Source organism: Argiope bruennichi, chromosome 1 (genome assembly GCF_947563725.1).
Source record: "Argiope bruennichi chromosome 1, qqArgBrue1.1, whole genome shotgun sequence".
Lineage (NCBI taxonomy): Eukaryota > Metazoa > Arthropoda > Arachnida > Araneae > Araneidae > Argiope > Argiope bruennichi.
In genome coordinates, this window is record NC_079151.1 from 141,297,295 (window position 1) to 141,369,383 (window position 72,089).

The following is a 72,089-nucleotide window of genomic DNA, read 5'->3' on the forward strand; positions in this document are numbered from 1 at the left end:
TTAATCAAAATTTAAAAAAATATTGTTGAACAAAAACTGCTTGCATTTCTGAATTATTTCGGTTATTAAATATGAATAGTCATACATGATTTATTTTTACGGCCTAAATTTAATTAAAGACTATAAGTTGTATTGGATAAAAAAATTATCATACATTTAAATCAATCCCATGCAATTTCAATTTCAGTTCTACAATCTATTTTGAAGTTTTATTACTCATTTCTTATACTCAAGATGTCGTAATCTGTGTTCTCATTAAAATCATCGTTAACTGAATTTTTGTAGTGAATTAGGAAATTTAATCATAGTTATTTCATCCCTCCCATTAATTATTTATCATTTATTAATATTATAAATAACATTTTATTCAAATTTTTCTTTGTTTATTGAATTTTCTATCAACGTAATTTTAAATTATTGCCTACTATTCAAACATAAATTGGATAATTTTCTTTTCACTGCTCATTTTCTAAAATTTAATTCTTTCGTAATTCATACATTCCCAGAGCAATACTTTCTTCAATTGTTGGCAAACTATTCATATTTCTGACTTGATATTTAAATCTACTCAGAGTTCTAGTCAACATCCCTTTGCTTATCGCACACAAATAAATATCTTTCTTTTCATATGTTCTTTAATTTTTTTCAGCAATTGCGCATAACTGTGTTTCTTTTTCTTGTTATCCTGCGCTGCGCTCGCATTACTACTTGAATTAGATCAAAGCGAGCCTTCCGTAATCATTTGATTTCCTCACGAGTTACCGGAACATGAGAGGAAGTGGATGCATTCCTTCCTATTTGTCATCCTTATTTCATGTGCAAAAAAAGTTCCTTTCTCGGTCTCTGCTAGCTAAAATTGAATTTTATTTAAAGTTTCCAGAAATTTTGAACAATGTTCTGTTTTCATAGATTTGTTCAATGTAAATTAATTTTTACTGAAGAAAGAAGAAAAAGCTAAAAATCTTTGATACAGTTAAAAGTTACGAAAATGTCCAGAAATAATGATTACAAAGCAACAGAATAATAGTAATAATATTCGTGCTAATTATTTTTCAGAATGTTCCAATAACATGAAAACATAGAACCGATAATGAATAAAACGATAAAAGTTTTGGTCTTTGTAAATTAAATGTTCCATACACTTACATAAAATAACATTTGAGGGAATCGAATACAGAAATCAACTCACTTTTAACAAAGGTGGGTTTTCACACGGCCAGTTATACGACAGCCAGTAGGCAACGCATGCGTAGAAAAGCTGAAAAAGGGCTTTCGGTCGATGACAAATAATTGTCCCAATGACAGCATGCCGCTGTGTTACATTTTTTTTTTTTTTTTCTTATTGCGTTTGTAGAATTTGGTTTGTAGAAAAAAATGATCACTTATCATAGATTAATTCCGACATTTTTTGCTCTTTGATCTTCTGATGAGGCTATTTTTTTTTCATTTTATTTGCCATTTCTTTTCCATAGTTTCCCAAATTTAGGTATGTTTACCTTTTTTTATTTTATCATATTTCTTTGAGTTAATATCTATCATTTTAATACTATGCGCAATGAAAAAGAAAAATACAGGGACATCAAAATGGCAATTTATAGCCAAGCATGGAATGTCTGAATCTATCTCAAGAAATTGCTCCAAACATAAATGGCAATTTATGGAGAAGCATGGAATGTCTGAATCTATCTCATGAAATTGTGGCAAACATAAATCAGTCCTTTTCTGCGCATGCGCTGCTTACTGGCGAAGTGTAAACCCACCTCAAGGGCACTCAAAGCAGTTTTGTTGTTTGAATGATTCTATAGAACGTTGTCCCAGCTAAGCTTTTTTTTTTTTTTTTTTTTTAGATATTCATATGTGTGTTGCAATATTATAAATAAAAAAAAATAATAAGTTCGTGAACCCAAATCTAATAATTATTATTTAGACTTTATACTCCACCAGAGCAACAGTAACAACATTACGAAGCCACTGTAACTATTTGTTTTAATATCTTATTTATTTATCTACATATTCCAAAATTAAATTTGTAAATTTATTCAGATGAGTAATAAGGTATTATAAGACATTGTTGTATGATATGAAGACCGATAAAACGCCTTTTCTTTTTCTTTTTTTTTATTTACAAGAAGTAAATTGAGGAAACTCACAAACTAGAAACTAATAATTTTTATTTCGTTGCTGACATGCGATTAGGAACATTTGCATGAAAAAAGAAATAGTTTATAGTAATAATAATTAATGTCAAATTTTCCGTTTGAAAAGAGATCTTTTATTGGACAAATGAAAACAAAGAGACTTCATTCTTTATTGAAATGTCTAAAGAATTCTTAAAACATAAACAATAAATATAAGCTTTTTCAAGGTAATTCCTTTTTTTTTTAGAGAATTTCTTGAAAATATTTTTGAACTATTAACTCCTTGATAGATCATCTTTTTCTACTAATAACAAATTCTGTTTCAAGAATGTTTCAGCGAATAATCGATGGCCCATTATATGTGTTGGATAGGTACCCATTAAACTTGTGCTCATTACCAAATACCTTTTATCTCCATGCAGATGCTACGATTTTTCGCAGTTGTCTGAGAGATATACATTCACACCCGAGGAATAAAAAAATGAAGCCTTTTACACGTAATAAAACATATATTATAATATCATTGAACACTTGAGTTTATAAATTCTCCATATGTGATATTGTAATTATTATGGGAGCAAAAATACTGACTTATTCAATAGGTTACAGAAGTTGTTTCCAAGTTTCAGAATAAAGGCACTGTTTTAAAATGTCCGGGAGATAATTAATAACGATCATTTTTCAGTGCATATTATTTTGAAACTCTATAAAAATAATAAATATATTAAAACCAAAATTTGCTATATATTATTTTTATTTAAAAAGATTAAAATATTTTACAATGTGGCCAAATAAACACATTCATTTTAAGATTTACTGTAATCAAACCGAAGATTCCAAGAGAGTTAAAAATATCACATATATTTAAAAATATGTGTAGATCTTTCATTCGATGCGAGCATTTAAAAAATCAATTTTGGTAATACAGATTCTTTTCTGAGATTTCGGGACTTAGGACCGTATGATAGGATTTTTTCCCATACATCTGAAGTTTGTCAAAATGTTCAGACATCTATGAACGCCAATATTCTTTTATTGGCTTTTGAGTTTTGCAAGTTATAAAATCGATAAAGTTCTTGACTTCGGTATAGACTCCTGGCACTTTTTCAATCCCACACTCAATGCCCCAGGAAACCAAACCAGCAACAGCATAACTGTTGTCGGATTTGTAGCAAATCAGGGGGCCACCTGCATCCCCTTTACAGACATCTTGATCAGCTTCTCCACCAGCGCACATAAATTTGTGGTGCAACTGAAAGCGGGGTCCTAATCTGGTACCCCTTAGCAGATCTTGGCATTCTCGCTTGTCAATGACAGGTAAGACAACCTTCTTCAAGACCGAAGAGTACGTGCCTTTTTCTACAAAAGAAATAATAAGCAATTATTGTAAAATCTATTCTAGGTGAGAATGTTTCAAGTTAAAAGATTCATGAGATAAAAGATGTATAATTATCCTATTTACCTCAGATATTCTGAAATTGGTGTGACATATTTATATCTGCGAATCTTCAGGCCAATGAAATTATGTTTTCAGATAGAAGGTTTAGGATGGGGGGTTTTTAAAGCCAAATTTTTGATTTTGGAATAAAAAGCTATTAGTCTAAGAGAGAAACATAAATTAGAAAAGTAAGTATACTACTAGTTGAGAATTCATTGTTTGATTAGATTAAGGCATAGTTTCGAAGTAATACTATGATATTCGCATGTTTATTTTGAGATCTGGGTAGATAACTGGGAAGCAATCTGAGTTGACAAGTCCTTCTCCAAACCTTCATTTATTTCCAAAGAGCGAATGTGTTCATTTGACGAACTTAATGCGAAAGAGACTCCTTAGCATGACCGCGTTTGAATATAATCGCCTTTCCGTATGCAAACATTTAATAAAGAGTTCATGACCATGGCTTATGTAAGGCCAGAGATGATTCCTTATTTATCTTACAGAATATTAAACTCTGGGTGATTAAAATATAATGATATATTGAAATCCTGATACAAAACTCTATTACCGAGTTAAATTCGAGGAATTGCAACGAAAACTCTTTCATCCATATTGAAAGGGAAAATTGAAATTAAGTAGTTGGCACAGGTATAACAAAGCTTCAAAATTAAGGCAACATCAATAAGTATAAAACTAACGAAGTATGAAAATAAATGAAATACATCCTTATTGACTAATAACTGATATTTTTTCATTGATAAACATATTTTTTTTATTTGAGAAATATTATTTTATATAAAAAGATCTTAAAGACACGTCTTGAGATGACCTGAAATATTTAACAATGATAAATATTCAATAAGTAATGCTTACTTATTTTATCTGCTCCCCATCCTGTAACAACGCATAGCTGTCCAGTGAAGTCGTCGTCCTCTTCCGGAAGACATATTGTGTCGATGTAAGACTTGAACTGAACCGTGTCGTTCAACCTTACCACTGCTATATCGTTGCGAAGATTGCTGGGATTATACCGATTATGTATGAAGATATCCTGGACACCGTAGTCTTCATGGGGCATGTATTCGTCTTCTTCCTCTATGTTCCATTCACCGAGTCGAACTATCATACTGTTTTTGTTATCACTGGGAACCGAAAAATTTGGTAGTCAATTAATTTTGTAATAATAATCAATATATATAAAGTGGCACAGAAATCGGGCGTATTACTAATTGTCAAATGGCGACATTCAAATATAACCAAAACATAATAGAAATTTTAGACTGTTTCATTTACTGAACATTTTTTCAGCTATACTGAATCAAAAGGTTCCCTTAGCTAATTAATGCAAAATATTATTAGAAGTATTCTGGAGATAGTAGTTCGCCATGTCACCAAAGAGGGAATTTAGTCAGAGGAAAGAAGATATAAAAGAAATCAAAAGATAGGACTCAAACAATGAATTCAATCAAGCGCAATTATATGCTTAACCACTAAGTAATCGGGGTAAGACTTAATATTAAAGTACGGTCTCTCGCCAAGCATGTCAAAATCAAGCCAATCGTTAAAAAACTCTCTAAAAGCCTGCAGTCCTGAGTGTATACCAGAAATTCTGAAATACGCTTTTAAAATTGCAATAAAAAATTGCCACGACTGTACTTGGCGAGAATTCGCTCTGAAATGTTTCAATTTTGGCACCCGTTTATTGAACTGAAGTCTGGTCGTAATCGTTATGACTTGCCTACGGAAATTGATATTCATATCTTTTAAAACAAATATCATATAAAAATGATATTATATCATCTAAGACTAAAAAAAATACGTTTTTAATTATGAAAATTTCTTTTTTTTTTGTACTATTTTTCGTTTTACTTTAATATTATTTTTTAAAATTCAATTTGATACACTATCTGAAACAATGTTTATAAATGCTTTGATGAACTAAAAATTCTCCATTAAAATATTCAAACACATTCTTTTGCCACTTATTAAATCAATAATAGGATTTTCATTTCTGTTATTGTTTCGTAATGCATATACTTTATAGTTTGCAGTAAAATACTTTAATTGAAGTCATGTGTTTTAGTGGTATCAAATTACAAGGTGATATATTTTTTTAAATAATGCATCCCATTTTTATAATTAGCAACATAAAAACCCAATAATCTAGTCGAATAAAGTGGTCGCCAAAGGTAGCATTTTTTTTTATGTAACACGTCATTTATTTAAAAAATGCTAACTTAAGTTTTAATTTTTTTTTCAAATTAAATTTGAATGCATAATAATTTTAAAATAATAACTTGCTCAAGTGACGCTTAGATTTACGAATTTTATATGGCTTGATGAGAGCAAAACGGAAGCTTTCTAGAAGACTAATCTTGTTTAAGCGGATGTTTGCAAACAGATCTTAAAGATGTATAGTTGTATTAAATATAAAATTGGTAAAAATGCTGAATTCAAAGTCTGTGCCAACAATGCTGTTACACCCCCTCATTAATATTTATTTTAAATGAAAATTAGAATTTTGTTGGTGAAAAATAAGCCTAAAGTATATGTTGCCTAGTGTTTCAAAACAAAAACACTAGGCAACATAAACTGGATGCGAAAAAGGTTATAGGAAAAGAACTAATGAAAATAAAGGGATAAAAAATTAAGAAAAGGATAACAGAGGTGGTGGTGGAAAAAAAAGAAAAAAATTAACCAAATATAAAAGAAGAAAATAAATAAAAATTATACAATATTGAAGTATAAGGTATAAAAAAATCTTAATGTTTAGTTAGTTTGTACAGCTTATATAAATTTATGTCGCTGTATTCTACATGACTTCAACAATTTTTTATTAGAATATAAGTTTCTATAATAGAATTTTAAATTGTAACTTTTTTTTGGAAAGTTTCTCGCATTTTAGGATTGGAAGAGTAAACCCTAAGGATGGAAATTAACCAAAAATATTCTACAATATAGAATACTCTGTAGACGATGTCGTTGACTTTTGCTCTTTAAGCAGGTACTACCCCAATATATTGAAAAGTCAACTCTTTTCCTTAAAAACACAATAGATTGATAGAAAAAGCACTTGAGAGAGTTTTTTTTTCATTTTAGTTCCATTGAAATATCTTCATCCAAACCTGATAATCATGGATCAAATTATACTGTAAATGTCATTATTTTCATGTATAAGCTTCAAACTAATATTTGTGTTAAAGATTACAAGAAATACAAGTCAAATAAAAATGTTTAATGGCATGTAACATATGATTATATTTTCAATTTAGGAAACTATTTTCTTATTTTCCCAATGCAGTGATAACAGTCAAATCGATTGATTGCTTGAGTTGATGAGAGTGGAAATAAAGTTCTCGACTTTCTTAAATTATACGAACAATTATAAAGCAATACAACAAAAGAAACTAAAAATAAACTATAAAGATTGGTTACGTCATAACTTCTAAATAAGAAAGAATTATAAAAGCAGATGTGTTTTTAAAGAAACAAAAGCAACAAGCAGTCAATTTATGTCGTGTTAAATCCCATTGTTTTGTATAGTAAACGTATTTTTGAATATCTAGGTTGGGCTTGATAATTTGCTAATTTATGAAGAAATCTGGATGTTAAAAATAAGACGTTTGCTTTAAATTGGCATAATTCAGAATAATCTGTAACTCATCCTATGAACTAGAAAAGTATGACATTTAATTGAAGAGACAAATGAAAATATAGGAAATGAACATTGCATGATATCTTGAATTCCTCTGATCCCCACTGCAGTTAAGAAATCTTATCCTCTATCAAAAATAACAATTTTTGGTCTCCATTTTCAAATGAAAACTCTTTACAAAAGCGACTACTAAGAGCCATGGCGATGATAAATATCTCCAATAACATAATGACTGTTTAAACCTCTAGCCGTTAGAAATAGCTTAGTAATGCAAGCACAACCTTTAGCATAAAAAAAAATGTCATTCGTAGCAGAAAATATATCATTAATGTTATAAATTGCAGGTAAAAATTTAAATTATGCTTAAAAGTAACTCTAAGCATACAAATAAATGAAAAAGAAAAAAAGCTCAATGCAACCAAGCTTTTATGTAAATTTATTATCCTTTAAGAGCTTCAAAGAATAAATTAGAAACAAAGAATAAATTTCAGTGCAATGTCAGCTTTATTGAATTACTTCCATTTGCTGACGAGCGCATTCATCTCTTCAATATGACTATCGTTTTCGTGCGCCATGCATTACCTACTATGCACATCATTTTCTTTGCCGCATGTAATATGCCCATAGACATGCTCAACTCAATATGCTGTCCTTTAATATTATCGAGTTTGGGACCTCATCAAAATAGACTTTGCATTTCAAATAATGCCACAGAAAAAAAAATCATATGATTTAATATACAGGATAACAACTTTACAAGTAATACGTTTTAAGATTTCGTGAGATACAAAATGTACTACTTTATATTTTTAATGTCTTTTAAATTTTGCCTCCGTCTTTTATATCCTTAATTTCTAGAGCTGTTATTTGCTACACTATCATATCCCTCAATCACTATTCCAATCAATGATGCCCTCAATACTGCATTTCCAGTCGAAAATTTTACATACTGACAAATTTGGAAGGGTAGATTTTTTATATGAAATATTTTGTCCATGCCTTTATAAATCTTTATACTAAATTTCTTGTCCTTCCAACTGATAGTTACAGTTGGCTCTGAGGAGCGTTAATTTAAAAAACATTACGTTTATAAATTTCATAAAACGTATAAATGGACTTCAAGATATTTTAAAAGAGTTACCATTAATGTTCTTCCTTATTATAACCATTTCCTTTTATTTTTTGGGTGGAGGGGCAGAAAACAAAATCTCTTGAAAATAATAAGCTTATGCGATCAAATCATTAATTACGAAATTACGAAAATAAACATTTAACATAATTTTTAAACTTTTTTTGCTTGTGCATAGAAAAGAAACAAAAAAAAAATGTTCAAACATCACATGTCTTCAAGATATAATATCGCTGTTGATTCTGCCAGTAATCTAATGAAAGGACAGTCACATGACCTCAGTTCGATCTCGTTATCATGTATTTGTGCTCCTTACTATCCCAATGAAATATAAGCCTCTAGATTTGTATACTTACAGGAATTTATAAACGCACTGGGCGCTTGTAATAATGTGCCTGTCATCAATTAGAGCTCCTCCACATTTGAATATAACTACTCCAGCATCAACTTTTAAGATGGCAGCCTGTAAAAAATTTTGATAGGAATTTGTAGATACAATTATATATAAATAATGCTACTTGCATACTGTTTTGTACCAACTGTACGCAAATATTTTTGTACTGTACCAATTGTATTAACCATTAACTGGGGAGGTGCGGTATCTCAGATCGCTAAAGGTGGGCTTTCGCTTTCCCTTCACTGGGGAGGCGTGGTATTTCACACCTCAAATGATGGACTTTTGCTCACCCCTATTCTATTTTTAACACATTCGAATGGATTGACAATGTAGCCTTTTATTTCGCGACCTTACAATGAATAGCAGATGGCTCTAAATTTTAGTCCTCGAAATATCATCCAAGCTACAAATCCCCTTATGAATCAGAACTTCAGAGATTTTTAAATGAAGCAGAAAGTGATTTTAGAGTTGAGAATAATTGTACAGAAGAATTTTTTTGATAAAAGTTTGCATTCGATTGATTCTGATATATATATGTTCAAATATAATTAATTTTTCTAGTGATAATGTATTTGAAAAAATTCAAAAATATTTTAATATACCAAGAAAAATGTCTACAGAATTTACTGGTTGATTTTTATACTAGTACTTAACTTGTATGCTTAAAATGACCTTGAAAACTATGCTACGAATGCTCAAAAGTTTTTGCGTAGAAATTTTACCCATTGTCTTTTTTTTTCATATAATTTTTGAATTTTACATAATATTTTTTTTCTATATAAATTTGTATACTGAAAAATAAATGTGATTTAGAAAGTAAAAATAAATAAATTAAAGTTTTTCAAAATAGTTATTTCATTTCATTTGAGAAGAAAATATATGTTCAAAGGCAATAAATTTTTTCAATTATAGTATATTTTGAAAAATTTCTAAAACATATTTATATATCAAGAAAAATATATGCAGAATATATTGGTTGATTTCCATACTAAAGGTTTCGTTAGAATATTTAATTTGAGTGTAAAGAAAATGTGATCTCGTAGACCGCACCTTTCCAGTTAAGAGTCAAAACTTTCACTTGCTACCCTCTCTTTTCACCTTATCAAAAACATGATTTCAAACCATTCTGGTGGAACAGTGTGATGTAAAACAAAATGACCCAGATCGAAACAGTAACAGTTTCTGCAGGATAACGAAGATATGCTTTTCCCAAATCCAAACTCAGAATAATTTGCTTCATCAATATTTCCAATGAAGTCTTTTTTTAAGCAAATTAAACTTTACACCAAAATCTATGAATTCAACGTCTATCACCAACCACAGTTTTCAATAGTTGAATTATGTATTGTAATATAATTCTTATCACCTTTATATATATATTTTTTAAATTTTGGTTTTCAATAAATTCTTCAGCCTATAACACTTTCAACAGAAAGAGCTCTAGAGATTCCGAATGAGTTTGATATTGTTATATATTGTTTGATATTGTTTGATATTGTTATTTGATATTGTTATAATGTTGCTTCCTGAGACGGTTGGTTCAATCACTGGAAAGACTGTTTTACGTTCAGCTTTCTAGGATGCTGACCTAATGTCAAATCAGTGATCCCAGGACTTGGCGACGAGTTTAGCGACAAAATAATACCAGAATCTTCAAAAATTTTGGCGATAGAGGCGATAGAAGCTGAAATATGATTGATTGTGACTGGACTGTCTCTGACTTGCTCCAAGAACTATAAATGGACGCTAGTCCAAGAAGAAATAGAGTCGCCAAGAGGTTTAGCGTCGCATAGCGAGTCAAAGGCGAATTAGTTGGATCAGTGTAGTAAAGCGCAGGTGCAAAGTGGAGCTCAAGTGATTGCTGAATTGAGCTATGTGCCGAATCCTGGAATTTATTATAGAAGCAGCATCGAAGCGTGTGAGTAATAGCCAGTTATGTAGTAGTGAGACGGCAGTTCGATATAGCTAAAGCAAGAAGACAGTGGAATAATTGCAAGTATTTGGAGAGACCGTGGAGAGTAACTACTTGCATTTCCTCCTGCTTCTAAATTCTGCCTGGCCGCTTTGTGTGCTGTGGTTGTTATTGTTATCGATTACTACTTCTGGGTTGCTATTTATTGTAGTCTGTTATTGTGTATCGCGTGTGTACGCCTCTGCTGTATATTTGTCGTCTGTGTATTAGTTTCTTCGTGTTAATAAAGTCGTCGTTTGTTACTAAGGTCTGTTGATTGTGTTATACCATATAGTCACTACAAGCGAACCCCTTTGACTTTAAGGACTTAGTGCAGGAAGTTTCGTGACAAAACTGTAACGTAAAACGTACTGTTTTAAAAAGGAAGAATGAAAAAGTATGCTACTCTGCAAATATTCCAATTCAAGCCCTTATATCAACTATTGAAGAAAATCGTGTAATATCACTGCCTTATAACACCTCGATTTCTGCAAAGAGAACAATATAGGGGGAATTCTAGTTGTTTGGACTTCTTAATATCAGTCAACTTCTTAATTTCGTCAGTGTGTTTAATTGAGTGACTTTTCTCTTTTCTTTTTAGCTCAGGATTAAACTGAAGCGACTGTATTGAAAATGAGAACCTAGAATATGTCTCCGAGTTCTGAAAACGAAATAGTAGAAAGGAATGATGTGGTTTCCATCAGATACAACTTACAGTTCGTTTACCAAGCCAGTTATATATTTGTTAATAAATTGTCTCTGAATCCTAAAGTGTATTATACAATTAGAAAAAGCTTAAATTACTCAAATATTTATTTATATATTTCCTTTACTTGAAATATAAAATTTCGAATGTATTCTTTCATTCTTTTTTAATAATGTAGAAAATAAAAAAAATATGTATTTATTTAATACTCAAAGTGCTATAAATACTTCTAAAATTTATTATGAAGTAGAATAATCATCTTTTTTTTACTTAAATTTTATGCATTACATATTTTGCTGAGAGATTTCATATTTTACCCATATTTTAAAAGCTTGCTTCTTGCCATTTATTCAAAAATTGTAAATTTCAATTTTTTATTCATATTTTCCTTTTAGAAAATATTAAAAACTGCGGTAATTACTATTATTGTCTATTCAACCTATATAAGCACAATATTTTTTGTATTTGGAAAATATTAAAAATATATGAAAATTATATTTATTAGACAGTTGCTGTAATGAGATGTTTCCTTCAAATTTTCAAAAATGGTAGAAACTATAACTTCCATCCTATATGAGCAGAAAAAAAATGTTATCAAATATTTATTTTTCTTTCATTTAATGTTATTCTTTCTATTAAAAATCTACAAAAATGTTAGCTTTTTTACTTTATTACAACTGTTTTCTAATTGAAACTATGCATTTAGAGTTGTGATATTTTCTTTATTGTCATAAAATGCTCAAAGCATTGTTAAAATATCTTCTCAATATTGTCCATCATTCAGAATATCTCTGATACCATCGAATATTTTAGACTAAAAGGGTTTACACTATTCATCTTAAATTTAATTAAAGGATACTCTAATTGCTTAACATCATTTCCTTTGTTTTGTAGCATATTTTAAAATATTTATTTCTATGTTTGGGAATTTCAATAACATTTCTTTCTGTGTGTTTCATTTATGAATAAAATCATTTCATTAAAAAAAAAGATAAAATTTTTGGGTCAATATGAGGAATGGAAAAATTATTCATTTTCACCCACACATAAAAAAAAACTCACATTGTATCTCAGTTTACATGATAGTCATCCTCATGTAATATCACATTTTTATATGTATTACTCATCAGAACATGAGCTATAAAAAAGTTGAATGTGCAGTTTTTAAAGAAAGTAAAAAGGAGCTGTTTTGTAAGAAATTAATTACAATTCATTACATGCAAGTTATACTACTTAGAGAAATGCAATTAAATTTTTAGGAACCCTGACGTTTGCCCATTTGTAAAACATTTCAAGAATTTAATTGAATTCAAAACAGCCTTATTTTTTTTTCTGAAGATACACAAACAATTGATATAAAAGATAATCTTTTGTAATTTGTATATTAATGTTTTCAGATTGTAGTCCAGAAAACTAGAAATACAAATTGCTCACATACTTGCCAAGGAAACTCTCCGAACTCAGATATTGATGTTTTATTTGGAACTGGAGCAAAGGGATTGGTTCCGGCTTCGTTCCTGTTTCCACACTTATGACGAAAGGGAGTGACCCTTGACGTCTCTGGATCAAGACAGCAGATAAAATAGGGATCGCACTTTGGAATCCCCGTCAGCTTAGGTAAGGAAGAAACGAAATTGTCTTTCTTCAAAAAAAAAGAAAAAGAAAGAAAGAAAAAAGACAGATCAAAAATAATTATGCTCAGGAACTATAATCCTTCAATAATTATAATCAGGAATCATTATGACGGAAATAATTAAATTCAGGAATAATTATAACTATATTTAAGAGGGACCAATGTCATTACTTGACTTTAAAATAAATTAACTTTTACTCAAGTCGAATTTTTTAACCCCCTATTTTTCATGCCTGTCTCTCATACGTACATATCGCAATTGCAATTCATCTTTTCTCTAACATATAAGCTAAATTTAAATCAATCATTGCTATTGTAGTTTCCTACAAAATTATATGCTAACTATTCTATGACCTCTTAGAGAATAGAGAATGTCTTCTTCTCTCTATAATGAGAAGGAGAAATTTCTTGAAGAAATTAACAATATTCAGTTGGAAAAAAATCTTTATGAAACTAATTTAAGCAGATTAAATTAAGAAGATTTAAATCGTTCAATGCTATTGTAGTTTCGTGCAAAATTACAAGTTATACACAAATATGCCAAATAATTTTTGACCTCTTGAAGGAGAAGAAAAAGTCTCCTTCTCTCTGTAATGAGAAGAAGAAATTTCTTGAAGAAATTAACAATATTCAGTTGGAAAAAAATCTTTATGAAACTAATTTAAGCAGATTAAATTAAGAAGATTTAAATCGTTCAATGCTATTGTAGTTTCGTGCAAAATTACAAGTTATACACAAATATGCCAAATAATTTTTGACCCCTTGAAGGAGAAGAAAAAGTCTCCTTCTCTCTGTAATGAGAAGAAGAAATTTCTAGAAGAAATTAACAATATTCAGAAAACATGTAAGAAATTAATTTCGGAAGATTAAAGATTCTGAGAAAACATATTTAGAATTGCATCACAGTAAGACCGGCAAAGCCGATACGGAAAACTTATTATTTTTTATTATTTTCCATCTCTGAAAAAGCAATTACAGAACATTTCGGAGAGAAATGCTTTATAATCTGTTAAATGAATTCTATGGAACTGAGGATTTTATTTTTATTCAGATTAATGAATAATGCCAAATATTTAAATAAAAATTAGAATTCCCGGGTATCTACAGGAAATCTTTAAGTCAATTTCAAAGCATTTAGATTGCATATATTACGTCGATGACAGTTCTTGTGAGTGCAGAAGAGGGATATCATTCGTTGATATTTTCCATGAAATAAGGATTATGTCTTTATGGTTTATATTAATCAATTATTAATTCATATAAAATGATACTCTCACAAACCTAATTTTTAAATTCAATAAATGAATTTCAGTACTGTATGTCCACATTTAGATCTCCAAATCAAAATAACGAAATGAACTCAAGTAAATTACTAATAAACAAGTCGAAAACTATACAAACAAAAAATTTACAAAATTGACTATATTTTTCCGTATACAATTTTTTTTCTACAGAAACAAAACTACACAAATTTTTCCTATTGAAAAAAATCTCTGAAAAATCATTTACAGAATATTTTGGAGAGAAATGCTTTATAATCTGTTAGATGAATTCTATAGAACTGAGGATTTTATTTTTATCCAGTTTAATGAATAATGCCAAATATTTAAAGCCTAAACCCACAAAAAATGATAAAAATATAGTTTTTTGAATTTTTTTAAAAAAGTTAATGTTTTTAATTGTCTTTAATTTCAAATGCAAAGATTAGATTTGACTGTTGCTTTTCCTTTGAAAGTGATCATATATATTTGTGATTTATCCTGTCTTTCAAACTGCATTGTTTTAAAATTAATGCATCATCAATCAATGCAAATGAAATGTCGAACTTCATTGTTATCAATCAATGAAATGTCTTCAGACGCTACTAGAAGTAATAATTCAAATAAAAGAAATATTTTGCTTTATAAGGTATCTGAAGGTTATACTATTAATGCAGTTAATATGGTTAGTTGAATGTCTAAAGATTTATTAGAACACTTATCAAAAAGAGAGATCTTTATTGCATAGTTAAAAAAATTAAATCTTTATTGCATAGTTAAAAAAATTAAATATGAAAAATTATTGAGGAAACTTAATTTTAAAAATAAAGAAATAATAATAAAGTTTTGATTCTTATCGAAATGTCTTATATTTTAGATAAAGGGCTGAAAATTTCATTTTCAGTCCGTTTTTTTTTACGGTTTTTATTAAGTTGAATTTCCCTCTTACCTTTGAATATTTCTACTTTGAGCCAAAATAAAAGTGAATTTAAACTACAATTCTTGTTCCATTTTAGAGAAGAAATTCGTGGAATCGGCATAATAAAATATAACGTAACGCATATGTTTATTGCTTTATTATCAAGGAATTCCAGATTTTAGAGTTGCATTTCAAGTTTACATTTCAATAAGAAATAGGGAAACACTTTTCTTAATTCAAATTATATCTCCTTTTATGAACGATACCAGAGGTACGTTTTGACTGCAGCTGTGCATATATAGGGGAATTTTGCGAGGAATAAAATTTTATCTATATTCAAAGATTATTTTTCTGGTAAAAATTCAAAATTTAATTTTAAAAAATTCGATTAATAATTTCTTTATAGTTTGATACAATGGGTTGTCTATGCTTTTGATATATATAAGAGATTGTTAAGGTAAATGTGAAAAATCAATAACATATTCTATTTACTATAACTTAACTAAGGTATTCAATACCGTGATTAGATTTATTAATAAAATTTCTACAACTAGTCATTTTGATCGGTCATGATACGTTTACTTTAAAAAAAAATATACTACTTGAAAACTATTTTAAAATCTAATATCTTTCTTCTACCATTGCTAATTTTCTAAGAGACAGAATTGAAATGATATAATATATAATATAATATGTAGTATCTGTCCTTTAAAATTGCGAATGGTACTTTAAATTATTTCATCAAACTTTTAAAAATATTGTATCGATTTAATTTTTAATATAAGTTATTTCTATAAATCTCTGAGTAAACAATAGAATCCTAGACTTTTACTCAAAATTGCAGATAAATTTGGGACAAACATTCAGACTTGCGAACTGTCCACATTAATCCGGGATTCATTGCCATCTGAAATAACCAAAAAAAAAACTCATTCGCTAATTGATTTTTTTAATTTACATTCTAGATGCTAAATTATTTTTTTCAATTTAGCCAGTCACCCCGTTACCACAGAACCAAGTCATTTAAACAGGTATTATTGCGATTGGCTGTTATGATTATTAACTATCAAGCTTTTCCATAAGAGGACAACGGCCAATAAAAGCTCTAAAAATTTTCAGACTCTTGGTAAAAAGCTAGAAATATTTTCCATAATTTGTTTTAGATGCCAAAATACAAATGGTAAAGATGATTAAAAAATGCCTTCATTCTAATTCGTATATTATTTTCTGTATGATATTTCAACAAACTTACAATGGAAATTGCGCACTGCACAGACTAATCAAGGAATCATGGACATTTTAGCTGTGTAAAAATTCATTACCTATTTAGATGGAAAATTTTACATTCTAAAAGTAATCAGGCCAAAACACTAACGGTAAATATGACAAAATTGCCTTCGTTGTAATTCGTATATCCCTTGCAGAATGATATTTGAACAAACTTACCGGTGGGGATCCATTTGACAATCCATCAGGACTTCGCGGGTCCAGCATAGTACTACCATCAGTGACAATAACTCCGCCTCTGCACTGGTAAAAGGGCACACACAAGCAGCTTTCAGGAGCGTCCTGAGATTGCCCGTAACTGCCGACTGCAACTGTTACGAGAAACAGAGTACACAGAACTACCATCTTAGTTTTTGTAAATGGTGATCTAAATGCCTGCAAGAAATTGTCTTCATAAAAATATGGTGGAATTTGATTTTGAAAATGATAAAAAAGGCAAAACGCCATAGAAAAGCCCTCTACTATCTAGTATATTCCACATTATGGTTAGAGTATCGTGTAATATAAATCTTTAAAATGGCAAATGTTATAATAATATATTTATCCATAAGACATACAATTTATTTAAAATGATTATAATCTAATATATAGAAATGAATTTTTGTTTGTTCGTATTTTATATGCTGTCCTACCGTTCATCCGATTACAATAAAATGTTGCCAACTCATCTCTTGTACTTGCGCGATTCTGATGGGCATAGTACGATTATTATATTTTATATATTAAAATGAATTTTTGTTTGTTCGTATTTTAAGCGCTATCGTACTGTTCATCCAAATATTTATTATGCCTTTATAAATGAATTAAAATAGAAATAAGGATTTTCTTTTAAAAAAATTCTAATCAAATCATAAATTGCAAAAGCATGGTTCCGAGCAAGTAAGTTCCATATTCTAAGTAAACTGAATTTGAAATTACATTTATATTTTATTTTATTTTTATATAATAGATTTTAAAAATTTTTGAAATGTAATTTTATAATCTATTCATTTTCTATGTCACAAACGCTTACGAATTTTGTTTTGACCAACAGGAGTTTTATAAAAAAAAATATTTTTTAATACATTAATAAGAATGTTTCGCTGAGATATATGCTATATTCATTTTTTCTAATCATTAATGCTCGCACCAAATATTAATCATCATTATTTTCCTCATTTCATCGACTCTGGTAATTGGATTTTTATTCTTTTAAAACAACCAATCTCACAACTAGAAGACAAAATGTTTAATGCAAGGTTATAAATGTGTTAGAATATCGTGTGCAAATCGTTATACTGTATCTAGTAATTGTAATGAAATATAAATCTATATTCCTAACTATTACGTTAATTTTATACTGCGGTATCTTTTTCTGTTCAAATACAAAATTTGTAAAAAGAAAAAAATATATGCGGTATGACAATTATAAATTTAATATTCTACTGGAATGTTAAATATTATGAGTTTTCTTAGAATAACAAAGTACACTTATTCACTATTCTTACACAAATACTTTCTAGTAAGTAAATTAGTATTTGTAATCAAAATTAAAGAAATATACGGAATTTAATAATTTTCTTATAATATCCACAATCTTTTGCTTTAATTATTTTTAATTAAAAATATATTATTTAAGCAAAATCATAAACACACTAAGAAAAAAAACTAAAATAGATTTAAAAAACATAACACATAACACTAAACATACAAATACACTAAGAACAAATTCATTTAAATCATAAATGAACTCTCATAGGACTTTTTTTTTAATAATCATAATTTACTGGAAAAATTGCCTGATTTTCGATAAATAATATATGATTTATTATTTTTGCAACAATTATTTCAAACTTTGCTATTTTCCTCCTTATTTGCTATTTTCTCCCCCTTTTGTTATTTTCCTCCTTAAGTCTTTAATATGTTTTAAATCAATGTTAAAAATATTACAGCACATAATTCTTTTAATTTTTTAAATTAATCTTTAGACAACACCATGTCTGTGAAATGACTCTTTCTACAATATTAGAATACTAAATGAAAATTAAAAGTTCCAAGTTATTAAAATATTCTATTGGTATCGAGAAGTAATCAATGTACAACTATTCAGAAATCTAGTATATAATTAAAAGAAATTGATGATAATATACTGCCTTTACAAATATACAGCAAGCGAAGTTCATAAAAATCGTTCAATTTTACAAACCATATTGCTTTTTTTTAAAGTACGATGCTTAAACTCATTTTATTTAGAGATTAATCAACTTCAAGTTGTACATGAAATTCATAATTGAAAAGAAACTTGACTAATTTTTCCTAAGAGCCAGTTACTTGCTATTGGTGGTTTATATATCATCAAACAACATAAAATGGAGATACATAAAATTGAATACAAATATATCCGTTTTATAATATGATTTTTGATTAGTATACCTCCATGGTGGCCATAAGAAAGCTTTCATTTTTATTTTACAAAAAAAGGAAAAGAAATTTTTCTAATGAATAGATCACTAGATGTTGAAAAGGTGTTGATAAAATTATCAGAATTCCACAAACACTTCATAGATTTTATAAATTTAAAAAAATGAACATTTTGAACGTTCGTAACTTTTGATTATGCATTTATTGTACCATTCTTAATTATATAAACATTTTTTCTTAAAATAAAAAAGTTTTTTTTTTGCAATTTAATTTATGAACATACACAGAAGCAACCGATGGATAAATCTGATTTATTGGAAGAACATTTGAAAAAGCATTTTGTAGAGGTGTTTGAACTGATCTTTGGAGAATATAATGATATCATCCATACGATTGGCAAAACCTTTGTTCACTACCAAGTTATTGAAAACATCGTAAATAAATGTGGACTGAGGATGCTACAATGATAAATAATCAATAAAAATTCATTTTTAATTCCTAAAAAACGCTCTTTATATATTTCATTGAATTAAAATGTATAATAATTATCACAACAAAATAAGATGATTTCTATAAAAATGTCAACATAATTTTTATATAAAAAAAGCATGCCAAAGCTTACTTATTGGTCTGTGAGATACGAAGTAAAGATTCCTCTTCTATTAGCTGGTAAAATAAACACAATTGAGCGGTTCAATATCATTATTTTATGGCTCCTGAGTGTAAGTCAGATTCTGCTATCAGATCAAGGGATGAACTATATCAATGAACAAGGAACTTGATGTCAGACAAAAGGATGTTTAAACTGAAACAGGAACTAATTTCCGCAACATTTTATATGTCGATTCATCAACAAAATGGTTGTAATTCTCTTTTTATATTCTCTAAAAATTCAAACTATCGAGGCATATTAATTTCTTCGAGGAACACTTAATACTACAAAAAAAGGTTTTGACTCAAAACTTCCTGCAGCAACCTGTTTAATTATTTATCACAGTCAATTATTTATCAATCATTAATTATTTATCAAAGTCAATTATTTATCAATCTTTAACTATTTATCAATCATTAACTATTTATCAAAGTTATTATGAATATAAACGCATAGAAAGATTACTTGTCACAAATCAAATTTTAATAGTTATTAATATAGTGTTTAAAAATTATTCATCAAAATAATAATTTTTTTTAATTGATTAGATTTATTTCTTTTTATTCCAAGAAAAAATCACATAAAAAGAACCGTTAGTTCAATTTACAGAAGTAATGGAGTGTTGCACTTTTTCTTTAAGTTTTTTTAATAAGCGATCTGCAATTTCAATCACTTTCTTTGAAAGATAAATAATAATTTGAGATGCGTTTATTCATTGACGTAATTTTCTATATATTGAATCAATAAATTGATCATTACTGTCACAGATTATATAAATTCAAAATGATTTATCAGCAGCAATATCTAAATTTATAGTTTTTTAAAGAGTTAAAAAAAAAGAAAATGAATAATTTTCCCTTCTGAGTAAACTCGTTTATATTTAGGCAACAAGCCTTTTAGAGGATATTCGGGATTCAATTTATCTCAACTGTTAATCACGCATATATAGAAAACAAAGTATCAGTATTATATTAATTATTAAAAATTTTAATTTCATGGAGGTAATGGAACTAGAGTGTCTTATTTTTTAATAATTCAAATGTTTCTCAAATACAAACTACATAAAAACTGTTATTTAAAATTTTGTTTTTCCTGCCAAACGTATTAACACACCTAAAAATTTAAAATACTTCATCCGCATATATTTATTTTTCTCTCTCTGGATGATTCCAGTTACCAGTTTTTCAAAGCTTTGAACCAATTCATATAAGAGATTTCATTTAATAGCATAAAACATTATAAATTAAATTAAAATTTTTTAAAAAAACTAGAAACATTGAAATAATAAAATATTATATAATTAATTTTTTTTTAAAGTAAAAGATAACGAAGACTAATAATATATATATATTTCACAATTTTATCAATTTTAGCATAAAATTCCTCATTGGTCATATCAGCAGGAATCTATCCAAAAACTGCGAAATCGATTTCAATAATAATTTATTCTCGTAGTTCCTACGTCTAGTTAATCTTTTTAATAAGGAATACTCATATGAAAAAAGGAAATTCTTATATAAGGAATACTTATAAAGGATTCAGCAGGAAGTGCTAAATGAAAAATTAAAATTTGAAATATCTCGTCTAATCCAATGTATGTTTAACTATTATGTTTTAGCAATAGTAAGTAGATAGAAGTTTATCAACCATCCATCCATCCCTAAGCTATATATCATCCAAATTTCGCGATATATCTTTATGTAAATTACCTGAAACTGAAACATAATTCGAAATTTACTTTCTGAAATTTGATATTTTTAAAATGAAAATGAAGCGAAAACTAAATTTGAGTAAATAAGAAGTTATTAAGCAAAATAAGTAAAATATATCTGTTTTAAACTTAAAAGGACGAAGAAATAACAAAAATTACTTCAGTATTTTTAAATGTGATTTATTTAAACCTTTTTTTAATTAGCATAACTTACCACAAGGATCTCAAGAGTATGAATTTTGCATAAATCATTTCATGAATAGTATTATTCAATAATATCAAAAGAACAGCAACATAATATTCATGAAATATATGTTCCCTTTAAAATAAGCTAAATCCATAAAAATAATATTAACATGCTCTTATAGTAAAGAAATTATCTGTTCTTAAAATCTTTTCAAAAAAAGTAATACATAGAACCAACTATTATCTTTAAAAAAATAAACCTTTATAACCAAGCCTGTTTCTTAGAAAATAGGGACAAAAATACGAATATGCAACTTATAATATAAAAATAATTTCAAAAGTCTCTACAACATCATAGAAACATCTCATCCCATGGCGGTTGACATTTAAATTGGACTTAAGATGTTTTACTAGGGATGAGGAAAGATCCACTAGATAGTAGCTAAGAATTTGTTTGCGTAGGAGAATTGTCTGCGTACATGAATACATATCACTTCCTCTACACAATTAAGTAGACTTATCGCCTGAAATGTTTGATATTTTCAAGCTCTGGGCCCTAGAGAAATAATCCATTTTTCATCCAAGAAATTCCTTACAAATTTTCGAGCTATGATACTTTTTTAGTTTTAGCTTACTATTTTCTCATTGTTTCAGTTTTTTATCACTCAAAAGACACTGTTTTTATTTCACTTCTTTCTGCGTTTTGTATCTTTTATTTTTTGCTGCATCTGATGACAAGTAGAAGTTAGTATTTTTAAAGAAATCTGGTCTTTCTAATCGGTAAGAGTTTTAGTGATTTCATACATGTATTTTTCTTTTTTCATATATCTATGTGTGAATCTAAATGCATTAATTCTTAGACAATATATGATAATCAAAACGGATGTGTTAATGTAAGAATTAGAGCTAATATATTCTAACAATATATGTAAATTTATAAATGTCTGCATTTGTGCATCTGCTCAAAACTATCCTCGTTTTGCCTGTAAAAGAAGTCTTTATTTTATTAAAAGAAATACCAATTACATCGTATTTGCATGGTGCAATATAAATCATAATCTACATAATTCTTCCCATTTAGAAAAGAATTAAAAATTATTGCATTAATTTTTAACTTGTAGTTTTAAGTTATAGTTTTACTTACAACTTATTGTTAGTTTCATTTTGAAGGAAAAGGAGAGCTACTTTTGAACTGACTTTTTAAATTTGAACTATGATCAGAAGACGAAGGTGAAATCTGAGCCGGATTTATTTTTTCCAAGCTTCAGTGCAATGCCAGCAGGAGAACATTTGCCTAAGATATATTTAAAGCGCACTTATAAGGGATTCTTTGAAGGAATCAGATTTCGAAGTTTGTACCTCATGGATATAAAGAAGAGACCTTTGGATGAACACAAGAATTAAATGCTAACCTCATGAATATAAATTGTAAATAAGAGTTATAAAATAAAAATATAAATATAAAATAATGATACTAAACTTCAGGCCAAAGTGTAATAATCAAAACCATAGAACGGAAATCATATATCATTTCAGTAAATCTTACAATTTCTGATAAATATCAAAGGTTCGAAATTGAACTATTTCTTTTTATATTTTTAGCACTCTTTTCTGCACGTTTAATTTTGATGTTTCAAGATTCAAACTTCAAATTATGAAATCAAGAATTCCACTTTATTTAATACATAAAAATAAGCGGTTGACCATATTTTCCCACAAGTTCTATCTGTAGTCACTGAAATGCGCATTTCGCTTAAAAGTCTTGCATATGTTTAATTTTTATATATTTGTGTAGTCACTGACAATTTTCTAAACGGAACAATAGTATTTTGATATGCGAGAAAAAATTGCCGATAAGCTGAAATCTCTTTATAGAAAAACATGCCTGGAATTACACTCATGTCCATAAATTAAGGATAATGCAAGTTCAGGAAAAGAAAGAGTCAAAGCAAAACAAATGTGAATTATTTGTAAAGCCTATTTATTAAACAAAAGGTAAAGAACAAAAAGATGCTATACGTTTGATATCATTAATAAAAATTGCAATTTTTTGCTCCCTGGAACAAATTACAAAAAAAAAACCTATTTACAAAAACCAATATTACATGGTTGGATTGATGGTTAATACGTAGTATGTCTCCTAGACGATGCAATACAATACGTACAATACCTAGGCATGTTTAGTATCAAATTATAGATCTAATCTTGGGGAATATTACACCACTCATCAGGCAATGCTCTCCGAAGTTCCGGTAGACGTGTAGGAGGTGGTTGATGGGCTGTAACTCGTCGGCCAAGCATGTCCCACACATGCTCTGTTGGATTCAAATACGGTGAAAATGCTGGCCAGTTCATACGGGTGATATACTCAGATAGACGGCATTCGTTTATGATGTTTGCATGGTCAAGACGGGCGTTGTCATCCTTAAACACGAATTCTGTGCCCATGACGCCCCGAAACAAACGTACATGCTGTTCCAGGATGACGTCCCGATAGATTTCGCCTGATATTGTTCCAATTTGAACATGCAGGTCAGTTCACCCCAGAATAATTCCTCCCCAAACGAGCAATCCTCTACCACAGCAACGATGTTCTCTTGGTAGTAACGGGTATTTGCTGCTTTCCATATAATCCGGCGATAATCAGACTGCAAGGTAAACCTGGACTTGTCGGAAAACATCACACAAACCCACTGTTGCGGTGTCCACAATGCATGCTCTCTTCTCCAGGGTAACCTCAGGTGACAGTGAGTTGCAGTAAGTGGAACACATCTGACAAGTCTGCGAGCATATAGCCTTGCCTATATATAGTCTTGCCCTGCATATAGTCTGCCTTGAAACTGTCGAATCAGTGGCTGAAGAGAGCTGAAGAGGCTCTGGCTGCTGGTGGAAACACAAGTGTAATGTGTTCTAACACGGAAATATATTTTTACTGTCTATTACATGGACCATTATAAAGCATTCCCACGTTCAGGGATTAATTCTTCATCAAGTTTGCTAGTGACCAATATATAACTATAAAATTTAAACTCTTGCTAATCTATGAGTTCACCAATAAAAACCCTTAAAGATTTTATCTTATGATCGATTCAGACCAGAAGCGTATTTTAGCGTATTGTTTCATCGCTAGTTGCGCCGATTAGAGATGAATAATCCACGATTTTTTGAATAACAAATAATTTTGCTATTGTTATTTTTAAATATTTGTTCCAAATATATGTTATTAATCATATTATTAATTAAAAATTAGTATAAAATATAAAATTTATTAATTGTAATTAATACTTAATTTACTAATTTAAGTAACGTGTGATTTAATTAATTTATCTATTTCAGCTTACTTCTTAAATTTGATTTTTTTTCAAAACTATTTATTTAATTTCTTTATTGGAGTAAACCATTTTCTGAAAAATTTGTATTAAATATATATGTCATTTCTTTAAAATTACTTTAGTTCCATATTCTGCCAATAGATGGCGCCAGCAGTAAACAGAATATATGTAAAGTAATGTCACAAGCAATTAAAAATGTTTTATATGGAATAGTGCATCATCAAATGCGAATATCGGAAAGTCAAGATCACACTCTCATGAAGTGGAGCGGCGACTTCACACTTTCCAGTGAAGTCACCGCTCCGATAAATTTCAGTGATATGCAATTCAATGATATAATAATTCCAAGAATAACCAGTCCGTTCACTTTTCAAGCCATTCACAGATTTCTCCTTTTCTGTTGCGTTCGAGAGCTTCCATTGGACAGATCGTATCGATTGTTACTTTCTATCGTGATCCAAAACCTGTAATCGAAATATCACCAGTAAGATCGTATCAAGGATTTGAATCACACCCCTCTTTGAAAAGTATTCATCACTGGTATTTGTGACTTTATGATATTGGTTAAGTAATAACCGCTCGTAAAATATTCGTCATCACTAGCGCCGATTCACATTTACTCCTACATACTTCATGAGAGAAAAAAAAACTGTAACAAAATGTAACCTATATGTGAATTGTATTCTACAATGTGAACTCTGCACATACAGATTCCTTAGAAATGGACGTGAATTCATGAAAAATGACTCTTCCTGCAGCGAGAACGGCTTTTTTCATCTTCTGCAACGAATAAAATACCAATTCTTTGTTTTTATTGGTAAAACAACAAATGTGAAACCATGTCAATGGCTGATCACAAATGAATATACAGTACACTCCCGAGTATCCGATTCGTGACAATCCAGCTTCCATACTATCCGGCCAAGTTTTATTTTATGTAATTAAATGAGCAAGGCAAGCCGTTGCATTGGCAACATTGCCAAGGCATTGGAAGTGAGCGTCTGCTACAATCCTCCTATATGTCGTGCGCAAAATACAAGTTGTGACAGAAAAAGAGCAGCATTCTGCTCGATGTTCATTCATGTTTCGTCAGCTTGTAACAGACCTCAATTGTTGTCGCTGTTCCTGATTATAACAGTACGGTACATGCAGTATTCGAAAATTGTACTTGGGATATGCTTAATATCTTCTTATCACAGTGAAATTTTCAAAATGGATGATATACGAAAAAAAAATTGTACTGAGGAGAAATTAAGCGCTAAACGGCGGCTAGACTCTGACGTGACAGCAAAAATTATAACTTCGGAATCAAGAGAGTGAGATAACTGCAGCTTGGAAATGGAAAAAAATTTAGCAGAAGTTGAAAAGTGATGTGTTGCACAAGCTATTGGAAGTGGAATAAAAGTAAGAAAAACCATGCTGAAAAAGTAAGAAACCAGTACAGAGCCATCTATTTTAACTAGCAACTATTTCTATGATTCACCTGGCCGAGGCCTCGTTCACATTCTACGTGTCTTGAGATAAATGGAGAGTTTAATACTCAATAAGAAGTGAAAAAATACATATTATAACAGTCAGTTTTGGTTTTAAAATTTTGTCTTCTGGTTATTGGTGAGTAAAGAAATGTGTTCATAGAACTCCGGCCTATCCGGCTGTTATCCGGCTTGCTCTTCCACCACATAAGGCCGGATATTCGAAAGTGTACTGTATTTGTTATTCCATTCTTACACTCGTAACAAAAATAAGTGCCTTCCAGGAGATTCCAGCTGTGCTTCATTATAAACCATTTGATTTTAATGAAGTGGCCTCTTCACAAGTCATTTAACTTCAATTAATATCTATAATGAACTCAAGTAACTTTCGAGATTACATTGTAACCTGATATTTGATTGGAGGTTCAAAGTTACTTTTAATGAAATGTATTTCAGGGGATTTGTTCAGTTGACAATGGAGTTCGGAAGTCTTGTCAAAATTCTAAGCCTCTTATACTATGCAGTTACAAGAGGATTATGAAAGGAAGGAACGGAATAAAATTAAGATCTAGAATTTTGATATAAAGTATCAATTATAAAGTATTAAGAAATTTCAAAGAGAAAAAACATTTCTACAAAGCCAGTAACGGAAGCTCTTCCTAAATGTTTTTAGAAAATTCTAAAATTTCTAATATTTACTTGAAATTATTTATTTAAATATTTAAAATTGTGATCGCATGCATTAGGGATTCATTAAATAAATAAATTTATACAAATGAAGTTGTCTCAATTCTCAAAAGTAATCAAATTTTTTGATGTTATCACCCGAATCGGAGAAATAACAAAGGCACAAGTTGTCTTTATCCATTACTTTTTGTAGTACGTATTATACTTTAAACTATATGTGCTAAAAAAATAGGAAAAAGAAGAGGTGAGATCCAATGTGTATGGTCATTCAATGCTAAAGTTTCGTTTCAATAAATTTTTTCGCTAGAAACCCAAAAGTGTTAGCCTATTTTTGCCGCAATATTTGATGATGGTGATCCATTCGGCTAAATGGACACTTTTAAATTCTTAAACTCTTATTTAATATGTGGCATAACGCAATGGAGTTCTAAATTCAAATAAAAAACACAGATAATTTTATTCTGAAAGAAAAAAAAAACGCATACATTATAGCTTGGACAATCTATTCTTCTTCAACCAAATGAATTTGCACAGAGCTATATTTGTAAGTTGCAGCAATTATGACAATTTATTCAACGAAAATTGCGAAAAATTATCTTTTTAATTGAACAAGAAATTTAGTTGTAAAGGAAATGAGAAATCATTTTATAGTTATTTATAAATACAACACTTTAATAGTTACAAAGATCCTACATTTGCACTTATAAATATAGTTTAAAAATTCTGAAGCATATTATATAATGCTTATGCAATAGTTCAGTGCTTGTATTCATTTTCATAACATTTTGTGACATCAATCAGCAATGCTTTAATGGTATCCATTCTAGACATCAAAATCCTTCAATGCTTAAAATAAATCACATTAGATACAGACTAAATTTGATAGTCGAATACTCAAAAAAAGACGAAGTTCTGGATATATCTCGCAAAGTGCTAAAGTTACTTGGTGTGATATTGTATGAATATGATACATTTATCAGGCCCTAAAAGTATCAAGTAATTGATACACACTCAGATAATAAATAATAATAATAATCTGTAATAAATTTTTCTGATATTTGTGAAATTATATGATGCAGAGGTTTTCATAAGCCTTTAATATTGTCAACATACATTTGAAGCAATGTGCTTTAATTTAAGGAAAACCAATCTAGTATCTCGATGATCACTAATAATCAAGGTGCAGGCCGCACAATAATCTTGATGGACACCAATATTGTGTTCCCACAAATTTATACTGGATACTTATCACTTCTGATTAATAGAAAGTTGTATGTTAATGGAACATTTTTGTATTGCAGTCATAGTTGTCTGATCTGAGACCATTTCAGTTAAAGTTAAAAGCATATTTAATATACGATGAAATTACACAAATCTTCTTGGTTCTTCTTCTTGCTTCTTTCTGAATCTATGTTCCTTTTATTTTAAGTATCAGAATCTCCCAGGAAACTTTTAAATCCAGGAGAAATAAACTTTTCTGAAGTTTATTTCCTTAAATAAACTTTGAATAAACTTCCTTATTTGATAAATAAACTTTGTCACAATGTTATTGAAGATTCTTCATCATGCAGAAGGCAGATATATTGCTATCTATAATATATTGGTATAAATATATAATATATATATATATATATATATATATATATATATATATATATATATATATATATATATATATATATATATATATATATATATATATATATATATATATATATATATATATATATATATATATATATATATATATATATTTATATTATATATAATATATATATATATATATATATATATATATATTATATATTATATATAATATATTATATATATTATATATAATATATATATATTGGTATAAATAATAAATTGGTCCAAAAGTTTGTAATTCTTTTAGAGTATAGAAATTTCATGTCCATTGTTACGCTTTTCATTACAAAACAAAGCTAACTGTTAAATCAATAATTCTAATTTTTTGACCATAATTTTGTTGGGCAATTAATAAGATATATCATCATGATAAAAATAAATTTTAGTTATAAATAAAATAATTTTTTTTGAGTTTTCAGTTGTTTAATTAAATTTTTCACAAATCATTTAAATCCTGTAAAATTGTCAAATATACCATTCAAAGCAGATTACTGTATGCCTAAAATTTTCGAACTCAGTTCTTTTTTTTCAATGCATAGAAATAATAAATATATTTATAATCCATTCTTTTGTCCTTTCTCCCATTCAACCCTAAGAGAATTCGTATTAATGGATTCAATTTCTCACAAAAATATTCCAGGTTATCATGTCAAATAATTTTTGGTAATTGTATAATTTAATATTTGCCACAGATATATATGATTCAATGCTTCTGGGTTGATTCATTTTCTATTATTTTTTGGTGACACTTTTTTTTATTTTAGAAATTTTTGCATAGTAATGGAATTATTTTCACTTTTATGTATTTCATGCATAATTCAATGGGTGTTTTCTTTGCTTTATAATAAATTCACGTGTTCCACAATGCTTTTCTTAATATTTCCAAAATTTATTATAGCTCTTTTAATTGGTATTCATATATACAGAAGTGTTTCTCATTATTATATTTTATTAATATTACTTCTTTCCTTATTGTATTTTTTTAATTAAATTCCATATAAAAATGTAGCAAAATTAATAGGCGGTCATTCAAGGTCCAAAGACAAGGGTATGGTTTTAAAATATTGTGATAAACTCATCGCAAGCAATATTTTGAAAATATCTGTTGACATAAAACGTTTAAATAATGATTTACACAGATGAATGCAACGAAGTATAAACCAAGCCATTTGATTCTAAAGCGAAATAATAAGTCGATTTCATGTTCTTGGATTCTCGTTTGAAGGATACGATTATAACTTCTAATTAGATAAATATATGAATTAAAGTTACCAAATGGAACCGAATGTAAATCGATAAATTAAAATTGATTTGAAAAAATTTATTCCATTTCTTAATGTAATTTGTTGCGATTCAGTGTTTTTTTATTTTAATTTTAAGGTAGCTTCCTTTTGAACAAAATTAAATAGCATATTATATTTTTTAAAGACTGTCAAAAGGTAATTTTCAGTTTAATCATATAAAGAGTAAAAAAATTTATTATAAAATGGAATAATTTTTTGTTTAGTTCCATATTTGCTTTTGTAGCAATTCAAAATACGATGAGATAAGTTCATAACAACAAAACTGGAACAAACAGAAAAAAGAAAGCTGAAAAGCATTATTCCGAAATTAATATATTATACGAGTATGTGTTCAATAGTTACTTCTTTTCTTTTTAAAAATTCTTAAAATAAAAATTAAAAGTTATGAAATTTTCTTCAATTTGGAATTTTTAAAGTTATGTGACATGCAGCATTGTAGAATTTAAAAAAAAACTTTATTAAACTATAAGAGTTTATTCAATAAATTCTTAAAAATTTATTACAACCCAAAAATAAAGAAATGTCGAAAATTTTGCAGATGTATAATTCTTTCAAATAAAATAATATAAACTTCCAAATGAGACGAACAAAAAGGAGGTTAAATTTTCCTAGAGTAGTAGAGAAGAAGAAAAAAAGAATGGTTTAAGAAAAACGCAAAATTTACTATAATAGGGACTACTACCAATTACATTTTTGAGAATTAAAACGCTTGAGATCATTTCGAACTTACACACATCATACATGCATAATCGGCAAATCATACACTATTTTATGAGTAATGGAAAAATCTATTTTTAATGGAAGAAATAATCTCATTTTCTTTAACAGAATAATAAATAGATGTTGAAAATGTATTAATATTTTATTTTATTTATTTGTTTATTTTAGAATGGCAACGTTATTTAAGAAATATTTTTTGCTGTCTCATTTTGTAGATGGCAACTTGTAGATCAATCCCAAGATGGAATAAACAAAGTTTGAATTTTTTACCGGTGGGATATCGTTTTTCTATTTTAATATAAAAAGCGAAAGAAAACGGTGTTTTTCTTAGGCAGCTTTAACATTTTTTGGCGTCCGCGACAGGATTTTCTCGAAACAAAATAAATCAAGATGTTTCAAGCAATAAAAGGTTTTAAAAAAGAAGATCTGAAATACATTGCGTCTGAAATTGGAGAAGACGTATCAGAAAATATTACGATAGTTGGATTAAAAAATCTTATTTTAAAAAGTTGTGAATATAAGAATGATCCAGAATTCGTTCAAGAACTTTTAAGTAATGTTATTTCGGAAAGGAAGATAGAAGATTGCAGCTTGAAGCTGAAAAGGAAGATAGAAGATTGCAGCTTGAAGCTGAAAAGGAAGATAGAAGATTGCAGCTTGAAGCTGAAAAGGAAGATAGAAGATTGCAGCGTGAAATTGAAAAAGAAATAGAATTGGCAAGAATACAATCTCAAAATAGAGGTCAGTCATTTTCTGCTAATTCTACTGCTGATTTAAATAATTATAAGAGAAAGTTTACACTGCCTAGATTAGAATTTAGACAATTTGGCGACGATATTAAAGATTGGCTCCCATTTTGGAGTCAATTTGAGCAAATACATAAAGATGAGGATATCGCACCAGAAGACAAATTTCAGTACCTAGTTCAAGCAACAATTTCTGGTTCTCGTGCTAGAGAGGTTGTTGAAAGTTTTCCGCCAACTGGCGCCAACTATCAAAAGGCTATTGATGGTTTAAAATCGCGTTTTGGTAGAGAAGATATTTTAGTGGAAGTATATGTGAGAGAATTATTAAAATTAATTATTTCTGTGCAAACAAAAGAAACATTTTCATTAACTTCTTTGTATGATAAGCTTGAATCATATTTACGAGCATTAGAAACATTAGGTGTAACCACAGATAAATGTGCATCCATTTTGTATCCTATGGTTGAATCGTGTTTCCCAGCTGAATTTTTAAAGGCTTGGAATCGTAGTAATATTTCCAGTATTAACTCTGACGCGAAAGGAAGATTGGATAATTTGATGCAATTTTTGAAAACGGAAGTTGAAGGAGAAGAAAGAATATGTTTGGCTGTAGCCGGTTTCGGTTTAGGAAAGGGCCAAGAATACAGACCTTTGAAAAAGAAACAATATAGCTCGGAGAATTTGAGAAATAAAGTACCTACAGCTATAGGTTTGTTAACGACTGCTGCAGATAAAGATGTAAAGAAATCTTGCGTTTTTTGCGGTGGTAAACATTCAAGTTCAGATTGCTTTACGGCTCAAAAAATGACTCTATCGGAAAGACAAAAAATAGTCAAGGAAAAACGATGCTGCTTTGCATGTTTATCGCCATTTCACGCAGTTAAAAGATGCCGAGCAGTTTTAAAATGCCTGATATGTTCTAAAAAACATTTTCCTATAATGTGTGATGTGCTTGATTCGCAAAAGATGTCTGTAGAGGGAAAAGAAGATAAACCCGCACTAGATGTTAATATGGCTAATTTTAATAAACACAGCCCTAAGATATTTCTTCAAACTCTCAAAGCGAAAGTGGTATCGGATAATAAACAGAAAATTGTGAGGTTACTTTTTGATTCTGCATCACACAAATCTTACATTTTGAAAAGTGTAGCTGAAGAAATGAATTATATACCCGTTCGATGTGAAAAATTGGTACATTCTCTTTTTGGTGGCGTTATCACTAATGAATTTAAACATAATTGTTATAAAGTAAAATTGAGAAATTTGATTGGAAATTTCGGCTGTAATTTTGAAGTTCTGGATCAATCTATCATTTGTGACAATATTAGACCGGTTTTTAAAGGTCCGTGGATAAAAGAATTAGAGGAAAATCAGATTAATCTAACTGATATTAGCGATACTTGTGAAGGCATTGATATTCTAATTGGAGCTGACGTTATGGGGAAAATGTTAACTGGCAAAAGAAAAGTCTTATCTTCAGGTCTTGTCGCTGTAGAAACTTTCTTAGGATGGACCTTAATGGGTAAGGTACCACAGGAAGAATCTTCGGAAGAAAACCTGGCTTTAACAGTGCTGTCCTTATTTGTAAATGAAGCTGAAATCACAAATTTATGGAAATTAGATTCAATCGGAATCAATGATCCTGTTGAGAAAAAATCTAAGAACGAGATTGATCTTCGGACCAAGGAGCATTTTCTAGAAACGGTAACAATTAATAAAGATGGTCGATATGAGGTTTGTTTACCATGGTCTGATGATAAGTCACCTTTGCCCGACAACTTGGATTTGGCGAGGAAAAGGCTCGACTACACTACCTCAAAACTTATAGCTATGAATATGTATGAGAAATATGAAAATATTCTTCTAAATTGGTTAGATGAAGACATAATAGAGGAAGTTCCTACCAACGAAATGAACTCTTATGGTAATTATTTACCTCACCGTGCAGTGATAAAACTAAGCAGCAGCACTACTCCAATTCGTCCGGTGTTTGACGCTTCAGCGAGATTAGCAAATTATCCATCTTTGAATCAGTGCTTGGAATGTGGTCCTAATCTCATTGAGCTTATTCCAAATATTCTTCTTCGATTCAGAGAGGGACAGCTTGGCGTTATAGCTGACATCAGGAAAGCTTTTCTGCAAATTAGTATTCGTAAAGAGGATAGAGACTTCCTTCGGTTTTTGTGGTGGGAAAATAGAGAAGAAAAGAAATTGAGAGTTTTTCGTCACACAAGAGTTGTTTTTGGGGTAAAATGTAGCCCTTTTCTTTTAGCTTCAGTAATTGAGTACCATATTCAAAAATGTGAAGGATTTGAAAAATCTTTGAAGAAAAGACTTTTGGAGAGTTTCTACATTGATAATGTCGTTACTAGTGTCGACAGTAAAGACCAATTAGATCGATTCATTGACAATTCTAAAACCTTGATGGCAAAAGGTGGTTTTGATCTTAGAGAATGGGAATGGTCTGGCGACTGTGAAACTAATTCAAAGGAAGAAACTCAGGTATTAGGTCTTATTTGGAATAAGAAATTAGACACTTTGAAAATTAACATGAAATGGCTGGATGGCATTAATGTGGAAAAAGTAACTAAAAGGAGTATGTTATCTACAGTACATAAAGTATTTGATCCTTTTGGATTCACTGCACCAGTGATGCTCTGTCCAAAAATAATGCTACAAAAGGCATGGACATTAGGTACAAGTTGGGATGAAGAAGTAACTGGTGAGCTTCGTAAAGAATTTCTACAGTGGTTTCAAGAACTTAAGCATTTGTCTGACATACAGATTCCTAGGTGTGTTCAAGCATCTTCAAAAGATATAAGCAACTGCACTATTCATACGTTTGTTGATGGAAGCAAAGATGCATATGCTGCTGTTACATTCCTTAGAATAGAAAATAATGGTCGAATCGAGCTATTTCTACTTGCAGCGAAATCTCGAGTGGCTCCTTTAAGAGGCACAACTATCCCAAGAATGGAACTTCTTGCGGCGGTGATTGGAGCGAGGCTAGCGAATTCAGTTGTTGAAGCTCTTGGTTGGAAAAATGTTACGATATATTACTGGAGTGATTCTACAACAGTGCTTGCATGGATATTACGAGAAGAAAATTGGTCTGTCTTCGTTAGGAACAGAGTCCAAGAGATAAGGAAGTTGAGTAATCCTAAATCATGGAGACACATACCTGGTGATAAGAATCCGGCAGATTTACCTTCCAGGGGCTGCAAGGCAAAACATCTAGTCTCCCTAAGATGGTGGGAGGGTCCACAATGGATGAAAAATGCTTTTGAATTTCAAAACATTATGGGTTCCACCAACCATGATTGGAATGAAGAAGAGATTAGAAAGGAAAAGTCTAAGACGACTTTTATATTATCAAATAATGAAGCCTGTGGTGTTGCAAACTGGTATCACAGAAATCATACCAGGTAAAGATGGACATGTACGACTTGTTCGAGTGCAAACTTCACAGCAGAATTTCCTGCGACCAATTCAAAGAATATATCCATTAGAGTTAACATCCTCTGATGACTTCTCCACTTCGATGACACCAGATGATTTGAATAAGTCAAATGACATCACCAAAACTTCTGACAGTACTTCTGGCAACGAGATGAAATTTAGTAGAGCCGGAAGAAGAATTAAATTGCCAGAGAGACTGAACTTGTGATTTATTTTGTTTTTGATTGGACATTTTCACATTAATTTTCATTTTTATATTTAAATATTAATTGAAAATTTGTAAAACGTTGCCATTTATTGAATCTCTTAACTGTGTTTAACTAATAGTATTATATTTTGATTATTATTTATAATCAAAAGGTGGGAGGATGTTGAAAATGTATTAATATTTTATTTTATTTATTTGTTTATTTTAGAATGGCAACGTTATTTAAGAAATATTTTTTGCTGTCTCATTTTGTAGATGGCAACTTGTAGATCAATCCCAAGATGGAATAAACAAAGTTTGAATTTTTTACCGGTGGGATATCGTTTTTCTATTTTAATATAAAAAGCGAAAGAAAACGGTGTTTTTCTTAGGCAGCTTTAACAATAGATGAATAATGTATTATGGCACTATTTTTTCAGATTATAACAAACTGAAACAAATTGCATTATATGAAATGGGATCTCGAAAAATATATTGTAATTAATCTAAGATGTAATTATAATTGTATATTAATCTAATTTGTAATCGGAAAATGTATTGTAATTGTAATGTATTACTCAATCTAGTGTAAGTAGGCAAGAATTCATTATGAAGTATAAGTGACACAGCTTTTAATAGTCAACATGATTACTTGACTATTAGTCACGTAATCTAATCTCACGTGCTTTAATAGTCAACGTGAAGCCCAGGGTTATCATTTGAAACAGAAGTTTCATTTTTTTCCAGCAAACATATCAAATTTCTGATTTCAAAAGACTATGATTAAGATTTTTCAACTAAAATTTTTTATACACAATAGAATTACTTAACTTCATTAATAAAATTCTTAAACTTGATTTATAAGGGAAATTATTTCCTCAAGTGAAGGAATAATTTATTATTTCTAAAGATCTTGTCTCTCATATATTATTCCAATTCATAAGTAACTCAATTCATTCGAGAAAAATTCTTTTTTATAGTGGAGAAAATACACCCTGAATACTACAACTGTTTTTTCAATAAATAAAAAGCAGAAACAGCATTAAAGAAAGAAACATAAGTTTTCAAAACAACAAATCCCCTTTCTCAATTTTTTTTCTTCGAAATTTCATACTCGAATTATCTTTCCTGAAAGCTTTATATCATTTTTCTCTATAAAAAAGAGCAGTAGAAGTTTTTCGTGGCAATAAGGAATAAATAGAGAGGAAGTAATCTGAAATGAGAGCGAGCTATAAATTGCAATGAAAACAAAACATCTAAGAGTAATAAAATGTTTCCTAATCGAGTAAAGTACCCATCCATGCAATATATTACAACGCTATATTTTCAAGTTAGTATGAAATAACCAGTTTATGCTACTTTCTGAAGAATGAGATTTCTTCATAGCTTAATAGAGCCATTAATAGCATTGACCATTTATCAAAATTTAAATTCTATCCGCATATGATTTTCTCCTGAATATTTATTATTGTTTTATATATCAGTAGTTTCATTTTGTTTCTAGAAAATCAGAATTCTGTAATTTAGAGAATACTCTACTCATTGGCATTATCATGATTTTCAGAATCCTTTTGCTTTCCGGACAAATAAAGGAAACATTTGAGATAAGTGTTTGTAGTTTCAAAATAGAAAAAAATAAATAATGACACCATAAAAATTTCAACTAGTATAATATATTCTAGCTTAAAATAAATATAATCTGTTTTCCATAAATGTAAACGTATTTCCTGGAAATGAATGATGGAATCCATTTGGTAATATGTTTTGATTTCTATTAAGCATAGCAGGAAGTTTAACGGGGGAAGAAATTTAAATAATTCATTTTACATTATGAGTTACTAAGTTACTTTTTTGCGATGGAACTACTTATTGCGTTGTTTTTATCATTTTCTTCTTTTTCATTTTTTGACGCTGGATATTTTGAGACACAAAGACATTTTGTATTCTCCTGTGTAGTTATTACAATTGATCTCATTTAGTCGATGTACCGATAAAAGTTATGTAATCAGTTAAATCACTTTATTTGAATACATATTTAGATTTATTGGTTCAACTTGGTAGAATTGAACTTATTGGCTCCTAAGATTAGCATAATGGTATGGAATATACTTGGTACTGAAAAGATTTCAAATACTCATGTGATAAAAGACAGAACAATGACTTTTCCAGAGACAGTTTACACATGTTTAGAGCAATTTTGACATAACATAGATTAAACTCATATACAATGCTTTTTCTTTTTATTTCCTTTTGGTTTTAGCTAACAATCCTTATTTCAGTTTCCAAAATAAGAATCGTTACTTCTTGCCACTTTTCATTCGCAATTTTCCTATATTATATTAATCATTTTAAGTTTATGATTTTCCATTGACGCAAATAGCTATCATTCCCAACTTCTATACTTTTAAGCATGAAGTCTATATGTGATGAACCTGAGGATTTACAAGAATATGGCTTAGAGATATTGGAACATTTTTTCCAGGATTTAAGCTTAATTTTCCAATCTTTGCTGCTTATAAATGTATTGCTTTGCTTTTTAATGGGTTTTGAAATTGAGAGAGGATTTATCTTGCTTAACTGTTGATATAAAATATTATTAAATTCATAAAAGAATTTAATTTTAGACTTTTTTCTCATTTCTTTTTATTTCTTATTTTCCATTATATCATAATTGGTAATGAGAAATCCTTTAAAATATTTACAAGTTCATTATTTGATTTAAGGGAGCCATTAAAGTTGAATTTCCTTCAAAAGTTAAAGATTTTTCGATTCATGAAGAAAAGAAGATAATTTTTAGATAAATTTGCATATGTTTGAATTAATACATAGAAAATAGCTAACATAATCAAAATTCAGAATAGTTAAATACCAAGGTCAGCTTAAAAACAGAATATGCTTATTCTTTTTTTGGATGCTTTATAATTGGATGATTATCGTATTACCACATTTGCCATTTTTTAAATTTATGAACATATTCTTCGCAAAAGCATGCTTTCATCAAGTATTAGTTGGAAATCTTTAAATAGGTTTTTAAAAGTTTCTTGTAGCAGCAAGCTAAAGTTGTAATGAACGCCCAAAAGCGTTTCTGTGAAATATATTGATAGTTATCAACACTTATTGTTTAAATTTATTATAAAAAATATTAATCAGTTTGTTCATAACAAAAATTGAAGGGTCCCTATTAATTTTATTTTGTACAAAAAAAGTCATGATTTCTTCCATGATGACTGCAAATCAGGAATGAGTAGCAAGCATTCAACGCTGTGTCATATCACCTTTAATACTGGTATTCTACAGTGAATATTCCAAGAATCATGAGGCTATGAGATCCGTTTTCCGAGAGCATGATGAAAAGAAAAATTATAATTGTGTCATGAAATTTAATTCTAGCCATGTTCACGAAGGTTTATTATAAATATTAGTTTATGAGTATTCATGTTTTACTGAAATATACATATCACCCAATAAGTGTATTACTTGGTCTATACTATATCTCTATAATCAAAAATAGGAAGAGGTTAATAATTTCCGAAAGTTTTAGATACTTTATTAGAAAACTTCTTACTAAAAATATGGATATGAAAACAGTTCACAAACCATAAGACCATATAAAACCATGAGACATTTCTTCAACGTTTAAAACCCTAATTCGAGGGATAAAATATGAAAAGTCAGATTACCTTTATATGCTTTAAAATCTCGTTGCCGGCGTCCTGGCATAGGGGTAGCGCGTCTTCCCCGTGACCTGGGCGTACTGGGTTCCAATCCCGGTTCGGGAATGGTTGTTCTTCATCTGTTCTATCTGTGAGATGTGTGAATGTGCACCTCCCCCCTTCAAAAATGGGTTGTGTAAGCGAATGTGATGCGTGAGTGGCTAAGACGTACTCTTGGCCTAGTTGGCGCTACTAAAACAAAAGATGCTTCCTTGGCCTTCGTCAGCGAGCTTGTCCATGCCACGTGCCATTATAAACAACAATAGCGAATTAGAGTAGCATATTTATTACTTGAATGAATTTAGCAGAATTTGAAACTTAACCACAGCATTTTGGCATCCTAAGAGGAACACCTTCCATCTTACATTCCATGAAGTAAGCAGCGGAAGACTGGCAGATAGTATCTGCGTGGTCATTCTCATGGACTGCGGACAAATCACTGATACGCATCTTCAAATAGGCATAAGCAAATAAGCTTCTTATAAACAACAACAAAATTTCGTTACGTTTTATGTGTTAGAAATCATCATCAACTCAGGAAGAAATCGAGCAATTTCAGAAATAAAGAAATAATGACTATTCATTACATTACTCATGAATACATGACACATATCAGCTAACATTTTGCATGACGATCATTGCCTTGCAAAGTATTTAGCACGATATCCTTTTACATTCAAATCTGTGAAATCATTGAATTCAGACGTCACTTGAATGAGTACCAATAAATTAATTTTAGAAAAAAAAGATTCAATTTCTTATCTTTAACAATATTTAGAACATTTGAACCAAATATTTTCGCTAATCAAGAAAAAAAATAGATAACATTGCAATTTCTTTTTTCGTAGCACTTCTAATAAATGTAGCGATGTAACATTTCATTTCACATAAAAATCTTTCTGTTAAAAAAATAATCACTGTGCCTGCATCAGAAATATTTTTCAGAAGCGTGACATGAATTCTACAGAATAAAACTACTCAGGTGCTCCGATAAAATGCGTGAAATGCCTATCCGAAGAATCGATCACATGTAGAAAGTGGCTGTTCATCAAGTATTGCATTGCCTGACTGCTCAAGCGATAAAAAATGTTTTCCGCAAATCGATATAAGTCTGTCGATAGTATCGCTTCCCTTAACGCAAAATCGATTTTTATTATCGGTAAAAAAGACGTGATCAGTTTTGCCAACAGGCAAATTTAAAAGATGGCCTAGCAAGCAACCGAAACATATACATTCGCCTTTTTCTTGTTATTATTTTCGAGAACATGCGATTAAAATAAATGTTACGGAAGGATTCGATAGAGAATTCTGTGCGAACGATCTGATATTTATCTATTAAAATGCAAAACCGATCTCAAAATTTCAAAAAAAAAATCAGCAGCTGTTCTTCGAATCGCGTAAAATTGATTTCAGTTGCGAGTTTTCAGACAAAAGATAGTAAAAAAATTAATTTAAATATAACTATAAAATTACGGAAGGATTCGAGAATTGTGTGAGATGGATCTCATATTTATCTTTCAAAATGTTAAATATAGATAAAAATTTCAAAAATAAATATTTAGCAGCTGATTTTCAAATCGCGTAAAATTGATTGCAGTTGTAAGTTTTCTGACAAAAGGAAATTAATAATAATAATATAAGATTTAAATGTTGGCTTAAAATGTAAGCATAAGATGTTAACCGTCATAAAATGGATATTAATATAAACTATTACCTAAAAGTAATTCATCATATAAAAAAAATTCAGCAGTAAATCATCAAGATATATATATATATATATATATATATATATATATATATATATATATATATATATATATATATATATCGTAATAAAAACCGAGCTAACCCTTAACTGAGGAGGTGAAATTTTAGAACTTTACTGGGGAGGTGCGAGACACTCATTTCATTTACACTCAAATTAAATTTTCTAATGAATGTATTAATATGAAAAACTATCAATATATTTTTCTTGATATATAGATATGTTTTAGAAATTTTTCAAAATATATTATCATTGAAAAACGTAAATGCCTTTGAACACACATTTTCTTCTCAAATTATATGTTAGAGTAAATAATATTACATAATTACAAATATATAATAAAAACATATTACTTTCTACTTTTAAAATCATATTTATTTTTACAGTATATGAAGGTATATAGAAGACAATATAATGTAAAATTCAACAATTATACGAAAAATAAAAATAATGACAATGGGTAAAATTGGCCCTTTTTTCATCGGCTTGTGTGACTTGCATAGCACGGTTTTCTAGGGCATTTTAAACGTAAAGGTTCAGAACTAGTATAAAAATCAACCTATAAATTCTGTATTTATATCTCTTGGTATATTAATATATTTTATAAATTCTTCAAATGCATTATCAATACAAAAATTAATTATGTTTGTACATACATATCAGGATCAGCTGAATGCGAACTTTCATCGAAAAACTCTTCTGTACAATTATCCTTATCCTTAAAATCACTTTCTGCTTCATTTAAAAGTGTCTGGAGCACTGCTTCAAAATAGTATCAATAAACTGGATGATATTTTGGATCCCAAGTCTTAGCGCCATCTGCTAAACCTTGTTTATCACTGGGACACTAACAAGGAGGGTGCGGCCTTATAGACCACGCTCAAAGAAATAACTGACTTATTTTAAAAAGCATCCGCTGAGCTACAGGTTCAATCTATTCAATTGAGCTAATAATAGAATACGGGTGACCGAAAATCCTCAGAATATCTCACAGACCACACGTCCCCACTTAAGGGTTAATAGGAAAAAAATTAACAAAATTAAACCAAATAAAATAAGAATACAGCTTGAAGACATTCTAAAGGGTCACCCTCAGACAAGGATTTTAAAAAAAAGAGATTTTTTTCTGCGAGGAATACAGACTAAAATTTTCAACAAAATTGATTCCTAGTGAACCGAAAATCCCCAGAAATTGGACCTAAGAGATACACCATATTTACAGAAAAGAAAAGAAAACAATAAATTGGAAGAATACAAACACTAATAAGCAAAAATACAATAACATAAAATTACCATATAATAACACTCAAAATAAATATGAAAACAAAAAGGAAAGCACATACCAGCACCAGGCAAAAAAGTGAGTTAGATATGGATATAATAGTTTGTCTTTAGCATTTTTAGGCACTCATTAAGAAATTTATACTTGATTATCGCTTTCTAATTAAAAAATATATATATTCACTCTCTTTTCAGTAAAAGATCCTTTCAAAGTACTTTTCGTTTTCACAAAAAAAAAGACTTTGATACTCAATTAGTCTTTGTAAATATTTCACTTCTACTGTTACTGAAATTGCCTAATAGCACTGAATGAGGTTCAACTTCGCGAGTGTTAAAATATGAATATTTAAATGAGAAAACTCCTTCAGTCGGTCAGGAAAATTTTACGCGTTGCTAGCAGTTGATTACTTAACACCATTATTAGCCCTAAGTAATAGCAAAATGTTAGTCTAAACATAGCAGAAAAATAAATTTGACAGTAATAAGGTAGGATTGGAATTAAGGTAACTATGGCAACCGTTTGGGTACGTAGACATTAAATGCGTTTTTAAAACCTACTAGACACACAATTTTTAACAAGTTTGTTGCAGCGCTTACATATGTGTCTAATAATCGTCTGAAATTTGGTAGAGGAATATTTTATAGTTATGTGAAAATTTTATGGGTGATGTGAAGATGTTGAGGTAATAACAAAAATTCGCTTTTCTTCTAAAAATTGAACCTCGTTTTACGAAACTGCTCCCTTAAGTAAATATTATTTTTTTTTTTAATTTTATAGTTTGAAACTTTTATGAAAAATATACTGCATAGGGTTATGATGTTTTTGCCAACATAATATCTGGTGGTACTTAAAAATTCGAACCTAGCGTTGCGGTAAAAATTAAAAAAGGCAATTACTGGCTAAAGTGTCCTATTTAAAAATTTATTTCTAATAGTTAAATATTTTATACTTAAGAATGAAAGTAAATACCCTGTTTCATATCATAATGAGTAACAATAAAGTTTTCATTCATATGGTTACAATATATCATTTATCGCTCATTTGAATTAGTTCTTCACAAAACTCTAACCTAATGACGTTATCGATGGCAGAATAACGATCAGTCATTTTATTAAATTATGATATCTATACCTTACACTAAATTACAATAAATAATTTATAACAATTTCATAAGGTAGTCTATGTTCTTTATTTGTTTGTTTTCTATAAAAGATCTAGAAATTTAACAGGGCAATTATATAATTTCATCTGATATATTCCCTAATAACACAAGATATTGTACGATATTCCCACAATATTGCTCGATATTCTAATACCAATCGAGGAATGCAATATCATAGCAATTTTGTTCATTATTCTGTGCTGATAATGTCATTGTTACAAGCTTTAAATTCTTACAATCCTTTGATGCATTCATCAACTTTGTGTACAATTTTCCCCATCTTCCAATATCATAGAATATCTGAAGTTGTACCAGATGGCTGTACCGATCTGTTCATAGATCGGATGACTTAATCTATCTATTTAAGAACCCCTGTATCTCAAAATGCTCAGAATCATTTTATTGTTCTTTCAAATTAAATTATAATCAAAAGTGCTTGGATCTGCCAAAGTAAGTCACTGTCCTAGCAAGTCATCACTTTTATTCATCGTTTCTATTTTTAATTGATTTCACTAAATCACTATTATGTTTTTTTATTTGTTTTACCAAATCAAAAGGATCTAGAATGTAATATCATTCCGAAAATGATTTCATAAAGATAATATAAATCTTAATACATTCATCTCTGAAAAAAGGAATTGTTCACTGCAAAATATGTCCAGAGATAGCAGATAAACTAATGATGCTAATGACATTCGGAAATCAAGCATAGTACTGAATGGAAAATAAAACGTATTTGTTTGAAAGAAATCCACCGAGTTCATTGAATTCAATGACTTCGCATTAATGAAGATGAAATATGCTTCTTTTGAAATCGCTCCATTGAAAATACTTATTGGATATTTTTATATTTCTTAATGTTCCTTCCAACCGTAACTCGTAATTTTTCAACATAATACGCATACATTTGGTAACGTTTCTACACTAATAAAAGGAAAAAAGGACACTTCTTCAATTTTGAAAATTTTCTGTTAATGTTACAGAAAAATAAGTACTAAGTTGTTGTTTTTTTTAAATGCTCTTTAAATATTCACTATTACTAGTTTTCTGAAAAAAGGGGTTTTTTTAAAAAATTGTTTTCTGATTTGAAATATTCAATTTATAATTTTTACTGCAAATATTATATAATCTTGAAATCGATAATTTTGAAATTTTCTTACACATGGCATCACTTGTAAGGACCTAAAATGCAATTGGTTGATTAACTGATAAATAAGTTCGGAAGATAATATAATGTCACTTATATTATGTGAAAACGCAAAATTTCAAAACTCAAATAAATGAAAAATTATCGCTAAATTCTATTCTTAAAGTATGAAATACAGAGCAATACAGTAGTTAATGAAATGAAATTGCATTTACTTAAATTACATTTAATTTACTACGAAAGTAATAAAAGTTAGCATTCAGAAATAAGGATATTATTTACTTTTCCCTCTTGAAATTAATAATGAATTTTTCAATATGTATCCGTAAATAAATAAATAAAATATTTCTGGAATGATAATCTAATAATTTAAAAAAAACGTATGGCATAGTGAAAGTTTAAGTTCAATTATCCTATCCTCGGTATCGGAAAATGATAATTCAGATAACTGATACCATCAATGTTCTTAGTATTGGAACCTGTTATTATTCTGCTACGAACAATATAACCACCCGATGATGCGGTGAGGGATTTAAGAGAAAGCAGTTGATTAGGTCACGTTCTCGTCATCTGAGCGAGGTTGAAAAATTACAAGATCTGTCCCAAAATGAGCCTCTAGTAGCATCTTAGAAGGATATGAATATACCACAATTTCACTAGAATCAAGAAGGTCATTTTGATAAATTGTTATTTTTTTAAATCTGAAAAATTCATACAATGGACTAAAATTCGTATTACAGAGTGACTATATATGCTATTAAAACTATATATTATGACTATATATGCTATTAATGTATATAATGTTCTTACTGTGAAACATTTTTTCGTAAAAACTTTATTTAAAAAAGTTTCTTCTATTTCAATATTTTCATGTGACAGAATGTTTATGCATCTACAACCGTATTTGATGCACACAAGTTCCGAACATAAAATTATTGAAAAATATTAACTTTATCTGAAATAAAGATAAATGGTTCTTTACGTGGATAAATATGAAAGGTAATTTAGTTTACGCTATAAATTCGGAAAATAGACAACGCCATTAGTGAAAACTGGTGAAAGATGAATGTTATTGTTAATAAAAAAAGACTATTTTCCACTTGCGTGAAGTGTACAAAGAGAATGTATGGAATTGTCAAAAGTATTAACTATAATGAATCTTTATGGTTAAATTCCTTAGAACCAGCATTAAAAAATTGCAAGAGGATTTTTTTTTTAATTATAGCCAATCACTCCATTACCAGAGAACTAAGCCATATAAACAAGGATTATTGTGACTGGCTATTATACTCATTAACTATCTAAATTTTTGCATAAGAAAATTGCAAGCGGCTGTTTTGCTAACAGTTTATCATTGGGTTTCCCCTAATTAATAAGCCTAATTCAATACTTATTATTTTGAAATAATCCATAGATTCCATTCACTTCTCTTCAAAATAGGTCGTATTGCAACTGTTTCCTTTGATAAATATTTCCTCATCAAAAGCCAGGAAGGTAATCGCCAGAAATGATGGGTATTCGATCCGGTAATGTCCGGATTCTGGGCTCCATCTGTCATTGTTCCCTTTCACCAAAACCGGACACTGGTAGGAAATGCCGGACACTAATTGAAACTACTATTTCTGGATTTAATCTCTACAGGCATTCTATACGAATAGTAATTTAAATCTCTTTACAAAAGATACTTCCATTGACAAGTGAAGTTGTTCGAAGACCATCATTTTGCAACTCGTATTAAACTGAAGAAAATAGAGCCTCAATTACTGGATTTATTGTAAGGTAGAAGCAGGATACTAACAGAAGTATTCATTCATTTTGTTTCTGTGTTATTGTTAGAGTTTTGACTTGTTTTGCTTTCAGCTATTTTATCGCATCTCTTAAATGCTGAAATACATGCTGGGGCTAATCAGAAGAAAGTTATGTTAAATGATTTCCACTTAAAAATTAGGTTACATCAGTTTAAATACTTAAAAATATGCTGAGGCGAATAAGAAAATATTTTAAATTATTTCTATTTAAAATTTAGCCAAAATTAGTTTTGAACATTGCAGTTCAAAGTAATTTGCTATATAGTGAAGAAAAAAATCTATAAAAATAAACGAATAAAAGGAATATTTTATTATAAACAAGGCAAAACTTTACAGCTTTAAGTTCCGATTTTTTTTTTTAAACTTGGTAAGCTATTAGTTTCAAGCATATAAATCAGGTTGAAAAAATTATCACATATAATGAGTGAACTAATAGGTTTAACCCTTTCTAAGGCCGTGGGAAGTATGCTTCCCACCAAATTTATCAATCTTTGTATGAAATTATGTAGGTTGGCATGAATTCTGACCAATTCTTTTAGAAAGACAGAAACTTAGATGCTTCAGTTCTTTATCTCACACAAAATTGTGTCTTGGTTTGTCACTTAATTATTAATTAACCAAATTAATTAATTAATCAAATTAAATTTATCTAATAAGCTAAATGAATCCCTTTTCTTATTCTAATTTCATGCCTAAAAATATTTTAACATAATATGAGTAGAAAAAAATGGCCCTTTAAAGGGTTAAGGTTCCATTTATTTTTCCTAGGAGAGTTACAAAATGTCCACGTATTGGTACTCATTTATTGGATTTATTTAATGCTATACTGATGGTTACCCTTTAGCAGCTTAACAGAACTACATTATTGTCTGACACTATTTATTCATCGACAGGAAATCGGTAGAAGAAATGGGTATCTCATAAGAACGACACTTTTGAAAATTTCCTCTTAGTGTATTCATCGCTAAAACATAACATAACGCCATGTCTTTAACACTAAGTTATCTAACCAGTTGGATGAGCACAAGATGGAGGAAAGAAAAAAAAAGTAAAAAAAAAGTGGGGAAATAAATAAAAGAAAATATAGAATAATAATTGTCCTTCTGGGTCCTATGTTTTGATTTCCTTTGTGAGAACTGCACTTGAGTTAGAGAGTCAGTAAGCATTCGGTGGCATAGTGAATTGGGGATCCTATCTCTCCACAGCTACAGCAGGATGGTTGGACAGATGGAATCTGTGTAAGTATGTCGGGAATGGGCCCTGTGCAGTGAAGAAAAGGACATCCGCTTTGTTCCAGTTGGCCGCGTAGAGAGAAACTTTCGATATTATGTTGAATGTGGACCAGCCTGTTTCGCCTTCTTCCCATTCCTTTTGCCATCTTGTCATCATCTCGGTTTGGAGGATGTTTTTCAGATGACATCTTGGAAGCTTCATTACATTCCGATCTTGATTTGCACTACCCGCTATAGTTTGCCCGCTGCTTCATTCCCGTCATAGCCTGCATGTGCCTTGATCCATGAGATTTTACAAGAAGAAGAGAGAATATTCTATTAATTCGTTATTGAGATTTGGAGAACATGAAGCTTGTATTATTGTCGTATTTATTGTCGACATAAATAGTGATTGGATCGGATGAAGGGAGAGAGGTTGCGTATTTGACTGCTTTACTGAGTTCTAGTAGTTCAGCTTGGAAGATCGTTTTTTCTTTCAATAGGCTGTTGACCACTAGTGTATGTTGACTGTATCCTGCATGACACAAAATGCGGCCCCAACTCCTACTGAGGATTTTGATCCATCTGCATAGATCCCAAGTCCTAAATTCTGAGATCCACCGTCTTCCAATGAAATTTGATGAGCTTGGAGATGTTTGGAGGGATGTGACGTCCAGCCCGTCGCTCTGTGCTCATACTTGTATGGGCTGATATGTGGCATATCATGTACGATTCCACGGGGTTTGTACAATTCAGTCATACTTGCCATCATCTGGAGCTGCAGATGAAATGGAGGCAAGCCAAGGATAGCCTGATGTGCTGCAATAGGCGCGGTCTTGTACTCTCCCATAATTGCTAACAGAAAGCCTCTTTGGATGGAAGAGACTTTTCTTGCTAGTCTAACCGTTGAGTGGAGGCACCAAACTGTCTTGTACAAGAAGTTTTCCCAGGATTCAATGACTGTCTTGTACAAGAAGTTTTCCCAGGATTCAATGACTGTCTTGTACAAGAAGTTATTCCCCAGGATTTGCCAGCCATTTTGAGAAAATTAAATTGTTGTTGTTGCGCTTTAAATGTTAAATGCTTGAGGTGGGTTCATCGCTAAAACACATAAAGTTAATAAAAATTTCAGCCAAGATGCAGATCATAGGTTTGTAACACGTGGAATACATTATTTTTATGTGTAGTGATGAACTTGATATATGCGTAAAAATGATCCCCATGTCACTTACACGTCTTGCACGCATATTATATAAATTTTTTACGCGAAGACCTAAGACCACGTTTTTATTTAAAAAATTTCACAACACATTTTAATGAGGATGTATAATCAACAACAACATTGATATCTGCCAGATACATAATTACAGTATATTGATTAAATTGGATCACTAAATGTGTCTATTTCATTCTGAATTCTAGATTTTGAAATAAAACCAAAGCTGGATACAAATTCAAAGCGGATACAAATTCAAAGCGGATACAATTCAAATACATTACAATACCAAAGCGGATACAAATTCAAAAAAAAACCATGATACGTTTATTTTTAAAACTTATAAAATTGCACATATTTTGTAAAAAAAAAAAATAGGAAACATATTTTTTTTTTTTAAAGAATTCAAAGTTGGATAAAAATAAAACTTTACGGGGCAAGATAAGTAAATAGTACTTCAAATTCCCAATATTGAATTACAAGATGAAAGAACTATCATAAAATGTTCTTCCAATTACAAACTTCAAACAATTTTCTAGCCTTATATCCTCATTGCGAGCTAATAATGAAAAATGATAAAAATCTCTTTACTACATAAGAGTAAAAATTACCATGCTTCATATTTCTGATATATTATAAAATAACAAGCATATAATACATATAAAACAGATCTGTGTTTTGCGAAAGGATCTTTAATTTGATATAGTCCCTGTCTATCTTTTACTGATTAAAAAATTGAACGCAAAACTATATATGAACAATATAGTTGGTATAAGCATATTCTTTTACTACTTAATTTTAATAAAACTTTCCAAACGTTAAAGACGAAGGAAAAATTAGGCTACATATATTTTTTTCTTATAAAATAAGTTAAAATAGAACAAGAGAAAAAAACGTGAATATTTTTAGTCAAAAATTAAAATCTAGTGCTGTATCATTTCTTTCTTCCTTCATTACTGAAATATTTCTCATAACCCCCAGACGCACTTTAAATGGTTGTTTAGCACAAGAGAGAAGCTTTAAAAAATACTAAAAGTCCTTGACACCAACAAATTACGTTATAAGATTACCATACTTTCGGTTCATAAATGCAAACTTCAGATGCTTTACAAGTAAGAATTCAATTATGAGAACACTATAACTAAATGAAGGAAAATATAATCATAATTTATTTTGATTTTAAAGAAACAGTTATTTGCCATTAAAAGTTGGAAAACAACTTAGTAGTTGTTATTATTTTATGTCAGAAGAGATACTCGAATTTTTAAACAACACATTTTTAGTCTGTTTGTTATAACACTATCGCTTCATACAGGCTTTTTACTAAACGCGTTTTCAGACTCTGAACGAAGAAACAAATTTACTTGAAAAGTGCTTTACGAGATAAGTTAAACTTGTCAATTTGAAGGAAAGTGTCATTTTATTACTACTACATTTTTTCTCCTTAACTATAAAACGTTTTTCCGTAACTATAAAATATTATATTATCAAAAATGTGCATGCATTTTTTAAGCAACTAAAAGTTTCCAGACAAATTCTTTTCTTTGGTACTATTAAAAATGGTATTATTTGGTATTATGTGGGACATTTTTAATGTCAAGTACTCTAAACAAGACCTTAGAGACTGTTTCGAGTATAGATTTATTTAATCCAGACTAAAATATAATATAAATAGCAAGAGAAAAATAACATTACTGAAACATTTTACAAGCCTTTAAAACCTATAGACTTTGAGGTTTGTTATAACTGTGTTGTCTAAGTTTCTTACTTTTTACTCTTTATTGTATTTCTTTTTCATGCATATTATAATTTCATTCTGCCATTACTTGACTAGAAGAATGTTAAGTGTTTACATTTTAACCGCGCTTAATGTTTTTTAAGAGCGTTTCCTTTAATAATTATGTTTAGAATAATTGTGTGGTAATTATATTTATTACCTTTTCGTCGAATGTTATTTTGCAACTCTGAATACTGAAGTGGTTAAAAATTCATGGAGAATTTCTTTGGAGATTCCAAATCTATTTTTTGAGACTAAACAATATTGTCTTAATACGTTGACTGCCTCATCACGCGCCTGCGCGTTACTGATAATACATCATTGTACCAAACCATTTAACTTACCAAATGACCCCTTCTCTACTATAGTTAAGAGATAACAAAGAAGGGGTCATCTAAATAAATATGCAGGCAATATCTCGACCTAGCCAGAGCCCAGCGGGAAACTTGAAGGGGCAGCCGATGAGCAACTCCACCTAACACAAAGGAACAAATAACATTTGATGACATCGGACATTTGCAAACAACAAAGAACCTTCTAGGGAAAATACATATTGGTACAGAAAAAAAAAAGAATAGATAATCCATAAAATACATTGAATGCACGTTAGCTTTTTACCTTAGCGGAGAACTATAGCGAAGAGCTTTGACAAAATGTCCCTAATAGGAGATTTATTGGCTGGAATTTTTATGGCTACTGGTACTGCGACCGTCGGAAGGCACACGGAAAAACTTGAATGACTGGATCGCCGCAACAGTAACACTAGCGGGAACTGTGGTTGAGTCCTAAAGGCCATCACTTTTCACGGTACAACCTTTCATTTGTTAAGTATGTCCTGTCATCGATGGGAAGAGGCAAACTCCTATATTTTATATAAATAAACATGCAGAAAAACAATGGAATGATATGACAGCAGAAAATAAATGCTTTTTGAAATGGTTTTATTTGCTTCGTTTTTATTCGAAATGGATAACTTTCATATATATGTTACGGCCAAAGCCCGAAATACGGCCAGTTCGCGAATTGGCCGGCCAATTCGCGAACTGGCCAAGAGGTTTGGCCAAAGTCCGAAATACTTGCAATTAATGTTGTATTTTCTACTTTGGCTGGCCACTTCGCGAAGTGGCCGGGAATCCTTGGCCAAAGCCCGATGTGATAATCTATACTTATAAATAAAGCTCAATGTATGTTTGTGTGTGTGCGCGCGCGCATGTTTGTGTGTGTGTGTGTGTGTTGGCGCTCTACAGTCCAAACCGTTTGACAAACAGTTATCGAATTTGGAATATATATACCTTGGAGGTCGGAAATGTGCACCGTGGAGCGATTTTTTTAAAATTTTTAATTAGAATTTTAATTAAAAATTAAGCGTAAATTCGACGTTTTGGCGCTATAACCAGAAAATATTACAGCACAAAATCGATTTTTGGATCAAATTAAAGCTTTATTTAATTAAAGCTTAAAATTTAATTTATAAATTATGATTAGATTAAATTATGCTAAAATTTAATCTGCACGAGCACGTCAAATTAAAAAAAATAGCTTTTATCAACGTGTTGCCATCACATTGATAGAAGTTTAAATTAAAAAATAAATCAACCATTATTGCAAATTTAGTAAACAAAATTGTAATTTTCTGCAGGTGTCTGTATAAAATGAAATAAGATATTTTCTGAAAAGTAAAAGGAGGAAAAGTTTTCTATGAGCTTTGACAATACCTATATTATTAATTCAATAAAACAATTTAATTTAAGGCAAACATAGTTTAATATGCTTAGGATAATCATTCTAATCAGCTACCATCGGCTAATTTGGGGCATACATTTGCTAACAAAATGGTCTAAATTAACTAAATAATTATATTTAATATAACTTTAGTCAATAAATGCTCCGATGAATCAGGAATTTTAAATTTTTACATAGGTCCACTACCCTTTGAATCATATTTAACAAAATATTCTTGATACACCACCAATATTTTTAATAAAAATTGTTGAACTCCAACCAACTAAATCAATCACTAAAACTGACTGATTTATGAAATTTCAATATCACTCTTCTATAAAAACTGGCGATTTTAGACCACTTCACCGACTATCTCAATGAAGATACACTAATCCTCTGCAGGGTTTCTAGATAGTGATTGGCATGTGAGTATAAAAATGTTGATAGTTCTAAAACTAATGCATAAAAACTTCATAAATCGGTCAAATTTCACTGCTGAACGACTCTGATTTCAATTTTCATATTTCAAAAAAAGACATGGTTAGCTTTAATATAAAAAGCTTTTATATTGATTGCAGTTTAACATTTCCACTTTAGTTTAAAGTAGAAATTTTATGGATACTGACAGAACATTAAGGAAAGTAGTACAATGAAACAGAACTGTTTAAGGTCTACATAAAAGTACGACTGAATAATATAACTACCAAAATATGAAGCTCAAAAATATTTTTCAGAAAAAGCTACTAAGAGAGCAATTTGCATTAATTGAAAATTTTAGTGATCATTAATACAGGTAAACCGGCTGGTCTCCAAAGGCGACTAGTGGTAAATATAATGACATTCATGTATAAAATATAAATAAGGACATAGTGTTGGTGAAATTCGACAGATGGCGCCAACAAAGAAATGTCTTTAAGTGATATTAATAACAAAACTATTTGTCCTACATATTTGTTTTAATTAGCCCTTATTTTTGTTATTTGCCTTTGCAAAAAATTTCATATTTTTTGAAGCGATATTTCGGGAGACAATGTGATCTGGGATCTTTAACATTAGGTCCATGGAGCAAAAAAAGACTAAGGATCACCCTTAAAGGTAATTGAAAACTGAATACTCAATTTGCCTTTGTATTCATACACGATACGCAACGATTTTGCTCAAGATATAATTCTTCCATTTTGAAGGGCACAAATCTAATTTTCACGCTATCACGTTGTTAAAGTATATACGTTCACTGAATAATTTCTATTATCTATTTAATATGAGAACAGAATAACACGAGATCATATTTTTATATATTACAAGCTTATTTTTAACACAGAGGTGTCACTTATATTTGAACTCGATTCTGAAACAATTGTACTTAAAAAAAAAACAGTACACAGAAGTACTCATTTTTAATAGGGTGTAAAACAATGTGCTCTTGATTCCTTTCTTTCTACTTTGGCCGATCGTCCCCAGCCATTTCGCGAACTGGCCAGCCAAAGCCCGAAATCAAGAAAAGATCGGACATTGGCCGGTAAGTTTACAGCAACGTTGGCCAGATCAAGAAAAGATCGCGAATTGGCCGGCCAATTCGCGATCTGGCCGATTTCGGGCTTTGGCCGTAACATATATATAAACATATAAACCAAGTCAATCACGTTTTATTTTCACCAGATTTCTCTTTAATCTTGCATGTTTACATGTCGTGTGGCGTGTTTATAAAAATACTCCACATGAAATATTGCAGTATTGATCAGATATTGCAGCAAATGAAAACAAAATTGTTGCAGTTTCAATTTGTAATCTAGATTAGTTTAGTTTAGTTACACTAACTTCGCGTTTTATAGCAACACTAGGGCTATTTTGGGATGGACCTCGTAATTTGGAACCGTGGTCAGCTGGTCTTTTATTATTAAAATCTGGTCTTTATTTTTTCTTATTAAAATATTGGTCTTTATCTTTTCATTATTAAGATCATTAAGAATAGTTGCAATTATTAAGCACATTTTAGAATTTTCAGCAATGAATAATTGAAACTCAATTGCATTTTTAAGAAAATTGTGCACTTTATAATGCAACTTTTGTATTTTTTAAAATGTCCACATTTTTATTATATTTTCATTTGGTTTAAAAATAGTTTCATTTTATGAAACAAATTGTATTTAAATATCTTATAGTTGCAATGAAAATGTTATAAGAAAATCCAAACATCCAATATGGAAAAGGATTTCAGAGCTATATATTGAATAAAACTGTATGCTCAAAGCCTTTGAACGCACAAAAATAAACTTTGTTGTTGTATTCTCCACTACGTTTTGAATCTGAAAAACATTGAAGTATTGGGTAGGAATCGGAACATCCTATCTTTGATCCGCTATATTCAAGCGCACATTTCTTGAGTAACAAAATGTATTTTGAAATTTTTAGAGCTTAAAAGAACTCTGACATTTTTATTTAATTTTTGCTAAATCGCTTTTCTTTGAGCCGAATTCTGTGTCTAGACCAAACGGATTTTATTGAAGCGACGAGATGTATTGGTTCTTGACTTTCAGCAAACACGAAGCATGTTGAAATCTTTTGCTTGGAATTCTTCGGATTTGCTTGTTTTTCCGGAACGTTTTGGCATCCTTTTTTACTTGAACTGCCAATATTTAAATAAAGCTCTCGCATCTACTTGACTTATAAGCACACTTGAAAATGCATCTCAGAATTTGATATTTCATACTTACAAACAGGAAACTGCGTTTTGACTTTGTATTTCAAATGCGAATAAAACAGATATTTCATTGTTAGCATTTCTTCCGTATTTTCTTCTGATCTGATTTTGAAATAAAGTTGGTAAATATCTACGAAGTAAGAACTTTGTAAATTTTTATGTAAAGAAATAGCATCTGTGATAGTATTTTCACTACATATACTTCTTAAAATTATCCGTTTTAGCATCATATTTTTTAAAGAGCGATAAGATATAAATTAAACCATACGCAAGACAAAAAAAGAAAATTTTAGTCCTTCTCGGTGCTGGTTAGAATGCACTCTCATTACAAATATCCGGTTATTATTAATACTGATCGATTAGTTACATTGATCTTAAAGTAAATGTGCAAAAATTAACTGAAAGTTTGTAAGTTAAGTAAATGTGTAAGTTATAACTACGAAATTTTCCTTCGATGTGATATTTCATAGATGTAATTTAAGTATCCTTTTTTTATTTTATTATAAATAATTTATCTGTTTCAATTTAGAAATATGCCGGATCAAAGTGCATTAGGAGAAGCAGTTATGGAGCCATAAGCATAGACAAGACACCAAAGGACGAAATGTCTTCTAGTTGTTAAATCCATTCATTTGTATTTTAATTATAGTCTGTTATATTATTAATAAAGATCGAAATATCTCTTGTGAAATCTTTTGTCCCAGAGCATTCGTGAAACAAGAGGAAATTCAGAAAATTCATTATCGCCTCCAAAGATGTCAAATGTTTGCCAAAAATGACAAAACCAAAAATTTCATTGTACATCAAATCCCTAGAACTGTTTGACATTGCAAAATTTTTAATCAATTCTGCCAAAACTTATTTAGTGAGTAATAGAATAAGAAGAAAATCTCAGGCCTTCTCAAAGTGCAACTACGAAGGAGGCCTTTTTTTTTTTACTTTAATTCTCCAATTAAAATACCCGACTACATTAGGGATGAATTAACTATTAAGCAGCTTTAACTAATGGACCGGATTGCAAGAAAAATTTATTTTATAATATTTTATATAATTTTTTTTTCTTTTAAATTTTTTAATGAACTATTAAGATAAGAAAAGCTGATATGGAATTATAAACATATTTTTCAAAGCATGGTTAAAAGTTGTTATGTCGATTTAACCATGCTAAATTTCTAAATCTCTGACTGTGAACATGAACCAGGAAGACTTCTTTACACCTGCATATGAAGGGTGGCAAGGTAATTGAATATCAGTAGGATTCTAAAAATCAATGCGAGAAAAAATTCTAAAATTGAATGATAAATGAAAGGATGAAATATAAAACAATAGCACTGAAATACATATGGAGACACACCATATATAACATACGTCAGAATAATTCAAGAATGTATTTCATGTTGTTGCTCTATGAGCGTTCTTTGTAGACTTTCCCTTTCATTCCTATGTAAAAGTTCTTATGAAATTCCAAACTTCGTAGATTCTAAAGCAGTCTTTTTTTTAAATATATATATGTAAGATAGAACTATAGATACAATAGTTTCAATAGTACACAACAAATGAAAATGAAATCGGAAATAGTGGTATTTTTAAATGAAATTGAGTGATATATTTTATTTTTACAGTAAAATTTTCCAAAATATTATTTGATGCGTTTATATTAGTTCTCTACCTACTCAGCCATAGTTTGCTTATTTGACATTTCTGGTAAATAATCGTGAAAACCGCATTTGTTTCCAGCACATTTCGATGAACTAATTTACAAGTACAATATCTAAACGCATTTTCTGAAGGAAGAATATTTCACTGTGATTGATTCACAAAAAACATGATATCTCAAAATCAATTCAATAAAATTCAATAAAAATTCAATAATACTTCATGAAATTTGATATTCATATATCCAAACCCTTTGAAGAAGTCATAGATCCCGGATTTTAAAATAGCTTCAATTAGACATGTTTTACATATATTTTAAGTTCAAAAAATGGACATATTTTGACAAAAATAAACATTAACGGCAACTACAAATATTCATAAAATTTTTATTTATTAAAATAATTTGTATCTTGAAGTCTTTTACATTTTATATAGTTTGATCTATATATAGGCGAAATATAAATTAAATATTTTCATTATTTTTAAACTTACTCAGTTTTTCCTAACTTTGCTACATTTTCATAACATAAGCAATTTTTTTTCAAAGACAATGAGTATATTTTTTTTACTAATAGTGACCTTTGAAGTCTGTTTTAGGTATTTGGTGCAATAAAAAATTTTTTATGTATAATTTTTTTTAAAAAAATTCGTTTTTGAATCTAGTCAGATACCTTAATTCCAATATTGTTTGCCTCACGAATGTAAGCAATAAATTGAATGCAAAATAAAAAAATAGCAATTTTCCTTCTTTTAGAATGCTTTTAGTATTGTCAAGTGCAAAGCTGGAACTATAAAAATGATTGAATGCGAGAACGTAAATATTGGCTCATTTTATGCTTGCATTGCTACAGAACGATAAAGCCTCGTGAAGCCTTGTAAAGGGATGAAAATAGTTTCGATCTTCAATACCTCAGGGCATTCTTTACAGCAAAATTTGGTTTTGCAACTTTTCACTTTTCTATATTATCTGTTGCTATTTAAATAGAAAAGGGAAAATAAAGTCTTTTATCTTGTGTAAAAAAATTATATTTTCTTTTCCCCCTTATTTTAAGATTTTCGAATTCCAATTCAGTCGCAAGATCTACAAGAGTTTTACAGAAATCCTCTCGTCTTGTTTGAGTAAATTAAAAATAATTTTCTTAAGATTCCTTTTTTTCTAGTACTGATGAAAACTTTTATTAATATAGCTCAAATTGATGAACTAAATTCGATTAAGCAAAAGTGGAAACAAATATTTTAAACTTAATAAAAATGAAAGATGAGATAGCTGTCTTGATCTTTATTTTGCAAAACAGAGCTTCATTTATAATATCATAAGCCTAGAATTTCTAATTCATGGAACTTGAATATGTGCTTAGAATAGTTATAGTTAGTTATTTCTTTCAATAATTCCTAAATGTTTAATGCGAAAAATCCTAGTTCAAATGTGGAAATGTGATTATTCTTTAAAATATTTGAAATTTAATTTCTGAACTTTGAATTGCTCGCTTACTAAAATGTTAAATAGTTCTTTCACTTGATTGTTTATCGTTTCCGTTGGATTTATGAAAAAATCTTAATTCTTTCATAAAACATGCTTTGAAATCTTTCATTATCATATTTATCATAAAATTAGAAATTAAATGGAAAGTGCTAAAGTTTACCAAAGTTTTCAGAGTCAAATAACTTAAAATGACACTATAAAATTCATCTCAAAATTTGCAAAAAAAAAAAAAAAAAAAAAAAACAGAAAGCATTTCAATAAGATATCTTTTCAGAAAAAATTAAAGTTATGTAAAATTGCAAAGAAATGCAGAATACGCATAACATAATTCCAAGTATGGTATTTATGCTGTTTATAAGTATCAAAATGATTTTCAGTTGGAATACATTCGTGTCTTCCAACTAATAGAAAAGAATTCTCGAGTATTCTAGTATGAAGGCCTACATATTAGAAATTAATTTCGCATGTTACAAATGTTTTATAAATACTGGTATGAGTAATAAATTCGGACAATTATTCTATACCACAAATATTGCATTTAGAAACTTTAAATTCAAGGATAAATCTAAAATTAAATACAATTTTCAAATAATATATCTGTTTCTGCTCAAAAAGAAATACATCAATAGTATTTTTTCCACATGTGTCTCTTCAACACCAATACACTTTCGGAAGCGTGCAATTAAATTCCTTATCTAATCCGCAAAAGATTTAGAAGGTTGCTGGTCAGACCACGTCTGGATCCTTTGCAGAATCTGTCAGCTAGCTTTTAATGAATATTGGGTTTTAGGTCATATTCAAAGGATAATAATTTAATGACAGCAAATATGATTTGCATGAGAAATGGGAAGTAATTCAAAGACAAGTCGATGCACAATACCTAATTGTCTCTTCTGTTTAATTTTCAGGATCGCAGTATATTATTTACTATTCACAGTAATACCTTTTGAGTAGGAATGCTCTTCCCAAACCATTAAATCCCCTTATCATCCCAAACTATTCATCATCCCTATCTTCCAAAACCATTTTGAATAATCCCTTTTCTATCAGATAACTTTCGTAGGTACCCATTTCTTCCTTGCAGTTCTCTTCTGGCACCATCAGACTATCTCATCTTTTGGCCCTTTGAAACAAGGGTTGTGTGGTTGTTATGTCAGATCAGATAAAATTCTATGGCAGGCAGTGAAGAAGTGTTTATGAAAACAACTAAAAAGTTTTATTGCGAAGCAGAAAGCACATGCATAAAAGTGATATGTGTAGTTTTCTTTTCCCCTCTATTTTATCAAGATTTTTTTTTTTTTTATTTACCATCTTTGTATTTTGAAGCGAATAAGAACTATAAAACAACGTAATAAGAAAAAGAACTTACCGGTGGCAATATCTTTTTCGAAAAAGGCATCATTGAATAAGTGGCATAAAAAAATATGAATAAATGTATTGTAATCTATTAGAAGGAGGAGGGTAATAAATAATGGCGTCATTATTCTGTCGTAGTGTGGTGACACTATGCAGAAGAAAATGTGTAGGCACAAATAGAAATAAATAAATAAAGTTTTGCTCTACCCTTATTCTCTTAATTTGTGTAGAACTGCATTTCATGAAAAATTAGAATTGAAGAAACTTAAGATAAGCTTACTAAATTTCATATGCTGAATGGATGAACTGTAATGAAAATCCATTTTAAAGGGGGCCTACTGACAAGGTTAAAAGGGAGAACCAGAAGCGAAAGATATCAGTAGAATCACGATATCCAGATATTTAAACTAGGGAAGGTGGGAAAGGGGGGAGGGAATCTGTTTGGGAACTGCAGTGAAGGGAAACGACGGAAATCTAACAACATCTAAAATATGAATTTCACAAGTTATTTGTTACAAAATAGCTGCTGTAAATGTGTACGTATGTAATCTGGGAAATAGGGGACTTACCCTAGATGACATCCAGCAAAATCAGAATGACCATATGCTCTTAGAAGTAGAGTTTTATGTTAAACCGTAAAGCACTACTGACATGAGCAGTTATGAGAAAAATCGATATTATGCTAGAAAATAACAAGATCTAGCAAGTTATCTAAGGTATTTGTATTAATTTGTCTATCATTTTTGGTTCTTATTATAATACTAACCGTGACGACCGTAAACAAGTCTTCAAATTTAGCTATATTTCCTCTTCAGATACATAAGAATTCTGTAATTAATAAATTTCAAAGAAGTACAAGACAAAAGATTATAAAGGATGTAAAAAATAAAATGTTAACAACTTTTTTTCATATTAAATTATCAAATAAGTAATGCTTTATGATGCAGTAAAAATAAAAAAAGAGGAATAAAAACATTTAATAGGAATAGTTATATGATTTATTAATATTTACAATATTTTATAATATTTTTTTACAATATTTTATAAAAGATACTTATGTGGGCGTGTCGATACATTTAGAGCCATTTCAGCATTTATTTATTTATTTCAAAATTGAAAATATTGAAAAGAAAATTTAGTCCCTAGACAATCAAATTTAACCTTTAGTTTAACTTTGAACTTTCTACATATTTTCACTGCAAAAAAATTGAAGATCAGATTCAGAATAAGGCCTCACTACATAAGATTGGCTATTATTGACTAACAAAATGCATTTTGCATTTTCAGGAGCACAAAATAGTTCTGATTTTTTTCCTTTCTAAATCGTCTTTCTTTCAGCGAAATTCCTTTTCGAAACCTAAGGGTTTTATTGAGGCAGGCGCAATATGTTAGCTTCTGGACTTTCGGCAAATAGAAAAAGTGTTAAACTCGTTTGTCTAGAACTGTACCAATTTGTGTTCTTTTACGGAGCACTTTATTGCCCTATTTATATGCACTTTCTCTATTTGAATAAATCTCAAGCGTCTACTTGATTTACAAGAAAGCTTGAAAGTGCATCTAAAATTTGTTTTTGCTTGTTTGTAAAATGGCGATTGTGTTTACATCTACATTTCAAATATATGTAGTAAATATGGGATGAAATATAGATTTAATAGTTCTTTTACACCCATATTTCTTTCAGTCAAACGATATGAAAATTCTGAAAAATATTTCCAAAATATGATTTTTCAAATCTTGTATCAATTTTCCCCATTTTTATCAGCATGTTTTTGATGTTGAGTTTTAGAGTCCATATCTAAATTAATTTGTCAATAGTCTGATTCCAATAGATTTGTTTTGTAATAAAAGCAATTGTAAAAGTTAAAAAAATTGTTAACAATTCTAAAACTGCGGATAAAAGTTACATCGTTTCCGTTTTGAAAATTATTCTAAGAAACATTTCAAAAATTAAAAATAAATTTGCAAAGAAATACTTCAGAAAAAGGAGATCAATACAATGTAAAGAATCGAAAGAAAATCATATATATTTCATTTTTTTAACTTTCTTAAAACATTTTTGAGAATATCCTGGTTTGTGCTTCTAAATTTCCAAATATCTATTGGAAAAATCTTTTATTTTCTTAAAAGATTCAATAATTAATTAATATTAAGTAATTGTAACCTATTAACTTTTTTTTATGTTCATTTTCTTAAATTAGGAAATCGTTTCAAAATCTTTTAAATTGATTATGCTTCTTTTCCTGTTACTTCTTATTGCCATTGCATTCTTGTTCTATGGAATTATTTCTCAGATTCACTCATGAATGACAAATTATTTCTTATGTGGCTTTTTTCAGTTGTTTCTAAATTTGTCACAACTTTGAACCATACCTCAAAATCCTTTTCAGTAGGGTTGACTGTTGTTTCAGGAGTGCCCACTTTATTTTACTCTTATAATACCCTAATGGCGACAGCAGTTCATTATAGACAAATCAGAGTCTTCTTCACTAGCATATATAATGAAAGTCAAAGTTCATACACAATTTCTTTTCTTCGCGGCTACAAAGAGTGCCGCAAACTTCTAAGGCTTTTTCAATCATCATGGGTTCAAACTGGTAATTGAAATTCAGCAAACAAATGATTTCCTGATCACATGACCAGATAAGAGATGTCATTTTAGCTAGGATATAAATAAATTGAATATGCTTTAAATTCAATTTACAGTTGTACCCATCGGGAGGGCTCTCCGCAGAACTTCCTCACACACTCTCTAATAAAGGTTAATTTGTGTTTTAAACGCGCTTTTACTCAACCGATTGAAATGCATATCTACAATTGCAATCACACTACAATTGCCATCATAAAATCATGTATCAAATCTGATATATTTAAGCCATTGCGTTTTTGAATTATCACTTTTATATGATCTCAAATTACAATAAACAGACTGTCAACTCTATATTTTATTTGACTCAAAATTTAATGTCTATAATATAAATATATCGGTTTATTTATATTTATGAAACTGAATTTTATGCATCAAGCTCTCTTCATTTTGCAATTATCGTGTTAAATTATATCGATTTATACCAAATGTCATCCGTCTAGCTCAAAGCGTTTTAAAGTTATTTTTGTTGTAGGCTGAGGGAGAGACAAGTATTTCTCAAAAACTTTGTCACGAATTCAAGGAGCTATCATTTTCTGAAAACGTTTTGAGTTATCTACGCAATTATATATTCTCTATACTCGACAGATATTGATTTAGCCCTTTAAAAACATCGATTTAACGATTTGAAACATTTTCCGATAAGCAAATATTTTCTCTTCTGACATACTACACAAAATAAAATAGTTACTTGCGTTTTATATATTTACGCTTCCTTTAGTTTATTTCTTCCAGCTATGAAAACGTACCTGTGCTGTGATTGAGATGTATAATAAAGTTTTTTCTTATCCAAATAGAACCTATTTCATGTTGAATATTTTGAGATCAAACGCAGCCATTTTTGCTCTCTTTGCGCTTTTTTTTTACATTGACAACGTTTTATGCACTTTCGAGTTTCTCAAAATTTATGTCCTTTTCTTTCATAGATTTGTGAAGCCAACCTTCGAAAATCTGAACATTATGTCTCCGTTTTTTATTACATCTTAGGTTTTCTGATCGAACTTAAACTATTCTCTTCATCCCATTTCATGTTATGTAAAAGAAAAAATAACATTTAATAATTTAAAATTAATTATTATTTTTTACTAAATATTTAAGACTAATGTAATTGTATCAACAATATAGATGTCTTGAATATAAATATTACATTTTTGACACACACACCATTTTGTCGAATATTTATTCGAATTAATTTATCATTTATTATTATTATTAACTCATTATTATTATTTATTTCCGAATTTAAATACTCTATGGCTAATTGTACTACTGCATTTAGAACTATTCCAGATTCGAAAGAAACAGAAATTTCCTCCAGCTGTTTTATCAAATATTTCTTCAGCGTTATTTTATTTGTTTAGTTTCTCATTATTTCAGATATTTTATTAATAGCTCCCTTTTTATGGTTTTTTTAACAAGCAGCTCTGAAAGCTATCTAAATTTCTCTCACCCCAGAAAATAATATGGACGATTTCTAAGTAGAATTTGCCTTTTGATTTTTTTTAAAGAAAATAAAATGCAAAAATTTATTTTATATAAATTGCTTATAGTTATTATATGAGAGATAAAATATTTTTTCTTTCCATATGTTATTCGTTTCTAATCGATAACCAGGATTTATACCAATATTTTAATCTAAAAAAATATTTTATATTTTTCAAAGGTGAAATGAAAATAATTTCACTTCAAGCAGTACTGAGTTATTTCATTAACTAGTGTGTGATGGAGAAAAATAAAAATTAAAAAAACACATTTAATTTTAAAAATTTTGTTAAAATAAAGAAAAATGGGAAAAATTATCAACGCAGTATAAGATATTAATGAAATTAATTTTGAAAACTTAAAACAGTTATATTTTTATTGATAAATTAAAACATAAAAAGCTAATAGACTTTATGATATATGAAAAATCTATTAGATTCTTCTTACTCAAAATTTATTTTATTCATACATTCTTTGAATAATCTATATCAAAGAATTGTCAATAATAAAGTGAAATTGTTGATTTCTCTACATGTGATTATTGAGAAATCAATTTTATTTAAAGGCAACCATAAAAGTCATAATAGAAGCTACAAGTATGTGAACTTTTCAGTTTAATATTTAAAAAGATATTTAAAAAATTATGAATTTCATTTTCCGAATTTCTGGGTACCGTGGTTGCTATATTTTCAATTTTAATTTTTGGGGAATTATTTATTGTCTTTTTATTTATATTTGTTTTTTTTTTTTCAAAATTCCATTTTATGTATTCAATTTATATTGTAATTAATTTGTAATAAATCCTATTTTTTTTTTTCACTTAAAAGATTTTGAGAATTTTGAGATTTTTTTTTTTTGCCAGTTATCAATATGCAATGTATTTAAATATTTTACATAATGTTCTCAATTTAAATATTGTGGCTTTTTATCTGTCATTTTATTGATTTACAATTTTTTGAAATTTTTTAAAATTTGTACTCAAATCCTTTTACTCTTTAGTTGGGTTTTGTAAGTTTTTTATTTGCCATATTTTTTACTGTATTTCTACGAATTAATCATTTTAATTGTGTTGTAAATATCAAGGTGTTTCCTTGAAAAACTCCACGACTGGCGATTTCTAAGAAAATTTCGCAACATAACGAAAAATTTAAAATGAAAATGAAATTATCTATTCTTTAATTAGTGCATAGACTATGTGCGGTTAATTTTAGAATTAAGTGAAAACTCTTTTCTCCACATTTTATGTAAATACCCCAATTTTCTTAATATGCCAGGCATAATTAAATTAAAAATTGATTCGGTATTTTTTTTTCCTGTGATTTATTAAAAGCTAAGCTCTTTCAAGTCAAAAATTGCTAAAATTGATAATTTTTAACAATAATTGTAAAAATCTCCTACAAATACATATGTATAAGTGAAATTCTCTATTGTATTTACTAGCAATTGAAAAATACATTTTCAAATATAACTTTCTTTTTATTATATTTTGATTCGATTTCTATTTAAATTATTCTGCATAATTCTCTTCTTATTCACTAGCCTCGAATCAGCTATTATTCTTTGCCACCATATTTTTATTTTTCTTGATAAATGTCATGTTAATTTTATTATTTATAACAATAATTTCAAATATAATATTTTTTAACTTTTTCTTTAGTAAAGACGCTGATTGGAAATGTAAATTCTACTAATATTGTAATATTTAGACTTCAAATTAAATTATTATGTTTTTCTTTCTTCTGAAAGTCCTATTATGTCTCATAAAACATATTTAAATTAAACTAAATACAACTGCATTTTGTTTTACTTTATATTTTTATATCATATCTCTTTTAATTCTTACAAATGTATTACTAATTATAAAATAAAAATGTTTGGATTTATCAAGTGAACTTGGAATTAATACTATTTCAAATATGGCTGTAAGAAAAACGTTGCTATACATTTGTCTCCGATATATTTTAAGAAATCGTTTAAAAAATACTAATTATAATAATTGTTACAAAGCAATGAAGGATGTCACTACCTCTCATATGTAGATCCCCGGAGAAGGCACTTCGAAATGAGGATGAGATGCTTCCGGTATGGTGGTTGGATCTCGCCACCATGGAGGGTACACAAAAAGGTAGCGGATCTGACCCCTCCCAGGTTGGGGTCTGGCTACTTCCATCGATGACGGGACGTACTTTCTTCGGGAAGGGTTGTACCGGGGCCGGTGACGGCCTTTAGAACTCCACCACAGTTCCCGCCAGTTTTGCTGTTGCGTCGGTCCGGTCATTCAGTTTTCTTTATCCGTGTGCCTTCGGGCGGGTCGGAGAGTCAATAATATGACTTATCTCTCATATGTGTTGCTCTACATCTAAAAGTTATAAAAAAGAATATTTTAAATAAGTGGTTGTTGGCAATAAATGGATGCTTAAACCATATTTTTCAAGTATGTCAATAATTTTAAGCATATTAAAATTATGTACCGATCTATAAAATTTCACGCAAACATACTTTACTTAATTATCTCCATAATGCTAACTCAAATGCCAATTTCGATGGATTTATTTAACAAATGAAGCGAATTATATTGCAATCGCAGTTGAAAAATAAAAGGAAATTTTAAAAAGCATTCCAACTCATAAGTTGGCAAATTTAGAAATAAAATTAGTTCTTATCTTTATAAGTATATTACGCGTAGAAAAGAATGGCCGAATAAAACTACAAATCAAGTTTAAAAGCAATTGAAATTTCTTTTTCTATGCCTCATTCGCATAGTATTTTTTATGAAAAATTTATCGTACTTTCATCCCAAATGGAATACCCATCAGAGTCTAGCTGCTTATAGAGCCAAAAAGAAAGAAGAGAAAATGGTGGGATATAAATTGTTTCGAAAACAGAACTTTTACGAGTAATAAAATTCTTCTTAATAGAATAAAATAGCACTGCAAAATTTAGCGTGAACTGCCATTTTTTAAAGTTTGTACCAGATAAGAAATAAAAATTCTTTTTTAGTAGGAATGTTAATTCTTTTTTTTTACCATTGTTATCAATTGTAGTAGTGATTACTCATCAGATTTGGAAAACAATTCGCATGCGGAATTAGTACAGATATTTATCGTACCAGAATCGTAGAATCCTGGTAATCAGCCAACTGAGATTAAAAATTGAAAAAAGTTACGTATAAACTATAAAAAAGCAGCTGTAATGAATTATATTTTATAATAGAAATAATGTTATTAACATGAAAAAATTAGTATTTATGTACTTTTTTTTTACTTCGATGTGGTGTCTAGGAATATAAAGAAAAAGTGCCAGAAAAATAATTATTTTTTCCCAAATAAATTCTTTACTGAGCTTCCCTTAGTTTATTAACATTTATGCACAGTAGTGGAAAGTTGGAACGATCCACACAGCCTTATTTTTCTGTCTACCCTCTTATATAAAAGTTAAATGTACTATTTAAATTTATTACTGTCTTCAAAAATAATGGACGTACTTAAAATGTTCATAAGAGATTTTGAATATCTTTTAAAATTACTCTATCTTTAAAAGTTAATTTAGCATTCTAAATCTTAATTATCATAAATAAAATCTTATAATAATAATCTTAAAATTATCATAAATATATTCCTCAGGAAAAAAGGATCCGAAGTGAAAATTATGGTTATTATATCATGCTAATATTAGGTGATATTTGACAATTTGTCTTAAGGGATCATCTCCATATATAAATATTTAATTTTCCTGTATTTTCTCTAAATGGCAATAATAAGAATTTTTGATTTGTGAAACTTTTAAATCTTATCTTTCATTAAAATCTTATCTTTAATTTATAATTTTATCTTATAAATTAAAATCTCCATACTGCACTCAATTATTGCTTGGATGCATGTCAAAGCATTATTGTATCAAAATTATCAGAAAAAAAGTTTGATTCTTTTTTTAAATCTGAAAGTTTTTCTTTATTAATCTCACTTTCAAATTAGCTTTTAGGTCGTTTTCATTTCTAATCGGAATATTTATCGATACAATTCTCGAAATTAAACAGTGAAGCTACATAAAATCTGCGCAAAAAGGAAAACGCCATTTTATATTTTTGAAAAAAAATATATATATATAAGATGACGTTTAACATCCAGATAAAAAAATATGCGGTACAAGCTATTTAGAATATATTTTAAGCAATATAATGTATCAACTATCTCCTTCTGCAGTTTGACGTATGTGTTAATTGTTTTATAAATTATATGATACCTTTTATTATTTACAAATTAAACTCTTTTCTTGTGACTTTATCGAGTTTTAAACAATATTTTTGTAGCAGAGATCTTGCCATCCGATTGTTTTGTCGTTATTTTCACAAATAAGGCAATATTATTAAACTATCAGAAATTCTATTATATCAACAAATATTTCATTAAAATAATTATATACTGAATATAAAACCTCAGAAATCTTAAGAAAGGGAGAATAACCGATTAGTTTGGTTGATTCCATAGTAACTTCGTCCTTCAAAGCACGTGTGTGAAAAACTATTTCCATTGCAATTGCCTTTCTATTGCATGAAATTGAAAAGAGGATATAGGATCAAAAACAACCGTCCATGGATCCTTTGCGTTAAAAGAAACAGGTGCAGTGTCATGTACTTTGCATATCTCAGCGATAAGAATCCTCCTTTTTTTATTTTTACTTTTGTGAAAATGGTGTCTTTCTTTAGGTGAAAATTCAGTGTCTAGACCACGCGGATTCTATTGAAGCCGGGACAATATATTCGCATCTTGACTTTCAGCAAATATGAAACGTGTTGAAATCGTTTGCTTAGAATTCTGCCAAGTTTTTCCTTTCCATTTTCTAGAGAATTTTATGGCCCTTTTTATATGTAGTCTTCTTATTTGAATAAATCTCACACATTCACTTGATTTACAAGCACGCTCAAAAGTGTCTCTAATATTTGTTATTGCATGCTTTTAAGTTGGAGTCCGTGTTATCTATCTGCATTTCAAATACAGATTTAAGAAATGGAATAAAACAGAGCTTTAAGAGTTGCTTTTCTTTCATTTTCTGTTCAGATAAAATTTTGGTTCGTGGAATGAGGTTTATTTGGAAAGAAGGATTTCCCGAAGATATAGTTCATGCTTTTATAATATTTTTCATTTGAACGAAAAATCCTTTTTAACACTTTTTATTAATATTTTCATTTGATTCATACTTTAGCCTAAAATAGTTGGCAAGAAAAATTGTTTTCCAGGAACTGTTTTTATTCAGAAGGCATACAATTTCTACTAAGATGGTAACATTGAAAATGTTGATTGATAACTGATCACTGTTAATAAATTGATTGCTAGATTTTTTATAGTTAAGAGATGTATTTTTAAATATGTTTCCATGGCTAGCGAATTTTTAATAAAATGTTAGTTATTTAATCCTTGGTTTTGAGGGCTTACTCGATGTGCTTCTAAAAATATTTTTGTTAATCTGCCTTTAAAATTTTCTTTCCAAAACATTAACAGCCACAATATGTTTAATTGCTATACATTTAGCAATTCCATATTATCGATGAAGTATTAAAGAAAAAAAGACATTGTACATTTCAATGAATTATCTTTATAAAGCTTTATATTATGCCTAACACACATAACAAATAAATATTATGCTATGATAGCATATCTTTGCTTAACAAATAACGCATATATCTTAATTAAAATTATTAATGTTCCAATATTTAAGAGAGCAAGAGAAAATTGAATCTTACCACTAAATTAACTAACATTTATTTTTATTTTTCAATATCTGGTATGAAAATTATTCTAATAATCGTATTAGATTTTTAAAAAAAAGAAAACAGAAATACATATTATTGGTTGCGAAAAATACAGTTTGCTCTTGTTTTTGAAAAGCTTGTTAGAAAAGTGAGAGTTAAGTGCTTTCATAAACACTCTAAAATAAACGATATTAAGGCTCTATTATTTAAGATATAAAAGATATTGAAATACTCTTTAAAAGATATTAAGAATCTTTTAATAAATAATAACAGAGAACTATGAAAGAGAACGCATGAAACAATGAATGACGTCAAACGTGTTTCTATTCATCTTAGTATTACATAATGTTATATCTTATTCAGTTTTGCCCAAAGTTAAATGCACTTTTACTTATTCAGGTTTATAAAGAGTATTTTTTATTTGAAGTAAATTATGTTTATGGAGAAAACTTATGTTAACCAAATTCAATTATGTTTATTAAGTAGACTATTTTTAATCTAAGTTATATTTACACTCTTATTAGATTATTGTTTACTAAAAAAATAATTGCTCTCGAAAAAACTGATTTGAATAACCAATAGTGGATGACAAAGACAAAGTGGATGAACAAAGTAATAAAAAATGAAATAGTGGATGGACAAAGTAATATTTAACACAAACACTTTCTTAGCTTACTTTATAACGAAGAATCAAACACAATGAATTTTAAAAGAAAATTGTGCTTAGTAAAATAGCTTCTTCTTCACTTTCAGATTTAGGAATCTGTGGATGTTGCACATGAATTACATTATTACATTATTGAAATTTTGGAAGAATATTGCATCTTTCCTAAAAATGTATTCTCATCTGAATCAAAATACCATTTTAAATGTTATTTGTTTTTTTAAATGTAGGGAAATGACGCAGGGAGTCATATTTAGAAGCTGACCAAAGTTAAGTGATTTATATGGTCTGAAAGGTTTTCAGAAAATTAAAGATACTTATACTTATGTCCTGTTTTGATTCAACATCATTTAGGCATTCTAGGCCAGCCCCCATGGTTACAGCCAAATGCGAAAATTATCATTAGTTTTCTCTACACATTTCTGCACTACAACGAAATGAAGGTCCGATGAATGTAATCCGATTCTCTTACATGAAGTTTCTTCAGTGAAATCGGGTAGTCCGCGATTCACTTGTGTAAATCTTTAGCATTTTACTTTCTCGTATACGTAGTATGGAGTAAGTATAGTGATCGATAAAAATTCGAAATCCAGATTTTTATGAATCCCTTAGTTCAAAAAATACACTTTTGGAAAAAGTCTCAATGTCTGCTATAAAAATAACTCAAAAGCGATGTGAGGTAAATGGATGAAATTTGGTATAAGACTTGTTCAACAAATTTTCATATTTCTGTCAATTTTGTACAAAATCTGAAAATCCAGTTCGAATATAAACTTACACGATAACTAAGAAATAAAGAGAGCTAGAAATTATGCACAAACATTTAACATCTATTGTGTAGACACCTATAAAATTTTGAGCGAAATCCAATGAAAGGTTGACGATCTGTCGGTCTGTACTTTCAGAAACATTATAAACGAAGTAACTCAAAAACTAAAAGAGTTAAATATATTAAATTTAGAATAGAAATTTGAAATTTCAAGAGTAGTGTTTTAACAAATTTTTGTTTCAATCGATTAGAAAAAACACAGTTTCAATTTCCGGATACTGTTAACAGCATGCCGTGGCTTAATCGCCAGATGGCATGTCAAGGATGACATGATAGATTTTATGAAAACGCTAAACGCATGCCAAAAGTTAACATTTCATTACTATTGCATGCCAGTGCCATACAAAGCCTAATCTGGTGTCACACCTTTATAACACAATATGCAAGAAAGTTTTTTGGAGACCCCACTTGCTGGTTACAATGGTTGTTAACATTTCTGGTATTTATATATTTTTTTTAATTCTTTAACTCAGATACAAATAATACAAAAAAATATTCTGAAATATTTTGGTAATATTTAATAATAAATGCAAAATGGATTAATATTTATTTTATTTGTCTGTTATGGTGCATATACCGAGAAAAAAAAGTATAACACAGATAGGAGTGCAGCTCGTTGTAGCATCGTCAATAATTTCAGAAATTTATTACGGAAAACTTAGTTTAATCACTTTATTACTAAGTTACTCTTTACCAGCTTTTAACAAATACATCTTTAAAGTCATTACTGTTTCATGCATTAAAGTAAAACGATTTTTAAGGAGACGCTTTAAGATGCTGATTCTGACATACCTCGTTGATAGTGCGATTAGCTTACGTGCTCTTGAGTTTATTCGAGGTACATTCACAGCAGCTGTTCAGGAACAAATGACTTGTAAAATTCCGACTTAAAGAGCTATTAAGCAGCTATAACTGGTCTGTTGAAAAGGATCCTTCTTTCAAACTTAAATTTAAGGGGCTATTTTTAAACAAATTAGTCTCGGTGTTGTTTAGTTATGTTTCTTTTGGTGCAATAAAATTTGATTGAAACTGAACAAGAAGAAATTGTCAATTTATTTGGCCATTGCTCCTTTTTGAATAATTAAATGAAAATTTTTCAAAGCATAAAATTTAACTGTTTAATAAATAGTCACTACCCTTTAACTGAAATATTTCTTATTCTTCAGTATTTAAGCATCAATATTCGTTCAATTTCATTTTTTAAAATTTCACATAGTTATTTGAAAAGACTCAAATAATGAATTTTATTGAATCATTTTGTTACAAATTAACATGGATACAAATTAAAATGTGTATATAATATAAAAATGCATACATAATTAAATACGAAAGTGGAAGTTCAATTTAGTCAATTTTAAAAGAAAGCATTTTTTAAATTTTAATTTTAACATTGTAAAAAGCACATTATTAATTATTTTTCATGGACTAAGTTAATTTTTATTAAGATATTAAGAACATTTTACTGTTTATGTATTAAATTAAAGTTACAAATTTTAGTCAAAATAAAGAAAAAAAATTGTGCAGAGAAGATATAGATATCATTAAAAGGATACTTTTTACAATTTTATGAAAATATAAAAATCACTTTTTAAATAATAGCTTTGGAAGATACGATTTATCAATCCCATGGGCAAATTCAGAGCTATTACCCATCTGGTGATGGTTAAGCGATTTTAGAGCTGGAAGAAACATTTTATTAGATACCTA

The 72,089-nt window shown here is 29.2% G+C and overlaps 2 protein-coding genes across 4 annotated transcripts; one reads left to right on the forward strand and one right to left on the reverse strand.

Annotated features, from left to right (window-relative positions):
- Positions 1-2,416: 2,416 nt before the first annotated feature.
- On the reverse strand, positions 2,417-19,694 carry LOC129981524 (phenoloxidase-activating factor 2-like). 3 transcript variants are annotated; one of them, XM_056092403.1, is made up of 6 exons: positions 19,535-19,694; positions 16,672-16,823; positions 12,853-13,056; positions 8,717-8,823; positions 4,450-4,718; positions 2,417-3,497 (listed from the first exon to the last, which is right to left on the reverse strand). In XM_056092403.1, the coding sequence occupies exons 2-6, from the start codon at positions 16,717-16,719 to the stop codon at positions 3,151-3,153; spliced, it is 975 nt and encodes a 324-aa protein (XP_055948378.1). In that variant the 5' UTR covers positions 16,720-16,823; positions 19,535-19,694; the 3' UTR covers positions 2,417-3,150. The 3 variants fall into 3 exon arrangements, with proteins under 3 accessions (XP_055948378.1, XP_055948370.1, XP_055948361.1); XM_056092395.1 differs by having other exon boundaries at positions 12,853-13,026; positions 16,672-16,887; XM_056092386.1 differs by having other exon boundaries at positions 16,672-16,887.
- Positions 19,695-33,280: 13,586 nt separating this feature from the next.
- Positions 33,281-34,798, forward strand: LOC129975391 (uncharacterized). Its single transcript, XM_056088458.1, has one exon. It carries the CDS (start codon positions 33,281-33,283, stop codon positions 34,796-34,798), a length of 1,518 nt encoding a protein of 505 aa, XP_055944433.1.
- The last annotated feature ends 37,291 nt before the right edge of the window (positions 34,799-72,089 follow it).

What these genes read in the sequence shown, in the direction of transcription:
- LOC129981524 (XM_056092386.1), bottom strand. Translation starts at nt 16,857, where the DNA reads ATGGTAGTTCTGTGTACTCTGTTTCTCGTAACAGTTGCAGTCGGCAGT. An exon ending in TGTCAAATGGATCCCCACCG is followed by an intron (nt 13,057 to 16,671) that starts GTAAGTTTGTTC and finishes TTTTTTTTGAAG; the next exon opens with AAAGACAATTTCGTTTCTTC. An exon ending in CAGTGCGTTTATAAATTCCT is followed by an intron (nt 4,719 to 8,716) that starts GTAAGTATACAA and finishes TTCGGTTCCCAG; the next exon opens with TGATAACAAAAACAGTATGA.
- LOC129975391 (XM_056088458.1), top strand. Translation starts at nt 33,281, where the DNA reads ATGAACTCTTATGGTAATTATTTACCTCACCGTGCAGTGATAAAACTA.